Source organism: Lytechinus pictus, chromosome 2, assembly GCF_037042905.1.
Source record: "Lytechinus pictus isolate F3 Inbred chromosome 2, Lp3.0, whole genome shotgun sequence".
Taxonomy (NCBI): domain Eukaryota; kingdom Metazoa; phylum Echinodermata; class Echinoidea; order Temnopleuroida; family Toxopneustidae; genus Lytechinus; species Lytechinus pictus.
In genome coordinates this window covers 44,761,635-44,822,582 of record NC_087246.1, presented here as the reverse complement: position 1 = coordinate 44,822,582, position 60,948 = coordinate 44,761,635, and the positions used below count along the sequence as shown (strand labels likewise).

Here is a 60,948-nt window from a genome sequence, read left to right as displayed (position 1 = left end):
TTGAAAATGCCTATTTTCTATGCAATGACCCATTTTAATGTGTTACTCGTACATGTTATATTCACTATAATTATGGATGTATACATATCCTACCTGCATACAGCCAAACAGTGAATGCAAATGACAATAGGTCCCTATTAATTGTAATATAAAGGTGTATGTAAATTTTGTGTAGATATCAGAATACCAGAACTGCCCCAAACACAATTACCAGATATACATGAGATTGAATGAGGAAACAATAAAAGAATGAGATCATACTAATTAAGTACATTTGCATTTGACCTATATTATATCAAAATCTTCTATAGGGCTATTGCCTCTCATATGTAAGAAGGTAGAGATACATAAATAGATAGAAAGAGAGAGAGAGATAGAGAAAGAAAGATAATTTTATAGATGGCATGGCTTATAAAGAGGGGGGGGTAGACTAAGATAGCACACAGCCACCCCCCCTCCCTCCTTAGTTGAGCAATATTAGATGCCTTACCTTACTCTGTGCCTTAATTTTTCTAAATATCTTCTTGAAGGTACCACTCTAGTCCTTTTCAGTAAAGTTCTCAAAGTTCTATCTCCTCTTACCCCCCTTCTTTATCATGAGCAATTTGTAAAGGTCTTTCTAACACTAAGTAGGTGATGTACACTAACACAAAACAATGATGAATCAGAACATAAAGAGGCATATATAGACTCTCTATACATTGACCTGTCTACATACATTCCTAGGCTTACATATACACAGACCTACTAACTTTACCTGATATGGCCTTACTATAGCCATTAAATCAATTTTTTGCACCACTTGCTGACTTAACATATTGATATCAGTGAGAAATTGTTTGCTACTGAAGAGTTTGGCCAGGTATTCCATCCACTACTAGGGATTTCCCATATTACTTACAGGTGCCACGCGCGTAAAACATTCCCCATAGACTTGTGTGTTAAAATGGCACTTTTAAAAATTCATCAAAAATAAATGTGAAATTAGAGGGTGGAATGTTTACTACCATTGGATAGGATATATATCTGACATTCCATATCTGACCAGGAAAGGGTACCGTAGCCAGCTCATTTTGAAAATAAATCGCCATTTATGAAGATAACTATGAATGGATCAAATTCATCAACTGAAACAGTAAAATAGCCCTAATTAGTCCGCCAGTCAAAAAATAGTTCCAAGTCACTTATTTATCTTCCCAATTTGGACGAAGGAAGTTCAGTAGTTACCATTTCTAGAATCAGTGTTAGATTTTGAATCATATTCATACATTTTTGTCAATCAGCAACATCAAATTGAAAAAATTCGAATGGGTTGGGTCGAACGAATATCTTTAGCCATCCTGATGTAATTAGGCTCATGGCACCTATAGAACTTTGGCTCCAGAGACAAGTTGTCAAATAACGTGTGTGTGTGTGCGTGTGTGTACCATCGGCTGGTAGTATGCCATGCTGTCTAAGACTTCAAACGCGTCGGAGAGAGTGCATGGCAATTCGGTAAAACGAAGTTTCCCATATAAAGAGATAATAAAATAACACTATGTACAGTACGCCCGGGGGGCCACTTATATTGACGAGTGGATACCATGCATGCGCGACCAAAAAAACACGTAAAAAGGATGTCTTTTTCAAGAGAGGGCACGTTACGTACGTAACGTGATAAGGGTGTCAAAAACACAAAAATATTGAAAAAAGGGTATCTATTTCCAGTACGTTGAGAGGCAAATGTCAGATCAGGGGAGGCAGCTGGGAGTACAATCAGGTTTTTTTAAAGGGAAGAATAGTGTAGAATAAATTAAAGGTATTATATATAGCCAAATGATCTAGGTGAGGGAAGTGAACAATGATGTTTTAAAAAAAAAGAATGAATATACCTTACCTGAATATTATGGTGAAGCCAATTTAAAAGGAGGTGAGACAAGTTTCAATGGAGGTTTAAAAAAAGAATAAACTGTATATGGTGAAGCCAATTTAAAAGGAGGTGAGGCAAGTTTTAATGGAGGTTTTTAAAAAGAATAAACTGTATTATGGTGAAGCCAATTTAAAAGGAGGTGAGGCAAGTTTTAATGGAGGTTTTTAAAAAGAATAAACTGTATTATGGTGAAGCCAATTTAAAAGGATGTGAGGCAAGTTTCAATGGAGGTTTTTAAAAAGAATAAACTGTATATGGTGAAGCCAATTTAAAAGGAGGTGAGGCAAGTTTCAATGGAGGTTTTTAAAAAGAATAAACTGTATTATGGTGAAGCCAATTTAAAAGGAGGTGAGGCAAGTTTCAATGGAGGTTTTTAAAAAGAATAAACTGTATTATGGTGAAGCCAATTTAAAAGGAGGTGAGGCAAGTTTCAATGGAGGTTTTTAAAAAGAATAAACTGTATTATGGTGAAGCCAATTTAAAAGGAGGTGAGGCAAGTTTCAATGGAGGTTTTTAAAAAGAATAAACTGTATTATGGTGAAGCCAATTTAAAAGGAGGTGAGGCAAGTTTCAATGGAGGTTTTTAAAAAGAATAAACTGTATATATGGTGAAGCCAATTTAAAAGGAGGTGAGGCAAGTTTCAATGGAGGTTTTTAAAAAGAATAAACTGTATTATGGTGAAGCCAGTTTAAAAGGAGGTGAGGCAAGTTTCAATGGAATTAAGTTTTTAAAAAAGAATAAACTGTACTACAAATTTAAAAGGAGGCGAGGCAAGTTGATCAATTGAGGTTTTTAAAAAAGAATAAACTGTACTACAAATTATGGTGAAGCCAATTCAAAAGGAGGTGAGGCAAGTTTCAATGGAGGTTTAAAAAAAAGAATAAACTGTACTACAAATTATGGTGAAGCCAATTTAAAAGGAGGTGAGGCAAGTTTCAATTGAGGTTTTTTACTGTACTACAAATTTGAAAGGAGGTGAGGCAAGTTTCAATGGAGGTTTTTAAAAAGAATAAACTGTATTACAAGTTATGCTGGTGAAGCCAATTTAAAAGGAGGTGAGGCAAGCCTCAATGGAGGTTTTTGAAAAGAATAAACTGTATTATGGTGAAGCCAATTTAAAAGGAGGTGAGACAAGTTTCAATGGAGGTTTTAAAAAAGAATAAACTGTATTATGGTGAAGCCAATTTAAAAGGAGGTGAGGCAAGTTTTAATGGAGGTTTTTAAAAAGAATAAACTGTATTATGGTGAAGCCAATTTAAAAGGATGTGAGGCAAGTTTCAATGGAGGTTTTTAAAAAGAATAAACTGTATATGGTGAAGCCAATTTAAAAGGAGGTGAGGCAAGTTTCAATGGAGGTTTTTAAAAAGAATAAACTGTATTATGGTGAAGCCAATTTAAAAGGAGGTGAGGCAAGTTTCAATGGAGGTTTTTAAAAAGAATAAACTGTATTATGGTGAAGCCAATTTAAAAGGAGGTGAGGCAAGTTTCAATGGAGGTTTTTAAAAAGAATAAACTGTATATATGGTGAAGCCAATTTAAAAGGAGGTGAGGCAAGTTTCAATGGAGGTTTTTAAAAAGAATAAACTGTATTATGGTGAAGCCAGTTTAAAAGGAGGTGAGGCAAGTTTCAATGGAATTAAGTTTTTAAAAAAGAATAAACTGTACTACAAATTTAAAAGGAGGCGAGGCAAGTTGATCAATTGAGGTTTTTAAAAAAGAATAAACTGTACTACAAATTATGGTGAAGCCAATTCAAAAGGAGGTGAGGCAAGTTTCAATGGAGGTTTAAAAAAAAGAATAAACTGTACTACAAATTATGGTGAAGCCAATTTAAAAGGAGGTGAGGCAAGTTTCAATTGAGGTTTTTTAAAAGAATAAACTGTACTACAAATTTGAAAGGAGGTGAGGCAAGTTTCAATGGAGGTTTTTAAAAAGAATAAACTGTATTACAAGTTATGGTGAAGCCAATTTAAAAGGAGGTGAGGCAAGCCTCAATGGAGGTTTTTGAAAAGAATAAACTGTATTATGGTGAAGCCAATTTAAAAGGAGGTGAGACAAGTTTCAATGGAGGTTTTAAAAAAGAATAAACTGTATTATGGTGAAGCCAATTTAAAAGGAGGTGAGGCAAGTTTTAATGGAGGTTTTTAAAAAGAATAAACTGTATTATGGTGAAGCCAATTTAAAAGGAGGTGAGGCAAGTTTCAATGGAGGTTTTTAAAAAGAATAAACTGTATTACAAGTTATGGTGAACCATATAGTATTAAACAAAGCTAATTCCACATGTTCAGGGAGGAATTAATCGTTGTATCACTTGACATTGAGGAGAAAATTAGAATATTTCATATTTCCTATAATAAAATACAAAAGAAATAGTGAGAGGATGACGTCATCAGTCTCCTCAGGTGCATACAGACCTGGTGGGTGTTTCATAAAGCTGTTCGTAAGTTAAGAGCGACTTTAAGAACGACTGGTGATCCCATCTTGTGGTAAATGGTATTGAATAGACGATTGTTTAGCGCGTAAAAGGGTTCACCAGTCGTTCTTAAAGTCGCTCTTAACTTACGAACAGCTTTATGAAACGGCCCCCAGGATGTGCATATAACTGTTTTTTTTAATTAAGCAAAACTTTAAAATGTCATAACTTTCTTATTTTACATCCGATTTTGATGAAATTTTCAGTGTTATGCTTGTTGATTTTTTCTCTTTTTATTCAAATCAACTTTTTGTTGGGGTGGACTTGTCCTTTAATGTAATTGTTGTAAAACAGTACTAAATTACTCCATAACAGTATCTCTTGTGAAAAAAATATTTGATTTGTATTAGGTCTACTCTGTGATTGTGTAGTTATACCTTGTTTCAATAAGTTCATTACAAGTTGAACATTAAACTACATCACACCAATGACAAAAGGGGTAGAAGCATAGTTTTGCAACCTTTACTTAAAAGTTCAGCTCTTTCAAGAAAAAGCTAATCTTCACCATACAAAATGTGAATATGGATTGTTTAACAACTATATACAAGATTATGTTCTGCCTTCTTGAAATGGTTGCAGGAGGCTTATTCCAGCTTGTGTGGCTAATTTTATCTCCCGACAACTTAACCTTAACTAGGCCGGGCTTTTAGGGCTGTTCAGTGGCCAGGGGGGGGGGGGTTGATTCCACCCCCCCCCCCCAAGACCTCGGTCGCCGATGGCGCGAGTGCCGCAAAAATTTGCACGCTGGTAGTGTGCGATGTGATCTACAAGGCTGTATGATAAAATTTTCAAAAATAATGAGATTTTATTTGATATGAGTTAATTATGCTAATTTATGCATAAATCATACTTTTTGTTCTAATTCACTAAATAAAGCTCCTAGAATGCAAATTTTTTGTAAAATTATTCTTTGTAGCATTCTTAACAATCTCAATTGAAAAAAATTTGTTTTGGAAATCAATTTCTTATGTATTTCATTGTTTTATAAATTTCTTATGAATTTCTTTGTTTTTCAACCTTTTGTTTTTCTTTGTTTTTTTTCACCAGATTTATTGCACAACCTTTTTGAAGCATAATTATGCTAAAATCAATTGATTTCAGCTGTTTAAAGTAAAAATAATCATATCTTTATGACTAAGATGAGAAAACTCAATTCGCATTGACTTTGTATATAAAATCCCGTTTAGGAACAATTTTTGGTCAGATATGCACTTACAAAATGTTGCGTAATTTCAGAACCGTGTACATGGGGTCGTAAATTTGGTCTCAAAAGATGCGCAAGACTTTTTTTTTGCAAGTGGTGCAGTCAAAAAAATTTGCGCGGCGGAATGATCGCAGAAAATGTTGAGGGGGGAGTTGATTCAACCCCCCCCCCCCCCGGCCTGTTTAGGGTTAAGAATAGTTGGTCTAATCAACTTTAGACTTGGTCTAAGTGTGTATAATTGAGTAGAGACGATCTGATCAGATTTTGGGGTTAAAAGTCAATGACTCATCAAATACATAATATATCCTGTTCTTGCCGTAACTCAGTAAAGAATCATGGATGGGATCAACTTCATAATCAAAGTTTAGCTAAGGATCTGATTATATTGCAAGATTACAGATATGCAGTCGTTATATAAATTCAAATAGTTCATTTTCATATTAACTGTACAGTTGTCAATAGGGTGAAATTCAAGCTTGGTTTCTGAATGCACATTTAAGGCAGATAATCTCAGTAAATAGTAGTAGTTCAAGTTCATAGGTCACAGACATCAATATACATGTATACCCAAAATATCTCCTATTCCCAAGTCTTATAGAATCATTTGAGGGTTCTACTTCCAATATGGCTTATCTGTGCATATGACTGGTGAAATGTTAGCCCATGAGGTCAAAGTGCATGGTATAACAGTATGTCCTCAAAAAGCGTATTCTTTCTTCCAAGTGATATTTGTGACTACAGATGTTTTGCATATGTAATGAGCTTGATGAAGACCAAAACACAAGCCACGAGAGGATTAGGATGAATCTGCACTCTGACTGATAACTTTTTAATCTCCTGAATTCTTTGAAAGGATCAATTTGAAAATTACCTCTTGTGTGAGTGAAGATTTTTAGTCAAATTTCTATTGTCAGCAAGGTCATGTTAAAAATGTAAATATATAATATATTCTTGGTCTAGCAAAGGCAGTGCCATAAATTTTGACTGCATGTAGTTGAGAATCCATCTAGTTAGTCATAAAACATCAACGGCTAATTGTATCCATTCAACTTAGGGTTTCTTATTCCTACGATACTTGCTACTGTTAAATCATGGAGAATCACCTGTGTAAATAATGATACATTGTTTGTTAGCATTAATCGGCATTGAGGCTGATAAATTTCTTTGATAACTATTTGATGCAAGATTATATGACCTTTGTGTTTTATTCAGTATTTTTAGACTGTCTCATATCATTTTGAACATAATTTGCGACCATTTTTGCTGCCCACTCAACAGTCTTTGTAGATGTTTGTGCAAAAACTTGATTAGAATGCATGCCGTTATCACACAGTACTTGCTAACATTTATTATCTTTTATCATGATCCTAGGCCTGCCAGTACTGAAAATAAACGTATTTTAAACTGTATTATAGCGTATATTTTTATTTACTCAAGCTGCAGTTGCTTTCCATGATCATGAATTGGTTTTATAATACTTGCTGTTAACTAATGTAATTGTCACTTGTTTTTTCTAACAGCGAGAATATATTGCTATATGTGTCCAGCCACCCCAATACCAACAATAAATACATTGATTTAAAGATTCTCATTGATCTTGAGCGATCACATCCTAAGCTGTAAAATGATTTATCTTGTTAATATTGATCAATAATATCCCTCGCTAGTACTTCATTGAATGCAGAAGAAGTTTGGTGAGAGCTTCAACAAATAAGAGAACAAGATTTGGGGTTCACTTAAGCATGCGATGTGTAATATGTAGTTCAACTACTTAGCAGTGAGCAAAACACGGATATCAAAGTCTTGTATTTTGTCTTCAACTTTTACAACCTCACATTTTGACAGTATGAAGAAATTTCTTTTTTTTTCGGATAAACCAATATTCTAAATATGCGTTTGGAAAACTGAATTACTATTTTGGTTATTTTCTACGAACCTTCCCTGGCAACTTATTGTTGATATTTGGGTGGCTGGCCACATTTGTTTTGAGAAAAAATATCAAAGAGTATATGAAAAAAATATTTATGTAAAAAAGCTTGCCTAGCTGTTGGTATTTTCTTCTATTGTACTTTGTCATGTAACTCTGGTAGATTTCATTTCGTTACACAAAATGGGGTTCAGTATTCAGAAAAACCATTAACCTTGCCTCAACCACAACAGTACTTGCCAAACTGGATAAATCAACATTATATCAAGCTATGTAGAAGAACTTAATGATCATGTAGATACCATTAAGTGCATACATATATAATGTCTTTCAAGCTGTATGACAAAAATATTCTTTTCCATCCAACATCAGCTTCTACTATTTTTTAAGGTTAGTTTTTATTGTCATGTTGGCAAATTGTGAAATAGTTCATGTTGAAATATGTTGTATTACCTGTCATGCATTTGTAATGTTATTTTTTTAGAATATATTCTGTCATCATTTTCAGTACATAAAAGTGTATTCAATGTATGCCTTTACCAAAGTTGGCCATAAGCACAGTGGGTACCAACTATCACTGAAGACAACACAACAATTACTCAAAATATATGCATAGCCTTATGAATGTACAAGTCAATAAAATCTACTATGACTACATAGCTTTTTTTTGTGCAACACAGTCATATTTCATTTGGATCAATTCAAAATTGAGTGGTGTTTTGGGGGTAATGCTATGGTAACTGCAGTTCTGTTGTCCTCTGACAGTTGGTGTTGTAAGGATGTGATTGGCAGTGTGTGGACGTCATGTTATAAGAGAAAAAAGAAAGTTAAAGTGAGAGTGTTGGCTTTGAAATGGACTCAACCTATGAAAGTTAAAGTTTGTGCTGCAGAAACTGGTGTGGTAGTGGGATGATAATGATGATGAGGAACAGGGCCGGTATTCAATGCTACTCTTAAAGCCACAATTTCAAGTATATTTTACTCAGTATTTTGCAAAAGTAAAATACTTATTCATCTTTGGTATTCAATTGCATTTTTTTTTTGGCTAAATATTTTGCTTAAATGTAAGTCAGCCATCTACTAGACTTAAGTCTATATACAAAAATGATACGCACAGAAATACATTCACACATTTGGCACTATTTGGCTCAAAATTTATAACATCACAATGGGTATTAGTATTTAGTTCAATTTGGATAAGGTAAATTCTGAGATCTGATCTGCATACAAGTTTAAGCATTTTGATAAGCCAGTCAAATTGCTAAGTAAAATACTTACAAAATCAAAACTTAGAATTTAATAGGCGGCCGAGGTATTATTTTCTTCCAGAGGACATGTACAGATTTCTTGTTGACAAAGGATGACATGATGATTATTTTGCAAATATGGCTTATTAAAAAATATATTATGTATATTCCATTTCAGTGACAATTGCATTTTTGGGGAGGGGATATTACGTATTTGGGAATGGAAAAGTTCAAAATTAATGCAAACTTAACCTATTTACGCAGGGGGGGGGGGGGCTCTGAGCTCTGCGATTTTAAAAAAAAAAGTCTTTTGCATGTTTTGAGACCAGTTTTGCGAAGCCCGGGTACTGCATGGGTTCTGAAAATTACCAAACAATTTGTAAGTGCATATCAGACAAAAATGGCTCAAAATTGTGATATTTGTGTACCACGTCAATGGAATATGCGTTTTCAACCAAAATTCATGAATGCCTAATTGTTTTTAGTTTTGTTGAACTAAACTGATTTATTTTATGCTGTTACGAGAGTCCGAGCATCGTTGAAAAAAAACAATGCAATACAAGGGTAAAAACACAAGAAATACATTATCGAAGAACACCACAAAGAGTTTCTAAACCAAAAATTAGAACATTTGGAGCTTTATTTAGGGAGTTAGAGGAATAGGTATAGTATACTAATTATGCACAAATGAGCATAATCAATAAATAGCAATTTGCATGAAATAAATAACTACACAATTTTGTGGATTATTAAAAGCAATTGCGATCTTTTTCTTCACTATTCATTGTTTTTAGAAACCTCATTGTAGACTTGCCTCATGCACCTCTCAAGATGGCTTCATCATTTGAATTATATTCTACACTTATCATTCTTTTAAAAAAATCATTGTAGACATGCCTCACCTCCTCTCAATTTGCCTTCACCATAACTTGTAATACAGTTTATTCTTTTTAAAAACCTCCATTAACTAATTGCCTCACCTCCTTTTAAATTGGCTTCACCATAATTTGTAATACAGATTATTCTTTTTAAAAACCTCTATTGAAACTTGCGTCGCCTCCTTTTAAATTTGTAGTACAGTTTATTCTTTTTTAAAAACCTCCATTGAAACTTGCCTCACCTCCTTTTAAATATGCTTCACCATATACAGTTTATTCTTTTTAAAAACCTCCATTGAAACTTGCCTCATCTCCTTTTAAATTGGCTTCACCATAATACAGTTTATTCTTTTTAAAAACCTCCATTGAAACTTGCCTCACCTCCTTTTAAATTGGCTTCACCATAATTCTTAGTACAGTTTATTCTTTTAAAAAACCTCCATTAAAACTTGCCTCACCTCCTTTTAAATTGGCTTCACCATAATTTGTAGTACAGTTTATTCTTTTTAAAAACCTCCATTGAAACTTGCCTCGCCTCCTTTTAAATTTGTAGTACAGTTTATTCTTTTAAAAAACCTCCATTGAAACTTGCCTCACCTCCTTTTAAACTGGCTTCACCATAAATTGTAGTACAGTTTATTCTTTTTAAAAACCTCCATTGAAACTTGCCTCGCCTCCTTTTAAATTTGTAGTACAGTTTATTCTTTTAAAAAACCTCCATTGAAACTTGCCTCGCCTCCTTTTAAATTTGTAGTCCACCCTGATAGCAGAAACTGGTAAAAATGACGTCATAATTACGTCAGTTTAACGACGAGTGTCACGTCATTTTGACGTCGTAACATGACGTCTTATTGACGGGATCTTGCACCCGCGAATAACGTCATTATGACGTCGTATATTGACGTCATTATGACGTCTCCAAGAGTGACTACGACGTCTTAATGACGTCTTGGCAACGTTTTTACAACGTTTTCCTGACCAGTATCAAGGGTCAGATTGACGTCGTGTATTGACGTGATTATGACGTCTTCGAGAGTCAACAACGACGTCTTAATGACATCCTTGCAACGTGTTCCTGACCGGTTTTAGACGTCATATTGATGTAATTATGACGTCTTTAAAAGTCATCTACGACGTCTTAATGACAACTTTGCGACTTATTCCTGACCAGTTTCAGACGTCATATTGATGTAATTATGACGTCTTTATAAGTCAACTACGACGTCTGAATGACGACTTTGCAACATATTGCTGACTAGTAATAGACGTCATATTGACGTCGCATATTGAAATGAATATGACGTCTTTTGGAGTCAACTATGATATCTTAACGTATTCTGACGTGATAATGACCTAAACATTAAATTCTACATGCAATGTACATACACACATCACTTCAAAGACCTTGTCATTGAGGATTATCTATATTTGGTGAATACTGAGGTGGTCTGACAATGTCCAGCATTCCCAGTAACAATATAATGATCCTCCATGCCAGGGCCTTGCATAACTTGTCACGGTCTCAAGAACATGACCCCCCCCCCCCCCCCGAAAAAGAATATATACAAAAATGGAAAACGAAATCAAATACATGTACGCATTTCAATTACGAAATCGTGGCAAATATTCTATTAATAAATAAAAGTTGCATAACATATCACCAGCAAAAAAAAAAAGGAATACAAAATGTTGAAAACTCTAAATAGATTGAAAAAAAAAACACTTTTCTATGAAAATGCAGTATTAGGGTCAAAGGAATGAAATTACAATGTTTGTTATACCAATACATACAATTGTACATGTATAAATACACATTAATACATAACAGAGGCATAATGATCTCCAAGAATAAAGCTTTTTCGTTGAAATTGTAATTAAATATACCTTCAACTTTAGACAACTATGTAATGTAGGTAAAAATATACTGTATGTAAAAAAAAAATACCCGAGTTGGAATAGTTTCAGGATTTATGGAAGCTCGCATTTGGGTGAAAGAATCATACATGTACATTAATTCTTATGAAATGTTTGGGTTGTATTACACTATCACTTAGGGCCAGGGGTAAAAGACAGTAGTTGCAGCAAACAATTATTTCTTCGGAAAGTCTTTTAAATTAAGGTTAATTGTCAAAATATTGTACATAATCTAGATCTGGGACCCGTTGCAGAAAGAGTTGCAATCAATCGCAACTCTAAAAATCATGCGCAACTTGATTTTCAACCAATCAACAGCGCGCATTTGGGACTTGCGATTGATTTTTTGACTTGCGTTTAAGCGCAACTCTTTCTGCAACGGACCCCTGGGCCCTGTCTTACAAAGAGTTACGATTGATCCGATCAATCATAACTCTATGGAAATCCATCAGTGTCATAATTTTTTTCTACGAAAAATTTGCACAATGTCCTTTGTATGCAAAGAGAAACGCAGCGAATTTTTGAGAAAACAATGAATGCATGAACATACATCATAGCTAGAAAATATTTTGAACATGCTTAATAGATGTTAACGTTGCTGACCGTCCATAGTTGCGATTGATCGGATCAATCATAACTCTTTGTAAGACGGGGCCCTGGTAAATTAATGTAAACTTGTATCTTTGTAAAATCATGAATTTTGATCTTAAAATCAATAATTCTGATGATCACTAACACAGAAAAGCATATGTGGGACAGGACAGTGTATTATGATTGATTTTAAAAATACCCGACATTTGATAGAATTACATGCTTATTTTGCTCATTTCTCAGCAATTACACATTTTCTTCCCAAGCTTTTTGGCACACATCTTTTATATATACATACACTTTGCTGGTAATTCTGTTGGATTCTGTTCGAACTCATTTTAAGATAGTTACTACTAGAGGTGCGCTATTAACTTAAGGCAACTATGTAATGTAGGAAAAAATATACTGTATGTAAAAAAAAAAATACCTGAGTTGCAAAGTTTTCAGGATTTATGGAAGCTTGCATTTGGGTGAAAGAATCATGCATCAATAAGTCTGATGAAAATAGTTTGTGGAACTGTTGTATTACACTATCACTTAGAAGGAAAAGACAGTAGTTGCAGCAAACAATTATTTCTTGAGAAAATCTATAAAATCAAAGTTAATTGTCAATATATTGTACATAATCTACATCTGGTACATTAATGTAAACTTGTATCTTTGTAAAATCATTAATTTTTAAACTTAAAATCGATAATTCTGACGATCGCTGTAAACACAGAAAAGCATATGTGGGACAGTGTATTATAATCGATTAGAAAAATACCTGACATTTGATAGAATTACATGCTTATTTTGCTCATTTCTCAGCAATTACGCATTTTCTTCCCTACATGTAGCTACGTAGGCTTTTTATGTGAGCTGAGAGATTTCATACCAGATTTCCTTAGCTTGATAAAGTTCTTATGATAGTCTGTGTATCAGCATAGCATGTGTTCAGTGTTTTGAACCCACTGGAGATTGTGCATCATATCTTTATGTATGGAATTCATTTTGCGTCTGCGGTCTCCATGGTTTTTTCAGGATCTATGTGTTGACTAGACCAGTCCCATATTGATATTTTCGTGCTGTGTCACTTTGGAAGGCCGTCTCTAATTGGTTGACTGGTGAGTTGGCAGATGCACAGCCCATCCCACTTTTCAATTATATCATTACGTAATCTCTAACATGTCTAAGATATCCACCAGATCAAGAGGCCGCTTGCACTCGGCTAACGCATGTACACAATCCTCTGCTTCATCATTAACTGGATCTAAACAAAGCCCAGCATACCTAGATCATATTGATACAGTCGTTCAAAGAGCGGTGGCCGTGGCAATGGAACGCGAGAGACAAAAACTCAATGATGACATGGATAAGCGCGAAAATAAATTGCGTGAAATTCTTGATGAAAAGCTCACTAGTCTACACGTTCTTGAAATATCTATCGATACTTAATTGAAGCAACTCCGTGATTTTGAAAAATCGGTTTCTGATAACATGACTAACACCATAATGCTTTGTCAAATAGGCTTGACCACATCGAGCAGTACTCCTGTCGCAATAATATCCGTATCCGTATGAGATTGTTCGAAATGTAGCAAAGCAGATTGGTATCGATCTTACTCCATGTGACATTGATCGATCCCATCACCTTTGCCGACCAACTAGCAGTCATGATGTTCAACCCAAAGGATCATACCCCGGCGTGGCCCTGTAATGCCAACTTAGCAGCTCCACCAATCAATGTGAAATTCACTTCATACAGGCCGAAACAAACGATGATGAAAAATAGAGGAAAATGAAAATGCTCAGGAACAGATGACTGGGTGCAGGCAGGCAAGGCAGTTCAGGTGGGATGAAAATTTATTGGCAGGACACCTTCCGTTTCAAATTACAGCATCTGCAAAAATAACAGAAGAGGAGAAACATAAAAACTTTTTCTACATAAACTATTTATTAATCTTCATTAAAAACTAGATGGTTTCAATATTAATTTCCAATTTATTTTAAATGATTAAAAAACGATGTGGGGTTTGTTACATATTTTATACTTCAAATATTAACATGTTAAGTCAAGTCGGGGGGGGGGGCATGATGCCCTCAAGACCTTTAACCATCTCTGTATAAGGAAGGAAATTTTAGAATCAATTTATTTGACACATAAAACATTATTTTTTTATAATTACAATTTTAATTCATGCCTTTTTTATGTGTTTTAAATGGTTATGGGGTAACCAGGACTGTCAGGACCGAGAATTCGAACTTCGAGGCTGAAATACAGCCATTCCCTATGCCTGATTTGGCTTAAATTCAGGTCAAGGATCAATTAAATATATATTTTGCAAAAAAAATCTGACAAATTTTGAGGTGGAATTAGTTTTCTGGCATCGCGAGATCGACCAATGCAAAATTTTATTAGCGCCAATTTACCATCTAAACTTGTCATTGAAATTAGAACGTCCAAACCGATCTAGTACCAGTACTAGCACAATGAATCAATCAGCTATGCATGTGCACCAATTCTGTATTTCTTGCATACGTACGTCACTCGAGTTAAAGTTCATGTCATTGCGTTATATAGCGTGGGAATTGTAAGAAAGTGATCCTTCAAAATTTTTACCTTCCAACAATTAACATTTTTAAAGCCTTTGTATGCATTTAGAGTACAAAAGCTTACAAATTGGACAAATTAAATGTTTGCCCCAAAATTATTGTGGGAAGGGTGGATTTTCTAGGGAAATCCATCTTAGTGTACAAAGTTCTACAGGCAACAGAGACTTGTCTAGGCTCCGTGAATGAAAATACAATGAAAAAATATCACAGAGTCCTCGAAGTACAGTCAGGACCATTAACAGATTATAAGGTGACCCGAGTTTGTGCACACCCAAATCTGCGTGATTCTGATAATAGAGATTCCCAATGATCCCCCCCCCCCGAAAAAAAGGCTTTACATCTGAAATAGCCTTCTAACTTACCTACTGCCCGATGCCGCCTATCATGTAGGGCAGCAACGAAGGATCTCCACTCCTGGCATCCAGCGATTCTGGGCCTTCTTCTGGAAACTCCCCCAGGCCAGGTCATATTCACTGACTTCATCTCCTCCTCAACTCCTCATGTGTGACACCGAGACAGGTGGTTTTGTGTCTCCCTCTCTTTCTCCTGAAATGTCAAACAGATCTATTCATTAAAAATCTTACTAAAAATTGTGCTTTTGGTAGAAAAATAATGAATATAGGGCATTTCATGTGACGGCCTTAACCCTTATTAAACTGGGGGGGGGGTCAATTTGACCCCCCCCCTCAACAAATTTCATCACTACGCTGTCGCGCAAAAAATTTTGATCGAGCCGCTCACTGACTTTTTACTTTCAAGTCTCACGCAAATTTTGAGACCAAATTTGTGACGCCCGGGTACGCGGTTACGACATTACGCAACATTATGTAAGTGCATGTCAGACCCAAAATTGCTCATAAACATGATTTCATGTACAAATCCAATGCAAATTGTGTATTTAGCCAAAATTCATAAATTTATCATTATTTCTACTTTTACTGATTAAACTTAATTAATTTTGCCTTGTTTATGATTAGAATTAAGTCTAGAACGATTTCCATCGAAAATACAATAAAAAACAAAATGTAAAAAAACAAAGAAATACACGATTTAAAAAAAAAAAAAATACATAAGAAATCGGTCTTGGTACCAGATTTTTTTTCATTCACAATTGTTAGGAATGCTATAAAGAATATTTTCACCCAAAAAATAGCATTCTAGGAGCTTTATTTAGTGAATCAGAGCAAAAAGTATGATCTCATGAATAAATTAGCATAATTAATTCATATATAAAATAAAAAATATGAATTCAGTGAAATTTACCAATGCAACTACGTAGATTACGTCATTCTCTACCATCATGCAAATTTTCGTTGTGATCGTGCAATCCACGGCCGAGATCTTATAAGGGGGGGGCAATAATACCCCCCCCCCCCCAGGAATAACAAGAATCAAAATACCCCGGTAGATTTAGGATTAAAAAATTGTCAGTACGGTATATCATCGAGGATCTACATAGTAGTAGATCTGGTACAGTTACATAAACTGAACTTTGTGAAATCTTGAAATCTACACTGAAGAATGTTCAAACTGAAGATCACCAACACAGATAAGAGCACGTGGGACAGTTATTATTGCTCTGATTAATGTCGGCCCGACGCTTGCCTTGGCTCGAGTTGACCCGAATCCTGTGCTTTTTTTGCTTATTTCGCAGCAATTACACAATTTCTTCCTGAATCCTTTGGCACATACGGTATATTATTTATAAATATAGACAGACACTTTGGTGGTCATTTCATTGGATTCTGTACGAACTCATTTTGATATCGTTACCACAACTGGCATTTACCTTAAACTGTGCACTGTGTCTGTGCAGACTTGGGCCCTGAGCCCACCAGCGCAGCCTGTCCTATTCAGCATGCCGGCGCTCGGGGCAGCCACCCCGGCCGGGCAGTGTCAGTGCACGAAATCTAAAGCCAAAGGCAAGCCGCGCTCCGAAAAGAAAATCTTAGAAGATGGTTATCTAACTTACTGTTTGGTCTCCTGCGAATGCCTTCGAAGTCGTTATCCAAATCTGAATCGTGTTCTTAAAGTAGTAGAACTATTATTAACGGCCATCTTCGTCGCACTTAATTCTCGATCCAAAATTAGGCTGCAACATTTAACGGCGAAAAACGGGAGCATTCCTTTTTCAAATTAAATGGTTGCGACTGCGCCAGTTGCATGCAGTGCAGCGCGCATGCGCAGGCTCGACGCCCGGCGGCGAATTAATTCTGCGGATCATGAATTTTTTATAGGGGGTGAGCCCGGGGGGGGGGGGGGGCGTGCATGGGGGGGGGGTGAGCTAACTAGATAGGGGGTTTGCATGACACCGGGGCATGACACCACTTGCGAAAAAAAAAGTTTTAAGATAGATACAAACTTCTTTGACATATAAAGCTTCCTCTTGTTTGGTTTGGTTGGCAACCAGTTAAGAAATGATTATTTTTGCCACTGCTTTTGAAACTTTTTTCTTTGAAGAATTATATACTTTACCTAAAATAAAAAAAAATCTGTACTATTTTTTTTTAGTTTTACTTTTCCTTTTATAAGTAGAAATAGCCTTGCTAACATGGCAAGGTTGAAAAAAATGGCAAAATAGTATGTGGCTTTGAAATTAAACTTGTAAATTTCCTCGTCGTTGATTGGTAAAATTTGATGTCATAATCACGTCGTAATGTGGTCATATGAAAACGCAAATTTCTTTGTCGTTGTTTGGTAAATAAATGATGTCATAATCACGTCATAATGTGGTCATATAAAAATGCAAATTCATTTGTTGCAGATTGGTCGATAAATGACGTCGTAATCACGTAATAATCTGGTCATATAAGAAAGCAAATTTACTTGTCGTAAATTGGTCAGTAAATGGCGTCGTAATCACGTCATAATCTGGTCATATAAGCGAGCAAATTTACTTGTCGTAAATTGGTCAGTAAATGACGTCGAAATCACGTCATAATCTGGTCAAATAAAAATGCAAATGAAAGTTGCCATTCTAAGTCGTCAAAATGACGTCGTAAGAACGTCATAAATACGACGACATGACGAGTATTACCACTTTACGATCAGTTAATGACGTCATTACGACCGTGTCTGCTATCAGGGCAGTTTATTCTTTTTAAAAACCTCCATTGACACTTGCGTCGCCTCCTTTTAAATTTGTAGTACAGTTTATTCTTTTTAAAAACCTCCATTGAAACTTGCCTCACCTCCTTTTAAACTGGCTTCACCATAATACAGTTTATTCTTTTTAAAAACCTCCATTGAAACTTGCCTCACATCCTTTTAAATTGGCTTCACCATTTACAGTTTATTCTTTTTAAAAACCTCCATTAAAACTTGCCTCACCTCCTTTTAAATTGGCTTCACCATAATTTGTAGTACAGTTTATTCTTTTTAAAAACCTCAATTGAAACTTGCCTCACCTCCTTTTAAATTGGCTTCACCATAATACAGTTTATTCTTTTTTAAAAACTTCCATTGAAACTTGCCTCACCTCCTTTTAAACTGGCTTCACCATAATACAGTTTATTCTTTTTAAAAACCTCCATTGAAACTTGCCTCACCTCCTTTTAAATTGGCTTCACCATATACAGTTTATTCTTTTTTAAAACCTCCATTGAAACTTGCCTCACCTCCTTTTAAATTGGCTTCACCATAATACAGTTTATTCTTTTTAAAAACCTCCATTAAAACTTGCCTCACCTCCTTTCAAACTGGCTTCACCAAAATTGTAGTACAGTTTATTCTTTTTAAAAACCTCCATTAAAACTTGCCTCACCTCCTTTTAAACTGGCTTCACCATAATACAGTTTATTCTTTTTAAAAACCTCCATTAAAACTTGCCTCACCTCCTTTTAAATTGGCTTCACCATAATTTGTAGTACAGTTTATTCTTTTTAAAAACCTCAATTGAAACTTGCCTCACCTCCTTTTAAATTGGCTTCACCATAATACAGTTTATTCTTTTTAAAAACCTCCATTAAAACTTGCCTCACCTCCTTTTAAATTGGCTTCACCATAATTTGTAGTACAGTTTATTCTTTTTTAAAAACCTCCATTGAAACTTGCCTCGCCTCCTTTTAAATTTGTAGTACATGCAGTTTATTCTTTTTAAAAACCTCAATTGATCAAACTTGCCTCACCTCCTTTTAAATTGGTTTCACCATAATTTGTAGTACAGTTTATTCTTTTTAAAAACCTCCATTGAAACTTGCCTCACCTCCTTTTAAATTGGCTTCACCATAATACAGTTTATTCTTTTTAAAAACCTCCATTAAAACTTGCCTCACCTCCTTTTAAATTGGCTTCACCATAATACAGTTTATTCTTTTTTTAAACCTCCATTGAAACTTGTCTCACCTCCTTTTAAATTGGCTTCACCATAATATTCAGGTAAGGTATATTCATTCTTTTTTTTAAAAACATCATTGTTCACTTCCCTCACCTATAGATCATTTGGCTATATATAATACCTTTTATTCTACACTATTCTTCCCTTTAAAAAAACCTGATTGTACTCCCAGCTGCCTCCCCTGATCTGACATTTGCCTCTCAACGTACTGGAAATAGATACCCTTTTTTCAATATTTTTGTGTTTTTGACACCCTTATCACGTTACGTACGTAACGTGCCCTCTCTTGAAAAAGACATCCTTTTTACGTGTTTTTTTGGTCGCGCATGGTATCCACTCGTCAATATAAGTGGCCCCCCCGGGCCTACTGTACATAGTGTTATTTTATTATCTCTTTATATGGGAAACTTCGTTTTACCGAATTGCCATGCACTCTCTCCGACGCGTTTGAAGTCTTAGACAGCATGGCATACTACCAGCCGATGGTACACACACGCACACACACACACACGTTATTTGACAACTTGTCTCTGGAGCCAAAGTTCCTCGCATATAACTATCTGCACGCCTGCACGCAGTGTGTATTGAACACGCACGACCACGATCTAATGAATATTCATCGGCGAGACTGACGTCATTTTACGAGTCTCCTTTCAAACTTGGATCATAAGTGCCTACCGTTGTTATATTCGTCTAATTACATAATGCATGACTGATCTGCTGCTGGCATCGTCGAGACTCAATCGTCAACAGGAGATTACACATCCTGGAGCCAAAATTATCCTATTTGACATATAGTGTCTAACTAGGAACATCTTTAACGTCGTTCTAACTATGAAAATGAATCTGAAGAGAAGAAGGTGTGCAGAGCTGGGGCGTTTTGGTGCCATCTTGTTGGCAGCGGTGTTTGCCGGATGCATGACCATGAGCCACGCCGAAGCTTCGGGGCAAGAAGCAACCGGTCCAGCGCCCGAGACGGCACCATCCCCAGGGAAGATCACTCCTGGTGAACACCAAGAAGCTTCTATTTCGTCTGGATATGATGGTGGTGGCGATGATTTAAGGTTAGTTTTGAAATGATGTTCTAACCTTGAATACTTTTATGGGGAGCAGCTAGCAGAGTATTTACACTACAGTAGTACAGACTACCTCGAGTGAAGTTCGTGCAGGCTCCACTCCACTTCACTACCGCTAGGCGCTACACTAGCCAGGCGGCTTCTAGAGAGTAAAAATCATTTACTAACGTAAGGTTACTCTCATACGAAGCCAGGGAGTCCTCCCTATTCATCTGCGTGTACGCAAAAAACCCTGAAAGTGAAACTTTCGCCCCCGAGATTTCCACTTTCCTTCTAAAAGATCTAGCTCTAATTTCATGTACATGGGGTAAAACTTCATTTCCGACATTTCTACGTTCTCGTTGTTATTTTTAAACAAGAATTCATCAAAAAAAAAGAAAAAATATTGTGAAAAGATGGAAGAGACTTGCCCGATGTTTACGCCGCCATCTTGTTTCTTATTGTACTTCCCCAACGTTACGCGACGCTCACGTTTTTTTCAATTTTTTCAATTTGAATTCTTATAATTGTCAAACTATTGCATGCATCCTCTATCTGCTTTGTCAAAGGCTTGTAAAAGAGTAACCCAGAGAGCTCCCGCCCGCGCAGCGGGCGGGAGCCCAGAAGCTTACCGTGTATTTGACCATTGTCACCGGACTAGGGTGATTTATGGTCTAAATATTTCTCCAAATGAATTTTGAAAACAGAAAGTATACAATTACCACGATTATATGGATGAAGGTCTAACGAGTGGCAGTTTCCTGACATCTGGGAACAGACTGGAACCTCAAAAAAACGAAAAGTTCTCTCCTTCTACCCCCGTTTCGATCGGCCATTTTTGCGGGCGGGAGCTCTCTGGGTTAGTAAAAGAGTAACAATTCTTATGACATACAGCAGTTTACTTACTACAGTGATGAACCTTTCCTCACGTCAAACTGCTACACATTTGTTAAAGTATTTTAGAGTTTTTACTTTCATATTTCACTGAAATGAAATGTGGTCCCACACTAACACACATAACACATTATTTTAGGTTATGACATCAAATATTGAAGGTCGCAGGTCAATGAGGTCATAGGCCTATATTCTTAAGTTCCATTCTGTCTTCTCAAAGATACCCATAACCTTAAAGGTTTCTTTTCTTTATAGGTTAAAGTCTCAGAGTCTGAATGTCCCATGTATGCAACACACCGTACACTTTATCTTGGAGTCTAGGGTGCTTACACCCTATTGGAATTTCACGACACATAGGTACCACAAATGCACCTCAAAACTGACAAAACATCCCTCAATTTATTTTTTTTTAATGGAAATCATGCACCCACCACAATTCTATTGTTTGTCCTCATGGTCCATATCATTAAATGGTAGAAAAAAAAAGCTTGACCCTGAAAAAAAAGAAAAATACTTCGGTGTCATTTCTCTCCCATTCAAAGTGGCAAACCACTGAAGTTAGGGATCAAAAGATCTGCTTGCAGCAGCTCACCCGTTTGTTTGCCCATGTTTGTTTGATTTTAGTTGCTAACTTCAGTCCTTATGATCATAATTTGTTATGGAATGAAGTGGTAATTCTGTGTCGCGAAAGTCCAATAGTGTGTTAGCATCCTAGGCTCCCACCTGCTTTGCCGGCATGAGAGCCTGCCTTGGTTAGGACTTGACTTGCCTGTTAACATGTTAACATCATTGCATTTTTAAAACTGAAATTTATCCTACTTACAAGTAAAATATAGCCATGAACAACCTGGTCTTGTACTCTTGTACATATTGAAATGGCCAATGTATTGACACTTTATTAATATTCTTTACTCTCATTTGCAGGTCAAATGATACAAGTAGTTCAACCCATGCACCAAGCACAACCAAAAAGATTACAGAACCATCTGACGAGCAGTTACCAGACATTGGCTCTGCCGAGGAGGAGCATTCTTCAAGTTTAGCTCTCTTTTTTATCTTGGGTATCATAGGTAAGATTGTTGATAGCATCTTCCTCCATCTTCTTTTTTTCTCTCTCTCACTCTCTCTGTCACACCCCCCCCCCCTCTTTATATTCTTCTCCCTTCCCCTCTCAAAAAAAAATTATTAAATATTGTAATAAAATAAGAAAAAATTATAATCATTTTTTTTTCTTGCTTATCTCTTGATGTTATGGAAGTTACTGATATTTGGAAGTGTATTGCAAATCTGCACTCTGCTGTCCTATTTCCTTTGCAGCCTATTTTGGATACTGTGGTAAAGAGTCACTGATTGATTTTATTCCAGTTTGCATTTACCATATTTTATTTTGATTTGCATATTAATTCATAAATGTTTGCATGCCATGTATGATTTATATACCTTTGGTTACCTGTTTTACAGTACATGTATAATTCACTTTCCATTATACACCCTCTTCTATTCACCTGTTTACTACCCTCTGCCTCTCCAAAAATTTCTTAACTTGTCTACACCCCTGCCCCCCTCCTGTGCTGTTACCAGTCCCCTTCTTTCTCCTACATGTATTTTTTTTTTTTATTATATGATATAAACTCTATCTAATGTAGCTGTTGGCTGAAATGTGATTTTCAATACCTTTTCAAGTTCGGGTTTATTCAGTTTACAAGACTAGGTCTCAACAATCACCAATTTTCATTCTTGGTATTAAGGAATCCATGTCAAATTAAGTTCATAATCTAGGGGCCTGTTTCATAAGAAACGTAGGATTTTGGGTAACTTTGGTAATAGGTCTAAGCAGCCAATCATAACCATGATTTTTCATGGCTATTACATGATATGTTTTCATGAAGTGGGATCCTGGATTGGATCTGATGCTATTCAAAATGGCTGACATAATGCCTTTAAAAAATAATGTGATTATTTGTTTGATTTTCAGGAGTGTGCATCCTGTTAACTCATCTCCTGATTAAGCTCAAGTTCCACTATCTCCCTGAGAGTGTTGCAGTGGTCTGCCTTGGTGTTCTAGTGGGTCTTATTATCCTTGCTCTAAAACACACCAATCTCAGTAACCATGATTTCACGGTAAGCTTATTTGCATTGAATTTTGTAACATACTTGAGGGTTTTAACTCATTAGTTAATGAAAATTGTGCTTTTGATAAGAGATTTTATTTTTGATGATTTTTTAATGCAGATTTTGCTTGTGATGAAGATTTGTATTTATTGAAGATTTTGTTTTTATGAAGAACTTTTTATATGATTTCATGGTTTAGGTATTAAATGAAGATTCATTTTGATATTCAAACATACATTGTATTATTGTATGTGAATGTTAACACCAGCATATACAGTAGTTTGGGTTTCAGTTTTTTATGAGATATTTCAGGAACTGTACAATATCTATGAGAATCGAAACATAACCGGTATATCTCATTCATTATGAACAAAATTAATTGAAACAATCCACCTTTTAGAACAGTGCGACATGATCAAAACTCAAAAAGTTTATTATCAATAAATGGTATAAAATGTTGTTAAATATCTAACTCATAATCATTGAATATATTAAGTTAAAGACCTTTTAAACCCACATTCACATGCAGTTACGACAAATAGCGTTTCGTTAGATATTGGGATACAGTAAAATTCACATGTTTGGACAGTTTTATTAAACCTTGGATAAGATATCTAGGTTACACCATACATGGCATGCAGAAAGAGGAGAATGTTGTACATTATGATTATAAATAAATTATGTTAAGGGGTCCTAAAGCTGTGCACCACTGTTTGCACATATAGGCCTATTAGTTTCAATGGCAAAATGCTTTAATACTCTCTGAGGCTGTTCTCACTACGTTCCTTAAACTAGTTCAGTGGACACTAGTTTAACACGTAGTGAGAACGGTCAAAGCGGTCTTGGAAGCGATCTTCCAAACCAGTTTGGAAAACCACCTCGCGATGTAGTTTTCAAGATCGCTTTGCCTCGTTAAACTTGTTTTAGCGTAAGTGAGGACACAACCATTCTTTGGGAAGCGATCTTCGCACATTTTGAGCGCGCTACTCCACTTGACAGGTGTAGAATGCCTATGCTGCGGTTTCGAATTTCGCGCGAAACGTGTCACCCCACTGAGAGCGTTTCCATAGCAACAAGAGCACTTTACGTGAAGTGATTTTGAAAACCACTTTCGTGTGATCAAGTGGGAACGCTAGCAAAGCGATCTTCCAAAGTGGTTTCCTGAATCGGTTTCCAGTAAACTAGTTTTAGAAAGCGTAATGAGAACGGCCTCTCTGTGACTGTAGAATTGTGACTGCAGTGTGACAGACAATTCGTATTCAGATTTTCTACAGATGCTGTGCATACATGTAAATCACAAAATGCTGAGAAAATGCGCAAATGTTTGGAGTTGTAGTCACTTTAATAACGGGGCTTCAGCAATACTTACGGCTACCCTGATGGAACGCTCAAGCATTCAAGGAATTTCTTCCTACTTGGTACCCTTTTACTACACTTGGTCTGAGAGTGGCAAATGTAAATAGGCGCCTTGCAAAAGGACCCAAGTGCTGTGGGGGGTTTGAACCCTGGCACTTGTGGTTCAAAGTCCAGAGACATTTTAAAAATTTACCCTTTTCTGCAGTGCATCAATTGCATAAATGCAACACTGGTTGAACTATTAATATCTTTGAAAACCATGTTGAAAGAGTATTAGGTGTTGATTGAATGGGGGCTTAATTTATTATTATATATTATTTGCCAAGGTATGCATACATGTACATGTAGTTTCATAGCTGGAATTCATGTCTTGGATCATGCATTATTTGATTGGCCTGGCTGCCCACATTACTGGGGCCTTGGATCTTTTGTGCCCTTCCTATTTTTGTCCTAGGTATGTATCATGAAATTTTGCCCTTTTAAAAAGTGTCCTTACCCTAGAAATGTGACGCTACATGTAGCTATGTAGATTTGTTTTGTACGTGGATATGTATTTCAGTATGGATCAACCAAGGGGGGGGGATATTCTATATTAAACTTAAAAGCATACAGTTGAATATTTATTTACCAGAGATATATTCCAAGAGTTAGGGGTGATAGTGCATGAATCGTAGATGAGTGCTATGCCGGCCCCAACAAGTAGAACATTTCTGGTGTTCCATAAATAAGGCCATCCAATATAAATACTATTTCTACCCCCCCCCCCCACAAAAGGGTGGAGGAATTGATTGAGCAGGTTATGTCACTTACCATAATCCGTTTTTAGTATGGCCTCACTTCATAGATCAATAATCATTGATATGCAACTTACAGGTAGCTCATTATGACATCATCAAGTATCATTGTGCTCTATGCTGCGCATCGCTTGGCATTAATTGTTGTACACATTGTATTTTTCGAGCATTCACTCACGTGCATTAGATTGGTACCACGATAGCAGGTTCAGCAATCTGTGCGATATTAGTAAGATTTTTTTTGTTCAATATATGCTCAAGATTGTATTCAACAGGCATATGATCATGAATGCAGACCAAGATATATATGTTTTTAATGCATAGCTAAAACACTCTTATTTGAGGAATATTTTGAGCCTTTAGGAAATTAAATGGCCTGCATTGTTTGATATGACATGGGTTGTCCCAATTTGATCATCAAAATGATCTTCAAAATGTTGTAAGGAAATATTTTTAGGACTTGTTCCATGTACAATATTGGGATTTGTACCAGGAAATACTTACAGATTCATATTTATATTAGGGATGTTATCTATGAAGAGTTTTTGTACACAAATCAAATAATCAAGGGAAAGTTATTGTATGATGATACAATGCAATTGTAAGGAAGTTTGGATTTAATCTCAGCCATGGCATGTTTTCCTTCAAAATGAAATTTACCTACATTGTTCTGCACTCAACCCAGGTGAGGTGAATGGGTACCCAGCAGGATTAATTCCTTGAATGCACCAAGCACCTTTATCAGCTGGAGCTACAGCTAGGAATGCAGCATCAGGGTTGGGCTCAATTACTTTCTTCAATTACAATTACAATTACAGTTACGTAATTGAAGAAATGTTCAATTACAATTACTCTTCAATTAAACTACATATTTTCAATTACAAAATTGTACCAATTACTTTTGTCAATTACAATTTCAATTGCTTTTTACAAAGTCATTTTATGAAATCAATTTATATTTTGTATGTAGTGTCACCCATTTCAGCATAATTCTAAGTTTGAGAGAAACTGACAACATGAAGGTTTTATTAGTCTAGAGAGCATTGATCCTGCCTATTGCTCTGTTTAAATTAATATTCTCAATAAAATGTAGATCTGCATGCTCTCTTCATTTGTAGAAATCATGTTTTACAACATGTAAACTTGACTTGTGAGTCGTGACCTTGCTCATCAAGGGGCCGGCGTATCCAGCTTTCGCCTATAATAGGGGAGGGGGGCAGGAAAAAAAGTATTTTCATCCACATTTTCCCCGATCACCCACTTTATGCTGATTTTTTAGGGGGGTATTCCAAATTTAAGTATAAAGGTTTTAATAAACATCTTGTATATTCTTAGAAACAAATATGCATGAGTTTATAAGAATTGTATTACTTTGCTAGTATGAAAAATTACATAGTTCGATAACTTCGATTTATTTTTGGAACCTATGACCTTTTGCAAGATTTCTCAAATATTTCAAATGGTCAAATTTGTGCACTTCTTTTATAGCAATAGTGTCTCCTCTTTCCTCCACATCATGGGAAAGAATACAGTTGCATGCAAAAGATATGTACATGTATAGCTATGGAAAAAGGGAAATAAGCAATCCAGAATAAATTAGATAATAAAGTTAGTAATAAAGTAAATGTAATTGACTGTAATTGAAGTAAATTACAATTTTTCAATTACAATAACAATTACTTTCCCTTTAAAAAATTCAATTACAAATTACAATTACTTGAAAAATGTAGCCCAACCACCATTGAATATTCAACTACATGTACATGTAGATAATCGGCTCCTCATAAATGTTATATACATGTAGATATAATTGTTATTATTATGATAAAATTCTGACTGATTTGTATTGATGCTATAGGTTTTTAAAGCCTAATTTAACTAAGCGTATTGGTTTGATATTTTGCCAGCACTATTCTATTCATTACTTTCTGAATAAAGTGATTAGTCGAGGAATTATAATCCCATTGAAGTATAAATTCTCCCCAATCTGTACATGTGCAGGTAAATTTCTGGAAGAATTTGCCCTCTGATCTGTGAAATTGACTTTTTATTTTGATTTAAAAAGCAAATTATACATTTTTTGCCCCAGATAGAGTTAGTTTCATGGGGGTTGATCAAGTGTGGTCTTAATTAATCATGGTTTGTTCAATTAAAGGCCTTCATGCATGTATATCCACCAAAGAAAATTTGTGTTATTGTAGATGGTGCATCATTATGTTCCAAAAATGTACTTTATATGCATGAATGTGTTTATTTATTGTAAATGATACAAAATAATTTTCAATTTCACATACAATGTACTGGATGGCATACATGTACAAGATCCCTTTCATGAATTCATTTCATTCCTTTTTTATGTGTGACTATATCAGAGCATTAATTCAGCATTAAAATGAATAAATCTCAACAGCGGACCTACATGTACGAACTAGTATAAGGAAGGAAGTTATAATGCATTGAGTTTAATACTGAACAAAATATTAAACTAATTGTCTGTTTGTCTAAAATCTATGGTGTGTAAAGGAAATATAGTAATAGTAAAGGCCTACACTGAAAAATTATTAACATGACATGGGAATGCAATAGTGAATCAAATAACAATAAAAAGGAATATTTATTGGTAATTTGGTAGGGAATACAAATACATGTTGCAGGTGGATTACAGATTAGGTATAAAAAACACACCAGAAATGGAATAGTTGATATCTTGAAACATTCTCTTTCAGATTTATTTTTTTATTGCTCTATATAAAAAATACAGGGTGTATGGAAATTTGTCCCCCACTTGCAGTACACAATAATATATAAATGAAGACTGAAGACAAAAATTTGGTGTATATTAGTCATTGAAAGAAAATATAAATAAACATGCATTGCAATACAACAAATTACCCTTTAAAGACAGAGAATGAGAAACAACTTAAATTGAATGAATGTTGATTTTAATAGGTTATTATATATTTGATTGTCTATTGTATTTTTTTCTTTTTATGCAAACATGTCTGCACTTTTGCAAGTAGAAAACCCTAATTGAACGTGTTTTTAATATCTTATTTTCACTATCGTACATGTACTAGTAAATTCCTGTATTCACCTTAACCCTGATATTCAGATTTTTAAATGAAATCAGAGTTCTCAGGGTCAAAACAAATGCCAATCTATCTAAAATAATTTAGCAATTTTGTATATTGACCACATTGTAATAAAAGAATGATTTGAAATAAAACCACATTTTTTCCCCTTCATTTTCACAAGGCAAGAAATGTCCTTCTATCTCTCATGGCTTTTGTACAAATATGGAAATCACTCTTGCAAACAATGTGGTATACCTAGACACACACCTTTGTTATGTGTATACTATTGAGCTATGCATACATGTACAAGTCACTCAATTTATTATTTGTTTTATGGGGGGGGGGAGGGCTGATGTACATGTATTTCAAAGAGTTGAGATGAAGTTTAAAGATGGATGTGCATGGAGAAGAAGTGCTCATTTTACTTGCTGAACTAATTTCCCCAAACCACTTCCCAAATCCAGATTCCCTTTATGGTCTTTCTCATCACCATCTAATGATCTGGTTTCCAGACTCACTTCACGTAAATTGGTCTTGTTGCTTGAAGGGAGTGAGCACTGTCAATGGGGCCATACGCCAAGTGTGATGTTTACACACTGTTTGTACCAGTTGAGTAGTGCACCCAACATGCAGACACTAAGACATCGTTCTCATGATATTTTCTAAAACTAGTTTACTGGAAACCGGTTCAGGACACCAGTTTGGAAGATCGCTTTGCTAGCATTCCCATTTGATCAGCCAAAAGTGGTTTTCAGTACCACCTCACGTAAATTGGCCTTGTTGCTATGGGAACGCTCTCAGTGGGGGTGACATATTCCGTGCGAAATTCGAAACCGCAGCATAGACATTCTACACACAGAGTGTGGAGTAGCACGCTCAAAATGTCCAAAGATTGCTTCCCGAAGAACGGTTGTGTCCTCACTTCCGCTAAAACCAGTTTAACGAGGCAAAGCGATCTTGAAAACTACATGTACATCGCAAGGTTTTGCGAACTGGTTTGGAAGATAATAATAATATAGGTATATTTACCCAGGGAAGCCACTTCAGTTCTGAAAATTGTTCTCCCAGCGGGTCCTGCTATTATTATTACCCCGGAAGACCGTCTCGACCATTCTCATTACTCGTAAACTAGTTTTAGTGCGTTAATGAGAACAGGGTCTAAGTTTAAACGTACTTGTGCCGGGTGAGGTTGCTTCCGGAAAAAGTTGTGTCCTTATCTACAGTTAAACACATTTATCAATGAAAAGCAGTCTTAAAAACCACATCATGAGGTGGATTACCTAACTGGTTTGGAAGACTGCTTAAGATCGCTTCCAAGACTCCTTCAAGCATTCCCATTACCGGTACACGTTAAACCGGTTTTCACTAAACCGGTTTTAGAAAATAGATGAGAATGGGGTCTTTATTTCCCAATTATGTTCAGTGTGACTCAATACAGAAAAAGGATAACAGATCTGATATTGTGAGCTACATGTTAGATGTGTGGTAATGACTAATCTCTCCATATTACCATTGGATATTAAAATAATATATTTTTATAGATTCTCTAATAATTGATCATATATCTGTTTTGTTTCTTTCCTTACAGCAAGATGAAATCCTTGATCCTACAACATTCTTTCTCGTTCTACTTCCTCCAATTATATTTGAATCTGGATATTCCTTGCACAAGGTAATCTAATGTAGCAGTAGCAGAATGAAATCATTTTTTTTTCTTTTTCAAGATTTATTTAGTTCTCAACACAAACATAAGTATCACATGCACAGATACATCATAATTGAAAAAATAGCATACATTTCAAACAAATTCAAATAAATGGTTAATTTTGTATACAAAATATTCAATTTTTTTCGATGCACGTTCATCAAATTACGTTTAAAAGTGCTCAATAATTCTCTCGGTTGTTTCGATTTTTTCCAAACCAAGCATAAAATGAGCAAAAGTGGGTTTAATATTTCTGTATTTACATGAATAAATGAAATATTTTGCAAACAACACAATTATATTGCTAAGATGAAAGTTATTGAGGTTTATAACTCCAAAACAAATTTCAATGTCAAAGAACAAATTTCAATGTTTTTAGAATGAAATCATTATCTAAAGTTAGATGTCCATGTGTGAATCAAATGGTTTTGCTATATCTGTGTATCCATCTACTTTCTATACTTTCTATCATTTCTATCTTTCTTTCCTTCTATCTTTCTTTCTTTTTCTGTGTAGTTAACAAGTTCTGAATCTGGACATTTTATGTAACTTTGATTACATGTATCTAGACTAAGCATGTAAATAAGATCACATATAATTGGTAAATGCAAGATTTGTGATTGAAAGTGGCCTACAAATTGCATGGAAGTTATGTTTACAATCCAAACTGTGAAAATCCATATTGAGAGAAATGCTGTGTAAATTACAGAAAAATCAAACATTTACACACATTGGGTGCCCTATTGAGATTGAAATTCACACTTCAATATTATTCATGTTTGCATAGTATCATATATTGAATAAGCACTTAGCTTGGGTGATATGTGATATCTACCAATCAATATTTCTTTCAAAGGAAATATGATGGGGTTATTTTGGGAAATGCAAATTGAAATTGTTTATGATTCATCACTCATAATATATCATATGTATTTTGACAAGTGACATACAGTTTTTGATTATATATCATGTTTTTCCTAGGCGATATTCAGGCCTGATTATGTAAACACATATTCTGCCATGTGACATGGATGCTAAATGATAACCCTCATGATACCATATTTATATCTAAACAATTATTACTCGAAAACTTTGGGGGGGGGGGGGTTCACAAGAAATATCACTTTATACATGTAAAAGAGAAATTATTAGGGCAGATTTGCTCTCAGAGCATAGGTTTAGGCAGAAGCAAATAAAGGTGGAGGGGGCACATCAGCCCGGCCCCCCCTTTGCAAAAACTGCATTGTGTTTCCCTCTTTTCTTGGAAGTACTGCCCCTTTGAGAGTGAAAAGCCTTACTCCTCCTTCCTTCCTTATACCTCAGTCACATTTGTTCTACGGCGGCCGTACGGCAAGTCGAAAACAGCAGTTTTAAAATTTTTTCTACCAGCTCCATACAAGTGGTTTGAATAAAAATGAATGAAATGGCAGTTTTCGACTCCCCGTACGGTTGCTGTTGAGCAAATGTGACTGAGGTATTATGCGTCCTGTAAATAACAATTAGGACCAGATGACCATGCATTTTAGCTGGTATCTCCTATCTTCAATCCCTTCATTGAATCCATCCTTTGTTTCTTTTTTCTCTCCTCATCAGGGTAATTTCTTCCAGAATATTGGTTCCATCTTGGTGTTTGCGATCTTCGGTACCATCATCTCCACTCTCATCGTAGGAGGGGGTGTGTATCTCCTCGGGCAGGTAAGGTATCTTCAAACAATCAACATGACTAACAAGCACCCCCTGCAGTAAACCTGGCACGGTGGAAATATGTTTAATACTGGCACGATAAGGGATAAATAAGATTGAGACTATTTATTTATAGAGATACACATTGTCATCTATCCTATCCCTCCTATTCTATATTCACGCTTTCATTATATGCTTCTATAAAAGTGAAGAAATATATTCTTCTCAATAGTCTAAACAATTATATCAAGTTAATACAGGCAGGGGGGGTTACTACAGGGGTTCAACCCCCCCCCAGTTTTTTTTTTTGGAGAACTTTTTTTTTTGCTTGTCAAATTTTCATTCAACTCAACCCCCCCTTAAAAAAATCCTGCGTGCGCTACTGAGTGCTGAGTGAATATAAACCAAAATATGTAGGCTAGAAGCTAGAGATGAGTAATGTACAGTATATCTCAAACATATTGTTTCACTTTAATTTGTGCCTCAGTATGGGAAATTCATGAGAGAAATTTGTTGCGTTTCATTCACTTTATTCATGTACATTTGAATGTCCGGAAGATATGATTTTTACAGTTGCTTTTCAGTAGTCACAAAATTTTGTGAAAATACATACATCACTGCAAAGTGTTGAGCTCTAGTGACACAGTCTAGTTATTCTGCTTTTTCATGTAACTGTAGTATGGATGATGCAGGTATGCATTCCAATACATGAGTACACAATGAGATTTGAAGCCCTTGTGATTTATATGAGAACTATTGAAGGAAATACTTGGCAAGAGGATGGAGGAAAAGAACTCCAGAAGGAAATGAGTCTAGGGGATGTTTCACAAGGACTAAACTTGATTGCAATCACATAGACATTCAAAGAAATACTTAAGAGAAGGAGGAAAGAAAAACCAAAAGGAAACATTTCTAGGGGATGTTTTCACAGAGACTAAAATTTATTACAATCACATATAATTTGAAATATTATTCAAATAAATACTTGGCAAGAGGAGGGCAGAAAGGAAAACCAGAAGGAAATTAGTTCAGGGGATGTTTTCGCAAAAACTAAATTTGATTGTAATGACATAGAAATTGAAATATTGAAAGAAATACGTGGCAAGAGGAGGGAGAGAAGGATAACCAGAAAGAAGTGAGTCTAGGGGAATGTTTCACAAAGACTAAAATTGATTGCAATCACATAGAAATTGAAATGATAGGTCACTCATGCCTCTGTCTTCTATTATCATTGAAGAGACCATTCTTTCTCCTAACTTGTTCCATGGATTTTGTTTCGTTATCATGTTACCAGGAAAGTTCTGAAATATCTGTCTGCATTTCAAAATGGCATTATTGTATTATTTAATTGGAATGGCAATAATGATTAAAACGAATAGTCAGACAGGTTGTGAAATGATTAAAATTCCCATATGAAATTCCACGTATCAAATTTAAGCATTTCAGATGTCAGTAATGATCAAAATGAAGAGTAAGTTTGTGGAATGGTTAAAAGTTACACATTTACACATATCAAATTTTAGCATTTGGTTCCCTTTACTTATTGCATTCCGGGGAAGGGGGGGGGGCGCTCACATTAATCGGTGGTACAGGACATGCCGCTCTGGTGATCCCGGCCGCCCCGCCCCATTCACACTCCCCAACCCTGTCAAAATAATCCAGCCCGAGCACTGCAAAGCTAGCTGCATGCACGGCTTCACAAATCCCTCCATACCATGATGCCACAAACGTTGTGCATGGCTGGCCCACGTGCACAGCGCTAAAAGCGCATCGTACCCCATAGTACAGTACAGTACAGCGATCCCGTTTCGTAGATCCTGTTTTTCACACCACCGGGTATATTTTTAGTTCCCAAGACCCTGTATTTTACCTTTGTAGTCAGTTCCTTAGTTTCCCATTTAAGGGTTTCGTGAGGCACACCCCCATCAAAATATAGTTCAAGTGCCCCCCCCCCCCTTCGGGATTGTATTATCGTATTTTAATATCGGTATCAGTGTTTCCTCATTATAATAATGCTCAATTTGTAATGGTATGACATAGCATTTAATGAGCTATACAGTGCTCAATAATAAAAATATAAAGTCCAGCACAAAATTATGCAAATGCTATCAAAATTGATTGATTATAGGAAATAGATTTTAACAATCAATTCAGCAATATTTAGGTAATAAAGCTGGGCCTCATCTTACAAAGAGTTATGATTGATCCGATCAACCTCAACTGCATGGAAATCCATCACTGTCATACTTTTTACTACAGGAGATTTGCACAATGTCCTTTGTAAACATAGAAAATTACACTAAATATTCAAGAAAATGATGAATGTATGAATATACAGCATGTCTCGAAAATATTTTGAGTATTTATGTATTTTTTATGTTGCTAGCTTTCCATAGTTGTTGTTGATTGGATCATTGTAACACTTTGTAAGAAGGGGCCCTGGTCTTTATTGAGTTCCAATCTACATCCATAATTGCACTGTAATTAGAAAGAAATTAAGGGGATGGGGACTTTGGTTCAGAGTGGAACGAAATGGGATATTTAATGACATTAGTAAATTAATGCACTTTAAAGAGAAATATTAGATCTATAGATACCTTTTTTCTCTATTTTTTTTTTGGGTGCATGTATATATTTGAATACATTCTTGGAAAATTGTAAAAGTCAGAAATAAGAAATAAATTATGATGGTTGTCAAAATGTTTGTTAATTTGTTTCAGCTTGTATTTATTACTTCTTCCCTTTTTTGTTGTTTTTACTCAAGTAGTATATTCATAATTTTTTAGGTGAGCAGAAGTGGAATGCTAGGGTAGTCTGGTAGAATCAATTAAAAAGTAAATGACCAAATATTGAGAAAAAAAACATGCTGAGCCACTAATGCATGATCCGATGATCTTGTGATAATGAATTTAATGGGTTTGCATGTATGTTGGAGCATGTTTACTTTGTAGAACTACATGTACATGTACCAGCAAATTGACGGACCATTAGACTCATTAACTCATTCTAAACGACACAAGGAATGCATCAGATATATGCTGGTACAGGGTAGTAGAGTATGGCTGGTCACTGTTCTGAGGTCAGATTAACCCATTGCCTACTGGAATCAAGTGGTTCCTGTACAAAATAATGTAGAATTACAGAAATTCAGTAGTCAACAGGTTAACATTCATCCATTGATTGATTCTATGTATCAAGTGGCTGGACTCCTTGGGCAGGGGGTTAGCAGCAACACAGCAATACAACAGGAAGAATCAGAATCCCCTTCCCGTCCAATAAACCCAACCTTTTTTTGTGCAGTTGTTGTGGGACAGATCTTTGCTTACATAATATCTGCAAATTATTTGATTGTACCCCCCCCCCAAAAAAAAAGAAAGAAGAGTAACAACAAAATAATCATAATGTTAATGATAACATCACAATTTGTTGCAGCTATTTAACTTACAACTCTTGTGGGTACTTGATCCTGTTTAAAACCTGTTTCCATGGAGATTTATGGTTGTGAAATCACATTTCTTTACTTTGTAACCACAGGGGAGTATAACATCAGTGAATTAAAGCTGAGTTATTAAAGCTCCCTGATAGTATAAAGACATGTATGTAGATGCTTGATATCTAAGTAACAATCCCTTATACAACCAATGTACTTCATGAAGGGCGTTTATGATAGGAATAACACGCAGAGGGTACCTTGGAACAGTTGTAAGACTGCCAATGCATGTCCCAAGGCTTTTGAACTGTTTCAAAGGTAGTTATTATTCTAATGCTCAAGCAAGTTGGTGTGGATTATTTGTTTTATAAAAGACAATTCTGTGTATCCCTGTAATTTGACAAAACCATGATGACTCAATGGACCTAGTCATAAGTACTTGCTAGTAGAAAATGTTCATGTTAGCTTCAATTGATAACCAGTAAATAGATGGTTCATTTTGACCAATCATTTGACTAGGATCCGTATCAATTTTATAATAACTCTTTTGTACTTGGTTTGCAATAGATTTACAGTTACGCTTTAATTGAAAAATTATGTTTCATGTCACAGGGCACTTGTCCTACAACTGAAGGCTAATCCTTGCATCTTTCTTTTATGATCTTTACTCACTGCAGGCTAAGGTGGCCTACGAGTTGACTTTGGTAGAGAGTTTTGCGTTCGGTTCACTGATCTCAGCCGTTGATCCTGTCGCGACCCTCGCCATTTTCTCAGCTCTTGACGTTCATCCTTTACTGAACATGTTGGTGTTTGGTGAGAGCATCCTCAATGATGCCGTCTCAATTGTACTTTCAAAGTAAGTACAGAAATACAGGTGACTCTTTCTATTAAAGTCAAATCTCTTGGGGCCATCAAAATCTGCTTGATTTAGCGAAAATTCAGCTGAGAAGATGTTATTAAAACATTTTTTGCATATTCTTGTCTGAATGAAATACCACGATATTAGTTGATAAATTGATTTATAGAAGCTCAACTTATGCAAAGTCTATTATATGATCCATTTGGGACAGCTAAAATTGCAGATTGGTCAAACCCGTTTTGTCTTCTTTCCATTTGGTCTCATCCCACATGACCTGAACCTACTTCATCTACAACCAGTTTGTCTATTATCCATCTGGTGCTCATTTCATTAAGAGTTACACTGTTGTAACTTTGTCATTATGGCAACTACATGTACCATGGTAACAGGAGTCATCAGCCAAATAAAATCAAGGTTATCATGGTAGTTGCCATAATGGCAAAATTACAACAGTTGCAAATCTTTATGAAAAGGGCCCCTGATCTACCAGTAATTGTCATTTAGCCCATATACCACTTTGTCTAATATCCCCTTCGTCTAACATCACTCAGTCTATATGATTATAAGAACTATTTATGGAACAATTTTTCATTTGAAAAAGTATTAAATAATGAGTACTGTAAAAGAAGTGGAACTTAGACCCACTGGGCATTAGACTAAATGAGAATAGCCTACATGTAGGTGGCTAATTAGACCAAGTCTAGTGTAAACCAAGCAGTAATTAGACCAAATGGGTTTAGCCCAATGGGTTTAGCCCATGTGGTACATGTATAAGACTGTGTGAGAGGTAAACCAAATGCTAACAGACCAAGTGAATATGGACCACATCACCAAGTGTTGCTATGACATGGTTGAACAAGCCCTTATTTTGTGGTTTATGGAGCATTGAAAGAAGCCTGCATCAATTGTAAGTCAATTTGTGTTCTAAAATCAACCAAAAGTCTTGCTATTCATTGAAATTTGCATTCAATAGCTGGGCCCTGTCTTACAAAGAGTTCTGATCGATCCGATCAATCGTAAGTATATGGAAATCCATCAACGTCATAATTTTTTCTCCAGGAAATTTGAATGATGTCCTTTGTAAACAAAGAGAAGCAGCCTGCATTTTCAAGAAAACTATGAATGTATGAATATACATCACATCTAGAAAATATTTTGAACAAACGTGTGTTTTAGATGTTGACGTTGCTGGCTTTCCATAGTTGTGATTGATTGGATCAAGTAAGATGGGACCCTGGTCAGTTTTTGAAACAAGAAGTTAATTTTAATTTTTTACAGTTAGAATTTATCTTGATTATACATTGACATAGTAAATCAATTTAAAGTGACTGTTATTTTTATTTTTGTTTGTTAGTACTGTAATAGCCCTAGACTCTCCTGCGATGGCCGATGTATCAGCTCTCCATGCCATCGGTTATGCAGTCGGATCATTCTGTATCATGTTCTTTGCTTCATCTCTCCTTGGTATTGCTATTGGACTTATCAGCGCTCTCATATCCTTTTGAAATTCACTATTTTTCAATTGTAGATGAAGAGAATTGTGAAAATGTCCAGGGACGGGGGGAGGGGGGTGTACTATTTCTGACTAATGCCAGTGGGCAATTACATCTTCAATTTTTATAAAAATGTGTAAAAGGGTGTGTGTTTTTTTTTTTTTTTTTTGGGGGGGGGGCAACCAGCCATTTAACACACATATCATGTTAAGGAAATCAAAATGCAAAAAATCTGAAATATGGTATCAAACTCAATGGTATTGACAATTTGAAGATACGCAGAATGGGGAGGGCATTTTGAGATGTTTATCGAAACCATGTAAGAAATGAAAGGGTTTAAAAATCTGGAATGTGAAGTGGGCTTCTCTGTTTTGGGCATAGGGTTACTCGATACTTCAATCCTTGTTTGGCTTGCCTTTCAGACATTAATGTGCATTGGATGATGCATAGTCTCAATTATAATCTCAATTATGATTACGCAATAGTGCATATCCCATCAGCATAATTCAACCCATGCGATGATGTGTCGTTTATAGGGACGTGGGGATTCGTATGATTTTCTTATTATTCACATATTATACTGTGTGAAACAGCCCCCGGCCCCAGGGAGCATACTCTTTGACTTCCCTGTATTAACGGTTTATTTCCAATTCCTCTTCTTCCAATTGCCAACTCATCTACTATCATTTGATCTACCACCAGTTTGTCCACTATCCACATGGTCTTATTGCCAATTCATCCACTCACCATTTGTCTAATAACCAGTTGGTCCAATAGTCCATATACCATTTGGTCTAATTGGACTAAGTGTTAAAAGTGCAAAATGAATGAAAATGAAATGGATATTAGATCAACTGGTTACGAGATGAAATGGTCATAGACAAAATGGTGATTAGACAAAGTGATGACTGGACCAATTGGTTATTGGACGGAACGTGATGGACGGAATGGCATTAGACTAAATAAAAGTAGACAATGTGGTGAGTGGACGAGTTGGCAATTTACCGTATCAACATGGGGTGATTCATTTTTAAGGTAATTTCCTTAACTCCCACCCTTACATATTGAAGCATGTTGATCTGAGGAAGACGCCATCACTTGAGTTTGGTATCATGCTCATCTTTGCTTATCTGCCATACGCACTGGCTGAAGGCATCAAACTCTCAGGTATTGATTGGCATTCATAATCGGCGATGGGTGTTTCATAAGGCTGTTCGTAAGTTACAAATGGCTTTACACACACGACTGGCATCCATTTCTTGTGCTGTTATTATTACCCTTATGTGTATGTAGCTAGCACCTAAGAACTTGTTCCAGTCATGCGTAAGTCCAATGCAAATTTACATCTTTATGAATTACCCACACGTTCAGGGTTGTTAGGTTGTGTTTTCTGAAGTATATCTTAAGTGCCCTAATAGTCTCTGCATATTTCATTACAAGTGGTTAAAGATATAATAATTAACTTTATTATATATTTTTGCCATAAAATGTTAAATTCAAGTGTCTATGCACTTTTGATTATTTGAAAAAAGAAAAAGAAAAGAATAAAAAAGCAGATCATAAAACTTCAGTGTCAATCCAATCCTTTTGTTCATTTATGTTATTTTTGTAGATTTTCAACAAATTAGTACCAGTAATCCCCAGAGAATATAAGTTTGTCATTGGCCATGAAATTATTCCATGTATGGTATATTTCAAACCGAAAATTACCAGGAAGCAATGATATTTACTTTCATTCCATACCTATTATTATCTGTTGGTCATGTGTTCATGAGAGAAAATCAATCTAGTTCACATGCAATCTTCATGTTCAAATATGCAATGTCAGGAGTCAGCAACATACTTTGTCAATATTTTGGACCATACGTGACCCAACTGCATGAAAGCAAGCGTTTGTTGAGAATAATAACAATTTGAGGGGAATTGCCTTTAATATTACAGATGTCTTGGGCCTATAATTACTAATTTCTACTCGATAAAAAAATTGATCCTTTTGTTGTGCATGAGTGAGTACGCATTAAATGCAAAGTTGTCTTTTCAGAGTTGCCATGTTCTTTTTCTGATGTATGTACTGTACAAGGTTGTGTATCATCCGTAACTAGACCCAGTCGCATCTATCCTGACACTTCTCCAATGTAGCACAGCTTGATGAATATATTAGTTCAAGAGAACTTCTGTTCATCAATTTCCAATATTACAGATCCTTGTTGCAGAGTAACTATGTGCGCTGACTGACTTATTTTTCATCAATCCACTATGCTCAACAGAATATGATTATTTATGCACCATCACATCACAGGACTTTCCCTATAGAGGCACCTCGCTGTCCAGTGCATCTGAGACATTGCATGATCTATGACATCAAAGTAAATTTTCTTCACTGCCGTTTTTGTTTTTAAACATCATAGCTAGGACATGTTTGGTCACATGATGCTATTTCAACCAATCGATACAGGATTTAAATGATTTAATATTATATCTTTGTTTCATACAGGCATCATGGCTATCCTATTTTGTGGTATTGTGATGTCACACTACACCCATTACAACCTATCACCCGTCACACAGATCAACATGCAGCACTCCTTCAGAACAATGGCTTTCTTAGCAGGTAAATTCCCTCAATTTTTTAGAAAAAATGTTTTTAAGAAAAAATGATAAAATAAGAATGCTGGATAAGAACAGATTTGATTAAACTCTATCAAAACTTGATTGGGAGAATGAGAGTCTTATCATTAAAGGTAAAAGAAAGTAGTTGCAGTAAACAATTATTTTGGGAGAAAGTCTATAAAATCAAGGTTAATTGTCACCATATTATCATATACACTGTACCTAGATCTGGTACATTAATGTCAACTTATCTTTGTCAAATCATGAAATTTTAGCGGAAAGAAAATAATTCTGATGATCACTAATACAGGAAAGCATATGTGGGACAGTTTATTGATATTGCTTGGAAAAATATCAGTTATATCGGGAGGAGAGACTTGCGGGTCATAGTGATTCAGTTCGCTTTTTGCCTCCCAGGCACAGGTGATGCCAAACAGATAATAATAAATACCCAACATTTGATGGAATTCCGTGCTTATATTGCTCATTTCTCAGCAATTACGCATTTTCTTCCGGAGCCACTTGACACATATTTTTTATTCATACATACAAACACTTGGGTGGTAATTTGATTGGATTCTGTTCAAACTCATTTTGAGATCGTTACCAAAACTGGTATTTATTTTTAACATAGAATTAGGTAACACTAATGATTATGTGTTTGAAAACAAATCTGAAACCCCTGCTCTACCGACTGAGCTATAGCGCTTCCTCTAAGAAAGAACACTGAATTGGCATTGTAGAAAATAGAAGAATGGGGTCTCTAGATATATTATTACCGACATTGTGATTTGGTCATGAACTAGTCTACAGTGATATTATTTATCTTCTTATTTATCTTTTTATTTACTCTCCTTACAGAAACTTGTGTATTCATGTACCTAGGGTTGGCTATTCCGAGCTTCAATCATAGATTTGAACCAGCTTTAATACTTTGGAGCATAGTAAGTAATATCTGTGTTTATGTCATGTACATGAACCTTCAGGGCCGTTATGCCTGGGCGATTTGGCCAGCGTATACCAGCGTATGCCAGCGTATGGCATGCCATTTGATCCTGAAATCCAAAATCTCTTGATATAAAAAAGTATTTCTATGCTGTTAAAGAGATGGCACTTCTTGAAATATAACTCAATGATAAATGGTTATTTTAATATCCCATTATATTGTGGTTCATAATGTTTGCTTTCAACAAAGAGATTGGGCATTGAGTTATGTATGACATATATGACCCTTTGCCTGAATTTATGAAGTTGGGTTAATCTTAACCCATGGGCTGAATATAATACCTTGGTGTTAATTCTGCATTTTTGAAAAGTAGGTTAAGTAAAGTTCACCTGTTGGATAATTTTGTCTGTTGATGTTAGAAGATATGTTAGGTTACGCACTCTGATGCACTTTAATCTCTGGGTCAACTGAAACCACTTTTGTGAATTTCAAATTTAAAACCTCTAGATTTAATTTAGCTCATGACATTAAATGACACAATTAAATCCATGTTAAATCATGGACTCTGATGCATTTCAACAAATGGGTTATCCCAGTTTTGTTATTGCAGATTTGAACACCCAGAGATTAAATTAAGCCCATGATGTCAAATGACACAACTCAACCCATGGATGAAAGTTACCCTCACCTTTGTGAATTCAGACCTTTAAGATTGGAGAAAAAATAAGGATTATAAGATTGACATTGTGATATGCTCTTGTAAAAAAGCAGATGTAGGGCATTTTTTGTAACCAAGTGTATTGAAAGATAATAATCTTTAATACAGATAATTAAAACCAGGATATTTCAAAGTCCACAAATGCATTGTTATCATATTAGATATCCTTTGCAAACATACCATAACATAGTACCATAGTAGTAATATAAAATACAATATTGACCCTGAACACTGTACTGTAATTCATGTCTATATACATGTACTAGATCTAGAGAAAAATGCCGGTCTTCATTATGTAAAGATGTAGGTTTAGTATATAAGGCATATATATATATATATATATATATATATATATATATATATATATATATATATATATATATATATATACATGCATACATCCTACGTAAGGGCGAAGTCTATGAATGGGTTTATTCCGTTATAATACACATTTAGACGTTAAGACAAAGGTAGAGGACATTAAGGCGCATTTCGAACATTGAAAGAAGACAAAAAAATTCACCGTAAATGCAGATGAAGAAAGATATACATGTATATATAGATATATATATATATAAATATATACACATATATATATATATATATTCTTGTTTTTTATACTGGATAGGGTCTTTTTGTAATGATGATACATATGACTAATCCAAGAACTATGTACAAATAAACTAAACTGTGAATTGGACTTAATTTAACAATTTTAATTCCAGTCTATGACTTATATAACTTTTTTTCATATGCTTCATTAAAATCAGCAATGCATAATGAAGAGAGTAGTTTTGCAATTAAATTGAATATCTAAATTATCATTAAATAATAAAAAAGAACGTTGGGTTTGAATTATTGCTTGTTATTCTTGATATCGGGGAAAAGCAATGAAAAGACTAATTAGAAGACTAAAATATTCTTATCTAATGACATTGAATTTGAACATCAGTGGTAAAAATTCTTTTCTTTATTATGTTTTCTTTCAGGTCCTTATTCTGGTTGGGCGAGCCTTCAACACATTTCCACTGTCTTTCATCTGTAATAAATTTAGAGAACATAAAATCACCTTTAAAATGCAGTTTGTTATGTGGTTTAGTGGTGAGTAGATGGAAAAGTTAATTTTCAATCAAACCTGTCTTAGTGGCCAGCTGTCCATTGTAACAACCTGTTTTAAGTGGACACCAAAGCTACCTCTCATTCAAAAGATATGCTTCAGGTCACTTATTCCAGTGGCCTCTTTGTATGTTACCAGAGGGTTTTTTTTTATATACTTTGTACTTTTTGTACTTTGTACTTTGTGTTATTCTTCACTGTCCTGTTATAACGAGTTACAGACATTTTTATTCTTTTTATCAAAGAAGTGCAAAATCCAATTTTGTATCTGAAGAACAGAATAAATGTGTTTTTCTAACTATGTACATATTTTAGGGAGCAGTTCATTGGATATATGATTTATTTAGAAAACAAAATAAAGAACAAAGATTTTATTTTGACAAGTGCTGGAACTGTGAACTTGAACAGCATGAAGTCATGAAAGTTTAACTTTGTAGTTAAAATAAGAGATAATTCTTATTTTGTTGGAAAGATGAGCACAGAAGAATGCAGTTTTCAATTTCATACATTCATGGTCAGTGATTTTTATCATTGTTTATATCAAAATGAGCAAGGTAGCAACCGTGTTAACTACATGCATCCTTTGAAAACGCCTGCCTTCAATCCCAAAAGGATGAATATTCACCCACCCATAACTCAAATGAAAAAAAATGTTTCTTTAGGTTAAGTGGCTGTCACAACTGGATATGTTAGCCAGCATATTCCCAACGTATGTATGGCAAGCTGTTTTCTTATTTATTCCTATTTCAAATTCAAATTCTTTTATTTCACATCTCTTAAATAACAGGATACGATACATTGTGAATTAATGCAGTAAAACCAAACAACAATGACTGTTGTCCATTTTAGATAAAAAAACAATAAACATAAAGTAATGAATGGGATGTGAGGGAGTAACAGAAAGCCATTGGCCTATCAAGGCTACTCTCTGATTTACATTCATTACTGAATTTCTTGATATAAAGAATATGATTTCTTGATGTGTTGTCAACAAAACCAATTTGTATTGTTAACATGAGGCAATTTGTGATATCAAGAAGGATTGCTTGATATCAATAAATTTGATTAAATGAGAAAACAGTTTCCTATATATGTATAACACCCAGGGGAGCATTTCATCAATATATTTGTCCCAAAAGTTGTCAGATCTGACAAGTTTCCTTCATTTTGATTGGATGAGAAGTACCGTTACTGTGGTAGCTGTCGAGTAATTAAGACTTTGTTGACCAATGTGGTGATGTCTTATATACCGTACACAACTAGACATTTAAGTGCGACTCATATTCTGTTGCAATTTTACAACTGATAGATCAACGTTAGTTATAGCAAATCAGATTAAACTTCTTGTTTCAAGAAGCAGATAAGCAATCAACCACTAATTTGCAATTAACTGCAATAAATATGATTGTTTTAGGGACCAAAAATAGACTTGCAATTGATCGCAGGTTTCTTGCAACGCCCCATAAGTCACACTTAAATCTTTGTGAAACACCCCCCCCCCCCCCCAGGTGTGATGGCCCTTTAATCAGGCTGTTCACAGGTCAAACTGTGACATACATTCCTCCTTGTTTACCCATTGGGAGTATATTTCACTAGCTTCCTGAAAGAGGTTGCTTGTTGATTTCACCAAGCATGAGAGTTCATTTCACTCTTTGTTAGGCAGATGGAATGTGGAAAAATGCATTCCTTTGCTCATTTTATTGTAGATTTACATGGTTATCTTTCCCTTGGGGTAGTCTACATCCATGAGCTACCTGCAGATTTCTTTTTTAAATTGGAATATTTGATCTAGCCTAGATAATTTATTACATGTTGTGGTTAGGTGCAATTTCTTTGCAGAGCCATCAATCATACAATATACAAGGATAGAAACAGTAGATTTAAAAGTATGCTTTCTGCGCTCACATTTATTCCATGAGTATCTTCCATTTGATTCCATTTGAAAAAAAGGAAAAGGGTCACTAAAATCCTCAACTTGGCAATGTATTCGAGATGGCATAATCATTGTTATCTAAAGAAATTTACCACATTTGAATTTCTAAAGCATTTGCAATTTTTTCTTTTAAGAGCTGTGAGCACTGTTGTTGCGACCTTACATGGTGGAAATGTGCTCTATACAATTCCCTATAGTATTATCATTATTAATTACTTTTGCATAAATTTCATAAGGAAAAATAGACAAAAATCATTTTTGTCATATGATGGATTAAAACTGATCAAATATGGCTACAGATAATTAATTTTGTTTAATAGGATAAAGTGTGCTCAATTTGATCCTAACCAGGAAATTTTAGAGAGTTATATATGCAAAAGATGAGCAAATATATTCTTAATTATCATTACTAACCATTATCGCAAAAAAAGAACCCCCACCTTAAAGTAGGAAGCAAAAGGGAGAAAAAATGTTTATACATATTTTCCTCATAGTGATCATTTATAGGGACATATCATTTTCAAAGAAATGAGTCATTCTAAAAAGATTTCTGAAGGATGTAAAATTTCAAAGGTAAAATAAAGTAGTTGCAGCAAACAATTATTTCATGAGAACATTTTTAAAATCAAGATTAACTGCCACCATATTATCACAGATTGAGATCTGGTACATAAACCTATCTTTGTGAAATCACGAAATATTAACTGAAAACTGACCACACTTATGATCACCAACACAGAAGGGCATATATGTGGGACAGTGTATTAATATTGCTTGGGAAAATACCGGACATTTGATGGAACTCCATGCTTATTTTGCTCATTTCTCAACAATTACACATTTTCTTCCAGAGTAATTTTTGAAAATATTTTGTACTTATACATACATATTCAAACACCTGGGTAGTCATTTTATTGGATTCTGTTTGAACTCATTTTGAGACTGTTACCACAACTGACATTACTAATTAAGTAGAGATCTCAACAATGTAAGATATTAAGAAGGTAGTTATGGTTGAGGTACAGTTAAACCTTAAAATGACTGGGGGGCCATGATCGCCCCCCCCTCGACGCTTCGCGCGATATTTCTGAAACGCAAAAAGATAGTGCTGCAAAATTTTATGACTTTTTTCTTTAAAGTCTCGCGCAACTTTTGAGACCAAATTCGCGACATACGGGTATACCATCGCGACGTCACGTGACTTTTTATGAGGCAATGTCATGCCGAAAATGGCTCATTTTTATCTTTTGTGTACAAAGTCTATGGGAGATGAAATTCATAAAAGGGTGATTATTTTTCGTTCTAGTTGGTCAGCTTAATGAATTTAGGGTTTAATTTAGTTGTTAAATGGTCTGTAATAATTTCCATTGAAAAAACAAAAACAAAAGATGAAAAAAACAAAGAAATGCACAAGAAATTCATGTATATAAGGAAAAAAATTGGCTTTCACAATATTTCTTTGTGATTTGTAATTAGATTACAAAGATGACTTCTGCAAAAAAAGAACAAAATTTGAAGTGAAATAGGGTGTTAAATATGCAAATAATGTTTTCGGTGAATAAATTTGCATATTTTATTCATAATAATTAAAAAATAGTTATTTTCAGAATTTTTATTTTATACTAGCTTGTAGTTTATGTGGTAAAGAATGTGCGTGCCAAATTTCGGCGCGATCACGCTAACGGCGGCCGAGATCAGAAGGGGGGGGGCCATGATGGCCCCCCCTTCTGTCCTCAATACATCTCAAATAGCCCAGTCCTTTTAGGGTTAAGATCCCATTATATGTATTTATTGGCAGAACAATTAAAACAATTTCTTGTTTTTGTTTTCACACAGGTTTAAGAGGGGCTATTGCCTATGCTCTGAGCATGCACTTAGAGTTTGGCAATGATACAAGACATGTTCTCGTCACCACTACTCTGGTCATTGTCTTGTTCACAGTCTTAGGTTTGGGAGGATCAACTCTCCCACTCTTAAAGGTAAATTTTTATTTATTTATTTATATATCTATTTATTTATTTAATTCTATTATTTATTTATTTGGTATTATTTATACAGGGTAACCCCATCAGTAGTCAAATACTGTTGTACTTGGGGGCCCTGTATAACATAAAACAAAACAAAATTCAAGCATATATACAATACAAATGGAAAATACAAATCCTGAACATAAACAGATGGAAATTTCAGGTATAAATCTAATAAGATAAAATTGTGTATGAAATTGAGAACAATAATTTAAACCAGAGCTACAAGTTGAAAGCGATAGGGGAAAGAAAGATAGAAGGTAAGGATGAGTTGAGGTAGAAAGAACACGGCAGAGAGCTAGAGCGGGAGAAGAAGGCACATCACCATTTACACTATAATGCAATATTATAATAATATCTTTCTTTTATATGAGATTATATTACTTAATAAAGATATTAAAGGGAAAGTTCACCTTTATAATAGGTTGGTTGTAATGAATGCAGAAAATTATAGAAAAATATCTGTGAAAGTTTTTTTACAATCCCAATAACAAATATATGAATGTTTAACCTTGAGATTTTGGGACCTCATAGATGAGTAGCTACTCTGTATGTTGTGTGATATTGATTCCAAAACAAGTAAATTTCTATTAAAAAAAAAACCATGAAAGTGATTTTATTTGTGGGTTGGACAATTAACCAGACATATCATTTTATACCTCCTTCTATCGGAGAAATTTTTTCATTATGTTGCATTAAAAAAATTGAATTTGCCATCATCAACATCATCATCACCATCATTATCATCATCATCATCACCACCATCATCATCATCACCATCATCACCAGCATCATCATCATCATCAGCATTATCATCATCATCAACATCATCATCATCAGCATCATCATGTAATGTGTCAAATGATGACCTGCTTCCACTGCCCAGAACCGTGCCTGCAGGCATGGTAGGTTTGACACATAATTCGGTTAGACAGTTAAACACTTCATTGGATGAGCTAAATTTGTTATATCCTTTATATTTAATTTGTAGTGTATTGGAGCAGAAAGTAAATCAAAGAAGGAAATCTCACTCAGCAAAACAGAAGAGATGGTAAGTATATAATAGTTCCTGCAATTTCATGAAAAAAAAAATTCTTTAAGATTTGATTTGATTTATTTATTTACCAACAATATTCATGTGTTTACAGGTTATGAAACAAATTGCATAACAGTTGCACATACATGTATAAAAATACTATGGTAAATGGGACAGAAAATAGCACAAGTGCTAATCGAGCCTGGCCCCACAAATAATACAAAATGCATATTTAAGAAGGAAAAACAAAACAAAAATTTAAATTGCAATATATTCCTTGTAAAGGGTTGTCATCAACATTTTTTTTAAGTATCTTAATTGTATTAATTATCTACTGTAGACTTACATGTTGATGGTGTGCATTTATGAAAACAAATAACTTTTTAGAGAATTCCTAAAACTTTTTCTTGATTTCTTCAATTTTATTTCAACCGGTACTTTATTCCAGAAATTCTACCTAGAAAAGAAAGTGAAAACTGGCCTTGAGTTGTTTTTAGTCTTGGAAAAAAAAATCAAGGATAATAGCCACCATATCATCACAGATCTAGATATGGTTCAGTGACATCAATCTAACTTTATGAAAACATGAACTATCAGCTGACATATGATCACACTGAATATTACCTACACAGATAAGGACATTTGGGATAGTGTATTATTATTATCATTGCTTGGAATGCCCTGCTTAATGTTGTATGTGTAAATTTCCGTGTAGAAATAAAACCTGTATCTTTCATAAGTACCACTATGTATTATCTTGAAATGCCTGATATATTTCCCTCCCATTAGGGCAGTGCATTGGATGCTGAGCACCTCTCTGAACTAACTGAAGAAGAATATGAAGTGAACTACATAAGACCAGGTCTTAAAGGCTTTCTGAGATGGGACACCAAGTACTTAACACCTTTCTTCACCAGAAGACTCACAAATAAGGTAGGGTAGATGTAAATATACTCAAGGGATCACTGCGCTTTGCAATCGGCTGATTTAAAAAAAATCTAAAACTAAGATGAAACGTGTTTGAGTGCTTGTATTTGTCCTCAAAACAAACCCTGAAACACATCACAATATAGGATGAAAAACTATGATTGAGACTCGTAGCAATTTATTAGCCTGATTTTGAAATCCGTCTTTGAGAGGCATTTAGCTTGTGCCCTATTTTCTCAAAAAGCTTTGGTTTACATCTCAAAAGATTTAAAATAATTCCTGGAGGAATGATACTTTGAAACTTTTGGAGTGGTATTTTTACACTATAAGCCGTACGTTTAGCCCATTTCTAGAAATCAAAATGATAATTTTTTTAAATCAAAGTGAAATGATCAGTTTAATAGTTCTTACAGGGAGCAAATAATAGGTTACACAAAATTGCAACATGGATCCGGGCCCTGTTACATGAAGATATACAATCACTATTTACAGTATCTTTTTGGTTTGCCATTAATGGACAGTAATACTTAAATGTGTCATTGGTTTTATCCCCTTTCCGATCTGTGGCCCTGTATAGAACTTATGCATCGACGTCATGGTGCCGCCACCTCAGAGGCTTAAGCCATTGCCTTGCATGCGTTGGTGATCTGCAGCTGGCCCATCTCTGACAACTCTGTTTATGCACATTCCTATATCCTCTGAGGGAGGGCGCTATGAGATTACAATGTAACATGCATAAGGTCTATAAAGAGAAAATATATAATTAATTTTACACAGAAGCTGTAGTAAATTCAGTAGCAAACTGAGTACAAAAAGTTACAATTAACTATACTTGTTAGTTTTGTCTTTTTTCAGGCCCTCTTCCCAATACAGTAACTTAACTAAGCTATTCTTCTTGCTAAACTCTCAGTCCCTGTAATAGCAGTTCTAAGAATTATGCTTTCGATCACAGATTGTAATGAAATTATTAACAATGTATGCTCTGAAATTCTTCTCACAGGAAATCACCGATGGGCGTTACCAGATGCGGCAGCTGGCCAACCGGTGGTACTCTGAGGTGCGTGGCCCCGCGTCGGATACGGAAGATGAAACAGAACTGCTCGGCAACTGAAGAAATGAGATGACAGAAGTTGGAGTGTGTGAATATCTTGAACATGAAACGTTTCAAAGAGATCATAAGCTCATGTGTGAAGAGGAATTGCGTCATCCAGGAAGGTCAAAGGTCGCATCAATGTTATAGATAACTCCACGAAGGCATTCAGCCAAATACCCTACAGATGACTGGCTGGTTCAAATGATTGCATTCCACAGTTACAGTGCAAGTGTATAGAAAACTTGCTGCTATGCCTGACAGAGCTCTGGACAGCTCTGTGGTGATTATTTATCAACTAGTACAAGTTATTTTATTATTTATTCATTTTACTAAGTTATTTTTTGGTTGAAAACTGGCAAGAATTACTCATAGTAGTGATGAAAGCTCTTGCATTGAGAAGAATTTTGGAGATGCAGTACAGAGCAAAATAAAACAATGAACTTTGATAGAACACTACGTCAAATGACTGAGAATTGAAAATAGCCTAAAGCTCAAGGAGGGAATGTCAATTTTATAATAAAAATATCTATCAGGATCATAATAATTCTTGAGTTGCATAAGAGGCAGATACATGCACTTATAAATCTTGAATGACTATTATTGATCATCATGTGGGTTTTAAAAAGTTACAGGCAATTAAACTCTTTAAAAGTGCGAAGTACACATTTATAATTCCATTAGTCTGTGTGTGCAACTTTTTTGATAGACAGAGTAGTTTAATTTGGAAAGTGGCACTGTGAGTTTTTCATAGATGTTAATAGGGACTTTACGCACAGTGACACGGAATGAATACTGCAAAATGCAAAATTTTTCAAAACGGCAGTCTTGTCTCCGGACAAATGTCATTTGTCATTTATCTCTGGACAAATGACATATTTGCAATTTTTTGTCACTTCTGAAATGTTGGACGAAACTACTGGAATGATTCCCTGACCCTCGACAAAGACTTCTGTGTTGTTTGACTTGCAAGGTTTTGTTGCATTTAGATGATCAGGGCCCTGTTGCTTGAATATATATCACATGTCCATGCAATAGTACATTTTGGATGGTACATTTTGGATGGTAGGCATGTTGCACATTTGAGCTCCCATAGGCTCTTGCACTATTAGCTGAGTGGACCTTCCTCGAGTACTCTCTTTTATCCGTCTTGATTTCATTTGCGAGTGTGTGATCGCTTTCATTTCCATAAACTCTTTTCTGTGATTGTTTTACTTTAATAGGTATTTATGGTGCATACAATCTGAAAAAAATGTATTCATAGAATTCAAGTTTTTTAAAAGATAAAGAGTGAGAATACTTATAAATGCGGTGCAATGCAGTTTCCTTTGCTATTATGTGAAGTCTGTACTATACATTACATTTTCAGTTGTGTAACATTTCTATAATATATGCATATTTGATGCGTTGTTTTGTTGTCATTTAAGAAAATATATTTGTTTGCAGGGTATGAGAAGTATATTAATATAATAATATAATATAACAATAGCAGGGCCCGCTGGGAGAACAGTTTTCGGAACTGAAGCGGCTTCCCTGGGTAAATATACCTGTATTATTATTATTATTATTATTATTATTATTATTATATGCAGTAGTAAAGTCGTACTAAGATTAAGAGTACTTTTCCAATTATTTCTTATGATTTTTTTTCCTAGTTTGATGGTTCATCTGATATTTTCTGTTATTGTAATTATATGATTTAGAATGATGCTGAACTATTAAAAGCATCATGAAGATTTAAATGAAGAGCTCTTTCTTGAAATTAATGCATTCATGGTAACTCATACGTTATCTTGGGGTCTGTAAAACAAAACAAAATTGGGCAATAGATAATAGAGTTGAATTGAACATATGCTTGCATGGCCGTACACAGCGGGGAGGGAGGATGCAACATGGGCAGTTGCCCCCCCCCCTCCCCCCCAAAATTATGGAAACCTACATTTTTTATTGTAAAAAACTGCTCATGAAATCCTTCAATTTCACTTTAGAAAATGCAAAAGTGCCCCATAGGGCCCATAGGGGAAACAGTTAGTCCACGCTTCTGAACAGTCTCTGTTTCACTTTATTCATCAATATTAACAATGATGAAAATAGTATTTATATCATAATTCGGCAATGACATGTAAAAATAAAATAGTTTTTCACTTTTTTAGATTTTATGATAGAGTGTTAAAAGCTCTTTCTGGTGATCACAAAATCACTGTACCTTTGTACAAAAAAGATGATTATGAAAGGGCAAATTGCTGCCAAATGTCTATTTTGGCTAAAGGAAGGGCAATATGGGGTGTGCCCTTATTCCACTCAGAAAACCTCATGAATATATATATACCATAGAAAAGGCAATTTAAACTGGTATTTTTTTTGCAATCAATATTGTCATAGTGCCCTTTTACTTCCCAAACGACAATATGATGCCATCTATCGAGAATTAATGTCCGAGGTGCACAATATTATGATTTCCAAAGCTTTAGCTTAAGTTGGTGAATAGGTTGTCTCCAGGCACTCGATGAAAAGTCATCTCACTTCACCTAGGTTAAATGTAATGATACATGTATTTAGAACACCAACCAAAATGGATTCACCAATTATTGTATTATTACTCTTTGAAGGACTGTCTTGATTATTATTAGTATTTATGAGATTTTGAATGATTGCTGCAGTAAAATTAATTTCTTTTATCTTTTTTAGATAAATTGTGTTTTTAAATTTTTTTTCTTCATAAGAAGGGGATAATTCATAATAATATTTATTTTTGAGTTTATGGTATTAAGAGTTATTTTGGGAATGTAAAGTACTATATTGCTTCTACTTATATTTTTTGTCACGTTTTACTCATTCTTTATTATTTCATATTTGTCAGGAAAGTCCAACTATGTGTCCAATTTGAAGATTTTCTATGTCCTGTTATTGCATGAAACTGATGTTTATAATTATTGTTAAAGCAAAGAAGGTACAAGTAATTACCGGTTAAAGGGGGTACATGTATCTCACTGGACCTGCAACTAGTTTACGACTCCAGATTTGGCTAGTTGCAGCAAGATATCTTCAAAATATAAAGAAAATATCAACTAGAACAAAGTATTGAATATTAAAGAAAAGTATTTTTAATCTTAGATTCAGATTACGGTGCGCTGACAGTGGGGCCCCCTTTAAAGTGGCTCAGTATGTGAAAAATCTGAGTTTTATTAGTTCATGCAAGTATGTTTCTCTATAATTTTATACTAGTCAACCCTGGTGCTTCTCCTTACCCACCCACCGATTGCCACTCATGGATTTCATTTAATACCACCCGTTCTTTGCCACACCTCTTCCTCTTTTTTTTTCTTTTTTCCTTTTTTTTTGCAGATGAGTTAAATGGAATATCATGCTCAAGAATAAAAACAAAAATGTACTGCAATATATAACCTCATTGAAATCTAAATATTTAGATTATTGTTGTCAACATCTATTCGTCTTGAGAGGCGATGGTGTAGCGCAAGATATTAAATTTTCTAGAGTGGCTGCAGAGTGTCCCATTCTAGAGGGGCCAGCTCTAGAGTACTTCATACAGAAGTATGAGGTTTGTGCTTAATCAGATAGGCTGATAGGAATTCTGCCATTGCCTTTCTCCCAGCTCTTTTATCTGCCAGTTGAGCATTCTATGTGGCTCCGGCCGTCTTGGCACCTACATTCACTGTAGCTGTCCACGGTTGTCAACTCTTGGCTACATTTCCCTAAGTATTAACTGAGGAAAATGTAACTGAGAGTTTCCAGCTGTGGAAAGTTGGGGTCAATGCTGGCAAACTTGGGTGTCCTTGAAACAGAGTTGTGGTATTCCAATGGGACGAGACCCATCACTTAGCTCAGCTTGCAGCATATGCCTTCTGTGTAATCGTCAAATACACACTGGCGAAGCATGGAGAAGAATATCCTGAAAGCCTTTGAGTTTAGTAGGAAAGAGAATAAAGTGTAAATATCTTCATTTTCTATATTTGCCAAATAGTATACCATGAATTCTAATCTGTTCAAATGTTTTCGTACATTACAATATGAAGTCATATTTTGATAGCCATTAATAACACAAAGATAAGTATTATATCTTTCATAATTTATCCAATGTGTACACTTTGATATATCAATTACAAGCTATATCTTAACATAATTTATTATTTTTTTGTAGCCAGGCGCGGGGCTGTCACTTTATCGGTCATGCTAATAATCTGCTGTATATTCACTCGGTGTACAAGTAGTTGGTCTAACTTTTAGATTGTCTAACACCGCGCCACTTAGTCTACACTGTACATGGTCTAATACCAACTTAATATAATTCTAATTTGGTATAATGCTCAGTTTGTATAATTTCCACTTCATCTAACCCAGCCCCATAGCCAGGGTTTTCAATTAAAGGGGGTTCGCTTCCCTCTCTTCCTTGGCTGACAATTTCGATAAGTAAAAAAAAAAGGGGGAAAAATGGTAGTCCGATCAAAACTGTTGGGCATTTCATCTCCGAAGAATTTGACAAGCCAAAAACCTGTTTTCCTCCCCTATTTTTTCTTGCTTTTGAAAATTTAGGGGGTTCAATCGAACCCCCAAACCCCCTGGCTACAGGCTTGTAACCATAATATTGTGAGACCAAGTGTATTTACATGTATGATGAAATGGTAATATAGCCTAACAGGCTAATGGCAGTTAGATTGACCAACAGATTAGTAGACACTTTTGGTTGTTGACAAAGTTAGGATGAGACCACATTGGATTAGAAGAAATGGAAAGTAGAATGATGAAGTTGGTGTAGACCAATGTGTAATTTACCCCAGACTGATGATTGCTGCTGATTGCAAGTTAACTACGACCTTTGTCATCATTACCATGAATGATGTTTGATTTTTTTTAATAATCATAAATGTTATTTGCATGTTTATCAATTTTTTTGTTCTTGTTATGGTATCACTAATATTGGTTACTATTATTTATGAACATTCTTGTTTGTAACTCTTTTTTTCTTTCAGAATTAATTATATTAATTCTTTGATCACAATTATTTATTGTATATATTTCATTTGTATATCTTTATGATCAAAAAGTACATGAAGTAAGAGAATATAAAAACCATTATATTTAGATACAATATGGCACTGTCCACACTCTCAAATCAATATTTCACTTCTACTATTATTTGTCTAAATCTTGATTACTCAGTTGTATGCTTCAATACATTGTTTGACTTGTGATGTAATATATAACATTATCATTATAGTAATAGAGGGAAGAAATTATAATGGGGAAATAGGAAGCTTCAGGATTTGCTCGCAATGTCATCAGCTCAATGATATGCAGTCAGATTCTTTCATGAAACAAGGCAAGAATTTTGAATGCCTTTTTTTTTCTTTCAACTTTTGTATTCAAATAATATGATGATTTGTCGAAACCTGTTTTATTTGAATCAATTGATCCAGCTAGGGTCCTATTTATGGGATGTTTTGACCTGTAGCATGGATTGTATTACCAACAAACTAGACTAACATTTGAAGAATGAGTGCGAAATGACGGTTACACTTCGTAATTCCGAAGGTTCGTAATTCCGAAACACGTAAATTGCCTATACCTCGATGTTCGTTAATCCGAAAACGTAAAAGGATTCGTTAATCCGAACATTTGTGGCGTTATTCCGAAGGTTTGATAATCCGAATACGAAATAAGGTTTGATGTTCCTAAGGTTCGTTAGTCCAAAAACGAAATAAGGTTCGTTAATCATTTCTTTTTCGGACTAACGAACCTTCGGAATTACGAACCTCATTTCGTTTTCGGATTAACGAACCTTCGGAATTACGAACCTTAATTCGTTTTCGGACTAATGAACCTTCGGAATTACGAACCTTAATTCGTTTTCGGATTAATGAACCATCGGAATTACGAACCTTTGGAAATACGAACCTTCGGAATAACCGAACCTTCGGAATAACGAAGCTTCGGAATTACGAATGTATGCGGAAATGACAATGGCCTTGATCTGGATTATGTCCAGGGCATGGTTTCACTAAACATTAAAGAATACAATTAATGACATTTGATATCCACAATCTGATGAGATATCAGGAAATGCTATAGCTCTGATGATTTCGTGAAAGGCTGCACTGCTGATGTTCATTTTACCGTGGAGGCAAAAAAAGGAAAGCTCCATGGATTTACTGTGCATTGTGCAATCAAAATTTGCTGGTCAAATACTAGTATATAATACCCCTCATTTTTTTGAGGTGATAAAATGTACGAAAACAATATGGTACTAAGTGTATATACTTCAATTTCAAGATGAAATAAATTAAATATCTACTTTACACTTTGTTTGCTTTCTGAGATTGTTGTGATTATTATTTTTCAGCTTTTTATGAGTTAAGCATACATAGTGGTGATATGGGACTTAGGGTGTGTTTATGCTTCCATAATGAAAGTAAGCATGGACGCAGCCATGTTTTGGACTAATCACGTATGAAAACGCTGATTCTGGCCTGAAAAGTGGAAGCATAAACACGGCCTTAGATTGTGAAGAAAGTGTGAAAGGATTCTTTTGATTCTCATTTTAGGTCAGCTGTATGGAAATTTGCTTTTTACCAGCTTTACAAACATTTCATAAGATACAAGATGCAATGATGTAGTGATGATATCAAACTAAACAAACAAACAAAAATCCTATATCTTAGCGGTGACATGATGTTTGCTCCTAGAAAATTACCCCTGCTGTAGTTTCTGTGGAGATATATGGGATTGATAAGGGTTTTGGAATACTATAGGCATTATATTATGTTAAGGATGATATTATATGACTTGTGTTATTTAGCTCATATTAATGTACATGTATGCCATTGGAGCAATTGTCCTGAAAATGATATGTACCAAATATTTTTTAGCTCTCCTGCATTGGCATATTGCAATACATTCTTTGTATAGGCCTCAGTACCAAAAAACACAGAACAGGGTGCCAAAATGGATTAAATCTCTTTTTTTTTGTCTCACCTGCATAGCAGAGTGAGACTATAGGCGCCGCTTTTCCGACGGCGCGCGGCGGCGTCAACACCAAATCTTAACCGAAGGTTAAGTTTTTTTTACAAAGGACCCGTCTACTATTTTCTATTTCATTGGCATACGACCAATTCTGTCAAAATATTTCATGTCATCCTTAAACGTCGCAATCGTGAACAGCAATATAATAGACGGGTCTTCTTTCCTTCTTTCTTTCTCTTATGTTTTGTCTTGTCTTCCTTGTCTTGTCTAGTAACCTGTGTGTCCCTGTTCTTTGTAACGTTCTCTGTTTTCGCCCTTGTCCATTTATGTAACTTTCTCCGAGCTCAGCTCTATTTTTTCTGTAACTATTTTTAGCTATCAATGATTACACATTAATTATTTGTTAAGGGCCTATCCACAACAAACTTTTGCTTTACTTTAGGTCCATCCACTTTGAATCTGCATTTATATTGTAATTATGCATACTATTTTGGAATGAGTTATATGTTTTTGTATTTTGATTGATTGATTGGAAAATAAATGAAATGAAATGAATGAAATGAAATGAAATATGAATGGTGTTTTTTGTGAATATTATTTCATAGTAGTTTTCAAAGCACTGCTGCTATATTGAATCGCGTGATGCAGGTGAGACTGCCAGAGGCGCTCCACTTGTTATTGCATATAAGTTACGACTAATTAATCATAAATTATGATACACCTATAGAAACTTGGTAATGAATCTAATTTTAGCTTTCATTTTATTTTTTATTCATCACAGCAAATAATATGAAACTCTGGAATTATAATATCGCCTAATGATGCTATTTGAACAAATTCATAACTTAAATTTTTTCAACACAAATATTGTGTCTTTTTTATCAATTGAAAATGTCATATTTAATATCCATTATGGTAATATTATTATTATCATTACCCCGGCTTTAGCTCGAGCTGCCTTTCAGCGCTCAGTGCATTCAAGGTATTAATCCTGCCGGGTACCCATTCACCTCACCTGGGTTGAGTGCAGCAAAATGTAGATAAATTTCTTGTTGAAGGAAATTACGCCATGGCTGGGATTCGAACCCACGACCCTCTGTTTCAAAGTCAGAAGACTAATCCACTGGGCCACAACGCTGCACTGAGCGCTGAAAGGCAGCTCGAGCTAAAGCCGGGGTAATAATAATAATAAACAATGCGCCTCGGAATAGAATATTTCTAGATAGATGGCGCTATATAAATGCCTATTATTATTATTATTATTATTTAATTAATGGGAAACTTTTCATCACAAACACTCCAATTTATCCCCAAATAATCAGTGATCAGTTGTGTTAATGACAAATTGCGACCACACTCTACTGAAATCAATCAAATGAAAACATTATTTTGATATAAGATAATTTTATTTGGCCCATTAAAGAGAACGCCGTTAAAAACCAGTCAACAATAACAACATTGCAGGAATGACCTTCAAATCGGTTTTTATTTCTCACTCACAAATTGACAATTTATCAATGCAATATTTTTCTAGTTGTTAAAGAAACTACACGTGTATGAAGTTAAAATTACTATCAGAATTGACTCTGAGGCAGTTTCATACTACAAATTTATTCATGTGTCACAATTACTTCTTCTTCTTTGTCCGATTTTGTCTCTTCATTATTGCGGTCAACGATGTTGAGAACAAGACGCTTTATTATTATTTTCATTTCCATTTTTTATATTTCATAAGCCAGCAGGGCGGCTCCGGTGTATATTGGTAGGGGGGCGAAACGACAATTTTCCCCAGTTGAATAGAGTTATTTGACCTTCACCTCTTCTAAATAATAAAAACTAACATTGGCATTATATAGCGCTTCATACCTTGGTTTCTAAGCGCTTTACATTGTAATTATTATATTTTATTCTCTTCTTTTCGTTCATTTTCTTCCCCTGTTTCTTACCTTTTCACCCTTTTCTCCAAACCCCTTAACAAGTTGTGATTTTATATCCTATGTGAAAAATTATTAAGCAGGGATCAAATTTAAGTTAATTTCCACTTGTAAAAAGTATCATGATGTATGAAATAAAAACAAACAAAACATGCACAAATGCAACGATTGTTAATCGCAGCTATTGACGTAAAGATGGTAGATGCAATACAATGGCAGGTAATGGCTGTGAAAGCTAGCAAACTTAAGTGATATTCGAAACTGTAGCTGCCATTTTTTTCTTTCACCCAGAACGGGCATTCAGTTTCATTAAGTATTCGTTCACGTTCCAGGATGACAGTTTTCTTTCTTATTAATATCTGATTTTAATTTCAATTCCTTGACAAGGTAACAATTTCGTTTCTCTTTCTTCCATAACCATGCGTGTTTCTGAAATTAACATTTTATAATTACCCAAATTGTGATAGTAGTGTTAAAATCATCAATAGTCTTATTTTCCTTGTACTTTTCAACAAAACGTCAATTAAATCTAAGGTCTACTTTATACACATTTTTTATAATGAATAGATTGTGGAGGAAAGGCACATTTAAGCTATAATGCCAGAAAGCATGTATCGTCATAGATATTACATACTCTAGTTGCGATATGAAATGAAAACACATTCACATTGATCTCAATATGTTTTTTTTTTTCAAATCTAAATCTACAGTATAAGACTAATAATAGCTCCATGGTCAAACTCTCATAGCGCAGCTTCCTGCCTCGAGACATTTACATTATTGATATAAGAAGCGATAACCATAAACAGTAGCTAACAATAGAGGGTAACCATGACAATACAATAAAAATACTAATTTGTCACCCCTTTCGATCTCCAAGGCAACTAGGCACTTAATTGTTCCTGAGGTGTAAATTTAACCCTGACTTGAAAATAACAATCACGCTTCACACAAGAGGCCGCCCATCGTTGTTAGGAGTATTCAAAAAAAGAAAAAAACACCCGAACAGCCAAATGAAAGAAAAAAAGGTAAAAGGATGAAGGAAAATTTCAAGCCTTGGGTGAATAAAAACAGTAAAATTTCCTTTTTGGCAATGTGTCCGCCCGGAAGCCATAGAAACGACACAACCGATGTCTTAAAAAAAAAAACTCCATTATAAACAAACTCTCTCACTATGGGAACAAAAAAGGGGTAGAGTATCCTTGAAGAAAAATGAACATTTTGAAGTGTGAATAGAAATATAGTGCTGTTCTGGAATTTTCTATTTGGGGGCGGAGGACTCTATAAGTAAACCTGGAAATAAACTAAATGTGTTCTTATAAAAGAAATAACACAAAGTTGAAATTCATTCGATCAGTAACTAGGCCAAATTTACTGCAACGTGCGATATCATTCGGTGCAGTGGCTATAAGACCTTTGCTTTGCTTGGCGTCTTCAATTTGAAAAACAGGTTGCATATTCCTGCAATTTGAAGTCCGGCGCGGCGCCACTCTGTGCACGTATCGTCCGCGTTCCAATGTTAGGATAAGTACATAGTTGCGATCGTCGCATTGTGTCCATTTGACTATAATTTTTGTTGAGGATCTCTTTCGTGAACTACTCTCTCGACCTCTATTTAAGGAAGAATTCATTATCACTTTCTCTTTCAAGTTTTTTTAACACACGTGTATACAATATGGAAAGGAAAGTGGTCACTAAACACAGTAGGTAAGTTAACAATTACATTATGGATTTTCAATGTGTGGATTTATTACGTTATACAATTAGCTTAAATGATAGGAGATGATGTGTAATTTACATCATAAGTTAACCCCAAGACTCTTGATCGTGAGGTTGTGGGTTCAAATCCCGGATCAGCCATGTCTCAACTTTGATAACAAAACCCGAGAGTAATTTCTGTCGTCAGCCACTATGACTGATTAAAGGTCAAGTCTACCCCAGAAAAAATATTGATTTGAATCAATAGAGGAAATTCCAACAAACATTACGCTGAAAATTTCTTCACAATCGGATGTAAAGTAAGAAAGTTATGACAATTTTACGCTTCGTTTGAATTATACAATATTTCAATTTTTACAAAATAGGGACCAACTTGACAGAGCC

General features: G+C 35.0%; 2 protein-coding genes and 1 long non-coding RNA gene across 6 annotated transcripts in view; 2 read left to right on the top strand and 1 right to left on the bottom strand.

Moving 5' to 3' along the window:
• Positions 1 to 11,248: 11,248 nt before the first annotated feature.
• Positions 11,249 to 16,893, bottom strand: LOC135153126 (uncharacterized). The gene is made up of 3 exons (XR_010292611.1): positions 16,712 to 16,893; positions 15,102 to 15,285; positions 11,249 to 14,026 (listed from the first exon to the last, which is right to left on the bottom strand). It is a non-coding gene; the product is annotated as an uncharacterized LOC135153126 (long non-coding RNA).
• A 2,818-nt stretch (positions 16,894 to 19,711) lies between these two features.
• LOC129254194 (sodium/hydrogen exchanger 8-like) lies at positions 19,712 to 53,349 on the top strand. 2 transcript variants are annotated; one of them, XM_064094879.1, is made up of 15 exons: positions 19,712 to 20,139; positions 21,949 to 22,094; positions 23,000 to 23,145; positions 29,949 to 30,032; positions 31,659 to 31,760; positions 35,856 to 36,034; positions 37,392 to 37,530; positions 38,592 to 38,697; positions 40,025 to 40,141; positions 41,002 to 41,084; positions 42,794 to 42,905; positions 46,690 to 46,832; positions 47,872 to 47,931; positions 48,706 to 48,849; positions 49,844 to 53,349. In XM_064094879.1, the coding sequence occupies exons 1-15, from the start codon at positions 19,910 to 19,912 to the stop codon at positions 49,952 to 49,954; spliced, it is 1,902 nt and encodes a 633-aa protein (XP_063950949.1). In that variant the 5' UTR covers positions 19,712 to 19,909; the 3' UTR covers positions 49,955 to 53,349. The 2 variants fall into 2 exon arrangements, with proteins under 2 accessions (XP_063950949.1, XP_063950948.1); XM_064094878.1 differs by having other exon boundaries at positions 19,771 to 20,139; positions 37,392 to 37,534; positions 38,596 to 38,697; positions 49,844 to 53,345.
• Positions 53,350 to 60,087: 6,738 nt separating this feature from the next.
• Positions 60,088 to 60,948, top strand: part of LOC129271541 (alpha-crystallin B chain-like) — a 17,517-nt gene continuing 16,656 nt past the window's right edge. Inside the window, exon 1 of one of the 3 annotated variants that reach the window (XR_010292610.1) lies at positions 60,088 to 60,552. Coding sequence is in view for 1 of the 3 variants with exons in the window: in XM_064094876.1 (XP_063950946.1) it covers positions 60,521 to 60,552 (32 nt within the window). In the remaining 2 variants the exon portion in view is untranslated. The remainder of the gene's footprint in view (positions 60,553 to 60,948) is intronic. The other 2 variants (XM_064094876.1, XM_064094877.1) reach the window with 2 other exon arrangements.

Excerpts from the sequence above, each read along its gene's own strand:
- LOC129254194 (XM_064094879.1), top strand. The coding sequence starts at position 19,910 with ATGAAAATGAATCTGAAGAGAAGAAGGTGTGCAGAGCTGGGGCGTTTT. Across the intron at positions 30,033-31,658 it reads CTGGATATTCCTTGCACAAG|GGTAATTTCTTCCAGAATAT; the intron begins GTAATCTAATGT and ends TCTCCTCATCAG. Across the intron at positions 40,142-41,001 it reads AACAATGGCTTTCTTAGCAG|AAACTTGTGTATTCATGTAC; the intron begins GTAAATTCCCTC and ends CTCTCCTTACAG.